This window comes from Gnatocerus cornutus, chromosome 7 (genome assembly GCF_029298725.1).
Source record: "Gnatocerus cornutus isolate USDA-ARS CGAHR chromosome 7, icGnaCorn1.1, whole genome shotgun sequence".
Taxonomy (NCBI): domain Eukaryota; kingdom Metazoa; phylum Arthropoda; class Insecta; order Coleoptera; family Tenebrionidae; genus Gnatocerus; species Gnatocerus cornutus.
Window position 1 is genome coordinate 14,056,711 of NC_142239.1, and position 70,944 is coordinate 14,127,654.

Below are 70,944 nucleotides of genomic sequence, written 5' to 3' on the forward strand. Positions count from 1 at the left end.
GAACACTATAAGAAAGTCACAACTTCATAACTATCTTTCGAAATTTTTTTACCAAAAAACTCTCCTATTTTCCTTCTATGAAAGTAGTTCCGAGTGAATTTCCGTTCACTTTCTCAGTTTATTGACCCAATTTCCGGCGCTCTATCATTCCGGGTGAGTCTGTGGAGTGGTATCGCGGCTGCTCGGGTTCATATCTGGGTCTGAGGTGGCCATGAAGGGGTGGCGTTGGCGGTGTCGTGATCCCAGCGGCGGCGGGGCGCAACGCCTTAACGCGATGTCGACGACAGCTGCTCCGACTAGCGACAGATGTTCTCAGCAGGCCGCCCCAACGAACCGAAATATAAATACGATGCCGCCGCTGCCCCCGAATTTTCATATAGAGGAAAAAAAATAGACAAGTGGTGGATATAAATCATCTGTATCTAATTCTTCGTACTATGAAAATTTGGATGAAAATAGAATTTAATTTTTTACTAGGTACTAGCTTGAGAACATGTCAATAATATGTCGTCCGCTTCTAAACTGAGAAATTAAACTTCTCTCCCACAAGTAGATCAAAAGCGTATTTTGGGTTGCCTATGTTAAGCTAAAAATTTAGTCAAGATAAAAATAAATGCCATATATAAGTCAAAAATAAAGTTTTATTCAAAATTTGCTCAATTAGTCGGACAGAAAATAATAACGCTTGGGCCAGATAAGTGTCTTCTTTTCCTTAGTATATAATTACTATCTTTATCTTTGTGCAATTTTACATAATTACAACACGTGACTTTTGATAATAATTACAAGTATCTTTTTATGGTAGGGACCGTTACGTTGGATAAAAACAGAAAACGAAAAGCAATTATTTCATTCCATAAAGTGGTCAAGTGCGCACCAGTATGCAAGAAAAAGTGTTGAATATTCTGTTGCATTTTTTTATTTTTTTTATGGGTGAAGTTATGAGTGATGGTACGTTAACAGATAATATAATTTTATGAAAATTAAATCAAATTTATTTAATAGGAGTAACAGACCGAGGGCCGATTCTCTATCCAACAGTCAATTAAATTATTGATGTCGATGTGATTAAAAAATACCTGCAATAAAAAAAAGTGATTCCTTAGTTTTTACATTTTAAATATTTTTATGTCACCTAACAGTTTTAAATTTATTTTGTGTATGCGACCTCTACATTTTTGTTTTCTGTAGATATTAAGATTGTCTGAAATAATTTATGGAATTTTTTTATTGTTCATAGATGTCTTTATTTTTGATATTTTGTTATCTTTGAATTTTACAGGTTTTTATGTTTTAGTATTCTAATATTTTCTACTTGTGCTTTTTATTTTTTTTATAATTTTTGATTCTGTATTTTTTTATATTTCAGTATTTTAAATTAACTTTTAGACACTTGTAAAGGTTTTCGATTCTCGGAATTATTTTTAGTTTTTCTTTTATTTAAAAAGCCATAAGTAGATAATCCAGCACTATAGTTGTAACTGACATCATTTTTGTTATTCTTTAATTGGTACCAGTTGGAATGTCAATTTTATTTTTTATTATGTTGACAACTGATTCTAAATTTCAATTAAATAAAAAAATTCACAAACGATTAAACTAGCAATAAGTTGTACAATTTGGAAGAAAACCAAACTTGTTACAAAAATTTTAAGAAAAAAACATCAAAATTTGATAAAAAAAGCACAAACTTATTTGTTTCTTCAACAATAAACTCATTTTTAAAGAAACAATTACAATAAAACAGGCTCGTTACTAAGCGCCAAAGTAAGCATTACAGAAACGAGGTTCCTAGAATAACTAAATCTCATTTTTCCTGCAGAGATTTTTTGTAAAGGCGCCAAATTTAAAATGCGGCTTTGTAATTGGTAGAGTTACACAATGCTGATTTTTTTTAACATCTGCTAGTTTTGCGGAATGTCAATCAAGCATTGTCGTATTTGTCAAATTGTCACCAAGTTGTAGGAACATTAGCAATACAGCAATATTTTATTATAACTTGACATTTGCTTTTGTATCGATCTATTAATCAAAATCGACATGTATACGTTACAGGTATCTAATTTATCCCATTCAAATCCTGCTAATTTCCAAAACTGGCTATTTGTTAATTTAAAATCGGTTAATTAAATTTATTTAATTTAAATTTGAGCTTTGCAAGAATCTAAGTATTTTTTAAACAATTTTTTTTTAAAAATGCAAAAAAAAATCTACAAAATAAATAAAAAATGCAACCGCTTTAATAAGGATAAAAATATTTAATAAAAACTGTCAAAAAATTCTCTAAAATGACTGATTCAAATTTTGGCAGTTATTTGAAATTTTTTTCTAATTGGATAAATAAAGTCTTTTAGCGGCTAAAAAAATCTGTCTACGAATAACGACACGTGTGATATTTAGGTATGTATCCTTGTAATAACAGTAATAACTTCAAAAATGATAAACTAAAAGCATTCACATTTTTCATTTGATAAAGTGGATGATTCAAGTGCGCACAATATGCAAAAACAACTATTAAATGTTTTGTTGGGTATTTTCATCCATTTTGTGGGTAAAATTATAGCTACTACTAAGTTGATAACTAAAAATAATAAAAATAAAAAATACCTAATGGTTCATTTTTTATCTTTTAGAAGCAAACAACAGGACCGGTAACTTTCCCACCAACCCATTTTTAATAAAAACAATATTATGTAATGATGCCGAAAAGTATCTATAAAAAATAATAGTTATTTACATCAAAGTCAGGAAAATGTCTCATTACTGAAGAGGAGCTATGTTGAAATACGAGGCACTTTGTGCCGAGTATTTTAAAGCTCCGAGTCAAGTAAGACATTTTACTGACGAGTTTTGTATTAAATTTTTCCGGAAATCGCAATAAATCGCTAAAAATCGAGATTTTCCAACAAGTTTTTTAATTAATTGCGCAAAAATCTAGTTTGTCAATTTGTTGAAAACGATGGTTACAAACAAAACAATTATAAAATTTTGTGCGTACGTCAGAGCTGTGTGTTTATTTCATTAATTAATTATGAATACAAGCGAAAACACTGGTGAGGATGTTCCTTTTGACCTAAGCAAAGCAGCCGCTGCTGCTACAGAAGAATTGTTACCGTCGAAATCTAAGGAGCGGTATGAAAAGCAGTTCCAAATCTTTGAAGATTGGCGCAGGCTTAAAAATGTTACTTCGCTAACGGAAGACGTATTTCTGGCTTATTTTGCGGAAAAATCAAGTTCTTATAAGGCTTCAAGCCTCTGGAGCACTTACTCTATGTTGAAAGCCGTGAAAGCTTTGTTGAAGGAAAATTTGGATATCAGCAAGTTTTGTAAGGTAACTGCTTACCTAAAACGAAAATCGACTGGTTACCAACCAAAAAAATCGAAATGTTTGTCTCGGGACCAGATAGATAAATTTCTGCTTGAAGCTCCCGACAAGGAATTTTTATTAAGCTTAGTAAGTAAGTTATTACAATAGTAAGTTATTACAATGATTACATATTTAAGTTTTATTAAATTTGGTAATTTCAGGTGGCGCTTATTTTTGGGGTGTCTGGAGCCTGTCGATGCGACGAATTATCAAGGATGTTAGTTGACGACATTGAAGATCAAAATAACGTGCTCATAGTACACATTCCTGATTCTAAAACAAAAAAACCTCGACGCTTTGTAGTTGTTGATGAAAGAAATCTTGCTACATACAGACGTTATTTGGAATTACGTCCGCCTAGTACTCCACACAAGCGCTTATTTTTAAATTACAAGAAAGGGAAATGTACGGTCCAACCAGTGGGCTTGCATTCATTTGGTAAATTTCCTTCTCAAATTGCTACCTACCTTGGTCTACCAACACCTCTGGAATACACAGGACATTGTATGCGGCGCAGTTCCGCGACGTTACTAGTAGACGGAGGAGGAGATATTACCAACTTAAAAAGGCATGGAGGATGGCAAAGCAGTTCAGTAGCAGAAGGATACATAGAAGAGTCCATCGAAAATAAATTAGATATAGCTAATAAAATACAAGCTGGTCCGAAAAAAAGACCCTTCACTAATATCGAGACGTGTCCCTCTACAAGTAGTGATTCATCTGAAATCTGTTGCACCGAAATCTCGACTGAAATTTTTGATAAAAAGGTTAAACTTGATCATAAATCTCTGTCTGGAATTAACATTGCAAATATATCGAATTCTACAATTAATGTTAATATCTGTAAATAGTGTAATTTACGAAATTTTGAATAAATTTTTCTTGTTTAAATAACTAATTATTTTGCGTCATTTTTGTAGTATTTACAGTACTAGTCAGGGAAATCCAATTTTCCTGCGCCTAATGTCGCAAGGAAATGCTGTTTCAATGACGATTTCCGGAATATGCTATTTACTAAAAATTTTTCTTTATGTTTATTAATAGTTTTAATGGTCTCAATTTTTTGCATTCTTCAGCCAATCCATTTTTCTTTTAATCTCCTATAAACAACTAACAAAACATACTTACAAAACTAAAAATAAAATTAATTTTCGCTTCGAGAAAATCAGCTGAGCGCAATATTTAATTTTCCTGCAACAAAGCACTACTGCAAATAACACTCTGAATGCTAACTGAACTATTTTATTTGCACTAATTATCTCAAATGTACTATCCACCAGTACGAGTTATTACTCTTCATAAAAAACTAATAGACACAAGTAATTGGCCACTTTACCAAATTACTAAAAATTATTGCTTCATTACGTGGTGCTAAAAAGAGATAAAAAACACCTTGCCATCCCGAATTTGACTGTAAGGTTTTTTGAAACGGTTAAAAATGTGTAAAAATTTTCATTTTCTTCGTGTTTTCATTATGTTTTAGCTTCAGTATTCTCTTAGCTTTGGCACAGTGTAAGTATAAAATTAGGAAATAAATAAAATGGCGAAATTTAATTGTCATATTTTGCAGCAACAACACCTGAGTATGATTATCCCGATAATGTAGATAATCCCGGACCTGTTATATTTCCCAACTATGTTTATTAAACTGTAAAGCTTCAATAAATCGCAAATTGTATTATTGAATTATTTTAATTAAGAATTGTTGAGATTATTTAAGTTATAATAAAATTTTAGCCAGATTAGATTGGCCGCTCAGAGATATTTAAAAGCAAAATTTTAGATTACTGTATGGATTTTACGTCTCTCCATCAAAAAACATTCCTGTCGAGCCGTAAAATCCCACTTACAGGTACTCGAATGTAAATAACCATTCCAATTTATTTGTAACCGAAATATAAATACGATGCCGCCGCGGCCCCCAAATTTTCGTATAGAGAAAAAAAAATAGACAAGTGGTGGACATAAATCATTTGTAATTCTTCGTACTATGAAAATTTGGATGAAAATAAAATTTAATTTAAGTACTAGTTTGAGAACATGTCAATACTTCGTCTGCTTCCAAACTGTGAAATTAAATTTCTTTCCTACAAGCAGATACAAAATTGTATTTTGGGTTGCCTATATTAAGCTAAATATTTAGTCGAAATGAAAATAAATGTTATATACACCGTGGTCCATGAGTGATAATGAGCCTGACCAAACTCAAACTGCAACCCAACATACATTTTCATAGCATTCGTTGCTAAATTTAAATTTACAACCAGACAGCTGTCAGAGTTTCGACAAATTTTTTCACTCAAGACAGTTTCTAATCGCATGTGGAATGGCATCTCTTCTGACGAAACCTTAAGCAGGTAAAAGCAATGCTAAAACTTAGCAGTCTTCATAAATTAAAAGCATAACAGCGTGAGTAGATTGTTCTAAAAAATTTGTCAACTTTAACGTTCATTTCAATTATCTACGACAGCTATGAAAATGTAAATTGGGTTGCAGTTTGAGTTTGATCAGGCTCATTATCACTCGTGGACCACGGTGTATATATGCGTTAAAAATTAGGTTTTATTTCCTTTACGTTTAAAATTTTTATTCAAAAGTTGCTCAATTTTTCAGATCTCGCAAAATAATAACGCTTGGGCTCGAAAACTGTTTTCTTTCCCTTGGTATATAATTACTATCTTTATCTTTGTGCAATTTTAGATAATTGCAACACGTGACTTTTGATAATTATAAGTTTCTTTTTATGGTACTGTTATATAGATAAAAACGGAAAACAAAAAACAATTATTTTATTCTATAAAGTGCTCAGGTGCGCACCAACATACAAGAAAAAGTGTTGAATATTTTGTTGTTTTTCTTTATTCTTTTTATGGGTAAAGTTATGGGTATTGGTACGTTGACACTTAATATATTTTTATAAAAATTAATTTAAATATATTTTATGGACGCAAAAGACCGAGACCCAGCCAACGCTCAATTAAATTATTGATGTCGATGTAATTGACAATTACCTGAAATAAAAAAAGAAGATTCCTTAGTTTTTACATGTTATGATGTTATGTCACCTAACAGTTTAAAATTTATTTTGTGTAGGTTTTGGTTTTCTGTAGATTTTGACAATATCTAAATTAATTTGAAATTTATGAAATTTTTTTATTGTTCATAGATGTCTTTATTTTTGATATTTTGTTATCTTTGAATTTTAAAGGTTTTTATGTTTTAGTATTGCAATATTTTGTACTTGTGCTTTTTATTTTTTTTTATAATTTTTGATTCTTTATTTTTTTATATTTTATTATTTTAAATTAACTTTTTGACACTTGTAAAGGTTTTCTATAATTATCTCTGAATTATCTTTAGTTTTTCTTTTATTTTTTAAAAAGCCATAAGTAGGTAATCCAGCACTGTACTTGTAACTGACAGAAATTTAGTTATTCTTTAGTTAGTATTGGTTGGAATATCAAATTTATTTTTTAACATGTTGACAACTGATTATAAATTTTAACTAAGTATAAAAAAATTGTTAAACAACTAAATTAACGATAAACTGTAGAATTTAGAAGAAAACCAAACTTGTTTCTAAATTTTTTGGAAAAAAACATCAAAACTTGATAAAAAGAGCACAAACTTATTTGTTTCTTCAAGAGTAAACTTATTTTTAAAGAAACAATTACAAAAAAACAGGCTTGTTACTAAGCGCCAAACTACACATACCAGTAACGAGTTTCCTAAAATAACTAAACCTCATTTTTCCTGCAGATATTTCTTTGTAGAAGCGTCAAATCTGAAATGCGGTTTTGTAATTGGTAGAATTACACAATGCTGATTTTTTAAAACTTCTGCAAATTTTGCGAAATGTCAATCAAGCATTGGCGTATTTGTCAAATTATGAACAAAATTGTAGGAATATTTGCAGTACAGTTTGCAGATATTTTATTATAACTAGACAATTGCTTTTGGATTCTATCTATTATTCAAAATCGACATGTATGCATTACTGGCATGTAATTTATCCCATTCAAATCTTGCTAATTTTTAAAACTGCCTATTTGTTAATTTAAAATCGTTCAATTAAATTCATTTATTTTCAATTTGAGCTTTGTAAGAATCTAAGGCCCTGATTTCATGTTAACTTGCGGCATTGCAAATCAGAGTTGCGCCTTAGCATCTGCGTCAACGCAATTTTCGCCACTAATTTTAAATCGGGCCCTAAGTAGTCTTTAAACAATTTTGTTTAGAAAATACAAAAAACAATAAAATAATTTACAAAATAAATAAAAAATGCAACGGCTTTGATAACAATAAAAATTAACAATAAAAACTGCCAAAACATTTTCTGAAGTGGTTCAAATTTTGTCAGTTTCTTGAAAATTGGATAAAAAAAGTTTTCTAGCGCCTAAAAAAATTCATCTACGAATTCCAACACGAGTGATATTTAGGTATGTATCCTTGAAATAACAGTAATAACAACTTAAAAAATGATAAACTAAAAGCATTCAGATTTTTCATTTGATAAAGTGGATGATTCAAGTGCGCACAATATGCAAAAACAACTGTTAAATATTTTGTTGGGTATTTTTATCCATTTTGTGGTTAAAATTATAGCTACTAGTAAGTTGATAACTAATATTAAAAATATACCTAATGGTTAATTTTTTATCTTTTAGAAGCAAACAACACAGGACCGGTAACTTTTCCACCAACCCATTTTTAATAAAAACAATATTATGTAATGATGTCGAAAAGTATCTATAAAAAATAAATGCTATTTACTATAAATTTTTCTTTATGTTTATTAATAGTTTTAATGGTCTCAATTTTTTGCATTCTTCAGCCAATCCATTTTTTTTAATCTCCTATAAACAACTAACAAAACATACTTACAAAACTAAAAATAAAATTAATTTTCGCTTCGAGAAAATCAGCTGAGCGCTATATCTGATTTTCCTGCAACAAAGCACTACTGCAAATAACACTCTGAATGCTGACTGAACTATTTTATTTGCACTAATTATCTCGAATGTACTATCAACCAGTACGAGTTATTACTCTTCATAAAAAACTAATAGACACAAGTAATTGGCCACTTTACCAAATTACTAAAAATTATTGCTTCATTACGTGGTGCTAAAAAGAGATAAAAGGCACTTTGCCATACCGAATTTGACTGTAAGTTTTTTTGAAACGGTTAAAAATGTGTAAAATTTTTATTTTCTTTGTGTTTTCATTATGTTTTAGCTCCACCATTCTCTTAGCTTTGGCACAGTGTAAGTATAAAATTAGGATAAAATGGCGAAATTTAATTGTCATATTTTGCAGCAACAACACCTGAGTATGATTATCCCGATAATGTAGATAATCCCGGACCTGTAATATTTCCCAACTATGTATATTAAACTGTGAAGCTTTAATAAATCGCAAATTGTATTATTGAATTATTTTAATTAAGAATTTTTGAGATTATTTAAGTTATAATAATTTTTTGGCCAAATTAGATTGGCCGCTCACAGATATTTAAAAGCAAAATTTTATATTACTGTGTCTCTCCGGCAAAAAATATTCCTGTCGAGCCGTAAAATCCCACTTACAGGTCGAATGTAAATAACCATTCCAATTTATTTGTTGTTAAAAAAAAGTAAGTGTGCAATAACTCAAAAACCACAAATAATTTAATATAAAATGACACACAAGCGATTGCGTTATCTTCGCCACTCCACCGAACACATATAAAAATAAAAAGCAGTTTTCCAACTAATTAGGTTACAAACCCCAAACATGCAGTTCGTAACCATTTTTAAGTTGATTGCAGCTCTCTTCTTGTTGCAATTTGGATGGAACAGTAAGTAATTATAACCGAGCTTCATTTGGAAGTCATAATAATTTTCAGTTAATTCATCAGAAGACGAGTCTAACAGCAATGAGAGCTACGTCAGTTCCTTCGAAACAATAGATAAGTAGGACCGTGCAATGTAACTGAAAATAACTAAAAATAAATTTCTAAGTGCGATCTCTTCAGTAGTAATGTGTGTAATTAAGTGGTATAAAAGAGCCGGAAATGTTCGTCAAAAGGATGGCTTCCGGTGGCACCCTCCCCAACCCCATAACAATAACAATATAAATCAATATACATAAGTTAGTTGTGTGCTCGAAGCAATAAAGAGTAAGAAAACGGGCCCTGGAATGAGGTGTTCATTAGAGGGTAATTAAGACGCAGGTTATTACTCCGCAGAGGGCTCTTTTGACGTCAATTAAACAAACTTAGGTAACAGTTTCCGGTTGATTGTTTCTTGTTTGTGTAAAACGCAAGCAAATAACTGTTCGCTTTTTTTATTGTGCATTTCACAGTAACTAATTAACTAGTGAATTGAGTAATGCTAATGATGCATACTTGTCACCGAATGCATGGAGGTATGCAACAAATATGAACTCATCTCCAATATTTAGGGGTGTTTTGGGGGTTTGTGGCCGGTTTTCAGGGGCGAACCGATCATATCGTGCGCGCAAGTGCTGGAATTCAGTCCTATGTGTCACTGGCATCATAATTAACATTCCATTATCAACATTGCAGACTTTGTTATTTTAATGGTATGACGAGAGACAGACCATCTATTTCCGCGAAATTTGTTTGTTTATTTTGTTGACAACTATTTTCCGGGATAATATCGTAATGGTCTCCCCGGAAATATGCGGGATAATTCCAGAGGACAAGACTTTAACTTCCCTGGTTATTGTGCTCGTGCGTTCGCAACATATATTTTGTTCGATTTGCTATAAGGGGTTGAAATGATAAATCTCGGGGGCTCCCGCAGCTCCGCCATTCCAAGTCACGCGGAAATTCCGAGCAGGAATGCAAACCGAATTTGTCAAGTTGCGTCCTTTGGTCTTTCTTCAAACAATTCAGTTCTTTGCATGTCTGCACCCTCTCCATCCCACACAACCCTCGTCTCGAACGATTCAAAGGAACGATGCTGCGAGGAGAACGCCGTTCATTTGCTTTTGTAAATATTTTAATTTAAATTCGTATTTGTCTTGGTCTCTTCTACTGGGCAATGTAATAAATTTCGGCGCCCCATCGATGATGGGAGAAAAATGAATCGGTGGCGGAAAACAAACAAATTAGAGAGGTAGTTAGCGGCGAGCTGTACACCCATTTTATATCTGCTACAGAGAGAAGTTAGCTATGTTAACCTAATAAGCTTCGCAAAAAGTACGACGTCCTAAATCAAACCATGGATGGATTGCAATTTGCTAATGGATACTGTTGCTCTCTCTGTTTTATGTGGTGCTCTCTTACACCTCCGACGGTTAAAGCAATAAAGGTTTTTATAGTCGTGTCACAGAGAATTTGGCTCAAAAATGGATGCGGACGATGGTAAATGTCTCATCATTACAACGATACCTTTCGCTTTTTTTTCACTTTTATCAGTAGTTCTGGATTATTAATTCACCTGAAACTTAGATTAAACTTTATTATGTACTGCCTTTATAAAATATTATTATAGAAAAACTTCTTGTGTAATAAGTTAGGTGTTCCAGAATTTTCAATGCTCCATATCTCCGGAGCTATAACAGATAGAAAAATGCGGTTTTTGCCATCGTTTTTCTGTCTTATCAGATTGGAATTTTTTTAAATATGTTTTTTTTAAAGTCACCAGCGCATTTGTAAAAATAACTTTAGATTATCGAATATGACCACTTGAAAAGTTACAAAATCAGTTTTGTCTACAAATCGATCAAACACTCCAGCTATTTGGATTTATTTTGGAACTTGATCTTTTGAAAAGTCGTTGTTATTTTATTACCATTGGTTTGGCAATAACGTCACCTGATTATTTTTTGTTCGCTCAAGAAAAAGTTAGTTACAAGTTATTAAGCAATTAGGAAATTACGTATTAATCTTTTTATTGGAATCAGTTGTGTTTCGACTTTTCGAGAAGAGAGTCATTTCGGCTGTGTGTGGTGTTCTGAAAAAAATGTTTGTAAGGTAGGTGGTATACCTACTATTCACTTATACGTTTAGGAAGATTTTTCAGTTCAAAGAAATGTCTGACGTGTTTAACTGTTACTTTTTCGCTTTGTTAGTGCTAACAAAAGTAGCAAAACTAGTTTAATATATGTACACTGTGTTTGTGATTAGTTCAGACTTTTGTTAGTTCTGACAAATGATTTATCTACCATTTGAGACGACTGTGATAAATGATGAACAAAATTTGAAGGTTGGTTTTGAAATTTTAAAAATTTTGGATTCAGATATAAATATTTTCCTTAAAATTAATCTTCTAGTATTAGTTTAAAACACAAATTTTAGACATTTTTTTGACGAAGCAATAGTTTCAGATATCTTCTCTTAAAATTTATAATTTTGGTAATTTTAGATCAACAGCTATAAAATTTAAGAAGATTACTTGTTTTTAATCGTATATTAACTTTGCCAAATTAAAAAAATTTAAATCCAAAAATACAAATTTTAGAAATTTTTGTTGTTAGGCGAAGCTGAAATTAATATGAGAAATCCTTCTCTCAAATTCGTAATTTTAGCGCAACATCTATGAAATTTTAGGAAATTACAAGTTTTTGATCGTATATTAACTTTCCAAAATAACAAAATTATTGATCGACAGACATAAATTTTAGAAACTTTTATTTCTAAGGCAAAACAAAAATATGAGAAGTCGTTTCCTAAAAATCGTAATTTTGGTAATTTTAGAGCAACAGCTATGAAATTTTAGGAAATTACTAGTTTTTAATCGTATATTAACTCTCCAAAATTGCAAAATTGTAGATCGACAAACATAAATTTTAGAAACTTTTATTTCTAAGACAAAGCAGAAATATGAGAAGTCCTTTCTTAAAATTCGTATTTTTAGTAATTTTAGAGCAACAGCAACAGTTTTCAATCGTATATTAACTTTACGAAATTGCAAAATTGCATATCAAAAGACGTAAATTTTAGAAATTTTTATTTTTAAGACAAAGCAAATAAATTAGAAAGCCTTCCTTCCCTAAAATTCGTAATTTTGGTAATTTTAGTGCTACAGCGTTTAAATTTTAGGACATTACTAGTTTTCAATCGTATATTAACTATGCAAAATTGCAAAATTATAGATCAACAGACATAAATTTTAGAAATTTTTATTTTTAAGGCAAAGCAAAAAAATAGAAATCGTTCCCTAAAATTCGTGATTTTAGTTACTTCTACTTTAACTCTACTTACTACTTACTACTTTAATTCGTGAGTTTAATTACTGTCCAAAATTACAAAATTTTAAAACAAGACATAGAGTCTTAAAAAGAATTGTTTTCGGAACGTCTTTACATTTATAAGATTTTTTTTTGTCTAACTACTATAACTTTTGCAACTTTGATCGTATTAAAGTATAATTTAGAGGTATTACTGTTTTTGGCTAGTTTTATAACTGTGCCAAATTACTAAATTTTAGAACAAGAGATAAAATTGTTAGACTTTTTTACCTTTGGAACGATCTTATATTTTTCAGATTTCTCTTCTAAATACCTAAACTTTGGCAATTTTGATTGTACTACTGTCGAATTCGAAGGAGATACTATTTTTGACTAGTTTAATAACTGTGCCAAATTACTAACTTTTAGAACAAGAGATAAGATTTTTAGAAATTTTTGTCGAAAATAAGGACAATCTGCTTTAGATTATTTATCCTACAAATAAAAGAGATCTTGGCATCAACAGATTTAATTTTTTTTTTAATATTACAGTTTACAAATGTTATGGATTTTTATAATAAACGTTTCATTTAGAAAATGAGCCACTTTTAGCACCCTTCACGAAAATATACATAAATAACACTACGGTTAATTACCTGCAAGTACTATAAAATGAAATTAATTAATTCTGCAAAACCTTCACGTATAACTAAGGTAGTAAAAGCTCTTCTTCGATAGACAATGACTGCACTATCTCACTTTTGTATAAGAAGAATCCTCCAAAGCTTCGTTCTTTATTTTTCCATTGAAGTTCATTCGCATCCTCGTCTGCCATGTTAATCCCTCTGGCCAAAATTTGACCACGACCCATACGAGCTTATCGTCACTTTCGGAAAGTTTAAAATTCAGACGAATCGAGTGCTTTTTACCGGACAAGGGAAGTGAATTTACAATTTGGCTACGAGGATCTTTTTACATCATCGCCAGCTGTCCATCCCCACTGGATTTGTAAGTTGATTCCGGCTTTGTGAAAAGGGACGACAACTGAATTTTAATACGGGCATGTCTTTCTTCTTCTTTGCATCGCGGCATACCATAAAACGAAAAAAAAGCGAGTGCCGAAAATTCCAATACAAAGTCTGATCGAATAATTAGACTATGATGGCCGCAATAAAATTAGGAATTCTCTTCGGGCTTTGGTCGTCGGTTGCCAAGCGACGCTAGCCCTAACATCGATACGAGAATGTTCGATTCACAGATTAGACCTATTTTACACATTTCAATTGCTAATCGGTCCTTCCGGATTATGTACATATGCACTTTCTCACCGCCGCCGACAAATGTTAACGCAATTATACAAATTGGACGGCGAAGGGACATTTCCTATAATCGATAAAAACTCCTCGTGCTGATCCACTTGATATTAAACTGACCGTATTAAAGTGGCCTTCTTCTAGATAAAGACGATAGAAGCTTCGCCTTTGAGATGAGATAAGACGGAATTCACTGACCCTCAGATCAAATCTTTGGGAAACTTATTGATGGCCATCGAGATTATCCGCAGTTATGGGTTGTCTCCTGGTCATTCCTATGTTTTAACTAGATTGCTGTTGTTACAAGACAACGTTACGATTTATGGAGACGACGGAAACGAAATATGAGTAACGGGCGCCAACAAACTGACTCAAATATGGATTTGGATTTCTTTATGCTAATTCGGGGCTATTATAGTTTTTACTTGTGTTGTAATAACGACGCTCAAATTGCTATTGTCATTCTTTCCGCAGCTGGAATGAATAAATGATGGCTTGAGTACAGCACCTTCCAAAAAATACAGAATCGTCTCTTTGGAGGAAATTAAAAATAAAATCTGTCTAAATTACAGAAGCTCTTCTCACTTTAGAGATGTTTATCTTCTGAATTCTAAGATTTTAATTTGGAATAAAGTAAATTTAGTTTAGAACCTATAGGGTAATTTTTAGATAATTTAAGTTGGGCGGATTTAAAAAAGAGAGTGCTCACCCAGAAAGGACCCTGTAAAATCTCAATGAGATAAGAAAAATTAAAGAGAGTCAACAACGTTATACAAAAAAAATTTTTAGAAAATATTACAACTTACCGATTATACGAAAAATCTGAAAAATTTTAGTGAAAATGTAGATAAAAAGAGAATCTACTACTAGTTATAGAAAATCCAATGGCTTTAAAAAAACCTAATTTAGAAACCGAATAAAGTCCACAATGAATTTAGAAACTATTTTCACAGACATAAATAGATTGTTTTAATAAATTACGTAATTTTGGCAATTATGATTCTAACATAATAAAATTTGACTATATTACTTTTTTAAATCTGTTTATCAACTGTGTTGAATTACAAAACTTCAGGAAAAAAAATAAAATTTTTAGAAATTTGTATCTTTGAAACGATTTTAATTTTTTAGATTTTTATTCAAAATACCATTACTTTTGCAATTTTGTTTGTAAAACAGTAGAATTTGGAGGCGTTGTTACTTTCGAGTTGTTTAATAACTGGGCTAAGTACGAAAACTTTAGAACAAAAATGTAAATTTTTAGTAATTTTTGTTTTCTGGACGAAGAAAAAATTCATACCGTTTTCTATTAAATCTCGTAACTTTGTAAATTTTGATTATAAAACAATGAGATTTGGTGAAAAATTCCTTTGGAGTAGTTTATTAACTGTAAAAAAATACAAAATTTTAGAGCAAGAAATCAAATTTTTAGAAATTTTTGTCTTTGAAATAATTAAAAATTTTCAGATTTTTCTTCTAAATACTACAACTTTTGCAATTTTGATCGAACAACAGTACAATTTAGAGGCGTTACTACTTTTGGCTAGTTTAATAAATATGCGAAATTACCAAATTTTAGAACAAGAAATGGAATTCTTAGAAATTTTTGACTTATCAAAACAAATTTTAAGATTTATTCTACTATAATAAATACCGAAAATTTGACAATTTTGACTCTAAAACTGTAGATATTGAAAGCGCTAATACTTCCGACTAGTTTAATGGCTACGATAGACGAACAAAAATTGCAACCCCTTTCTACTAACCACCATTACTTTGTCAATTAAAATTTTAAAATAATAAGATTTGGTGTCATGGCTACTTTAGACTTATCTATTAACTGTGTTAAATTACTAATTTTTAGCAAAAGAAATAAGATTTTTAGATGGTTTTTTTCGTAACAGTTTAAAAATTTCCAATTTTTTCTACGAAATTTTATAACTTTCGTAATTTTGATTCTAAAAAGATAGAATCTAAAGTTAGATCGAAAGTATCCATTATTTAGTTCGATATTTTCTCATGCACAACTTTAATTCGCCTCTCTCTAAATTAGATGTTTGTTTAATTTCTAATTTTATAATTTAAAGTAATGAAATCTCCAAATTTTGTCAAGCAAATCTGCTCGCATTTAGCATGTTATCCCCGTCGAAAAACCGAGCAAAGCCAAAATTGAAACCTCCCCTGCCCCGCGACTTTACGACTCTCCCAAAAATATTGTTATATTTCTAAGGGTCGCAGATGCAGAAGAATCAACTTCGTAGCCAACCGAGCACATTTTACGAGAGATAAAGCAGAAACATTACAGAAAGAAGGTGACGTTTCCGTCGGAAAATAAATAATATAGACGCAGGCCTCCGCCAACACGCAAAACCGCCACTCTTTTTTTAAATAAACATAAAATTTTCAGCTCGATTCAACCAGAGCGGCGAGTAAAGAGAAAATAAAAATCATTTGTTTAAGGTTGGTTGTAATAAGCCGGTGAAAAAAAAAAAGTGAAGCGGACATGAAACTAGACCCTTATAATGTATTTTCCGAGGGGTCACTGAATGGCCAGCACTCGATCTTACAACCAATCAGCCCCGAACCCCTTATCTTAAATGTTGACTTGGTTAGACGGTGTTTGATTATTTGATTTGTAAAAGTAAAAAGTCACAGTCTGCGAAACTGGTCGGTTCACCAACAAACAACTCCAGAAGTGGGATATTTGTTATTTGGAAATTTGATTTCCCGCGTTATCGACCGCGACTATAAAAGCTAACTTTTCGGATTAGTTGGACGATTTATGGATATTTCTTTAGTTTAGCTAATGGCTGATTGTTTTGACGGTATTAAACTCGATGGAACTTTTCCGTTTTGTGTTGCTCATATTGATTTAAAATACCCTAGAGCTACTAATATTCTTGCCCCCCGATTACAGTTAAGCAATTAGTAAACAGAACGCGGTGTTTGAATAGGTTTAATCAGAATTGAAGAAAAAATACCTCCTTTCGGTCGAACCCTCTTTCAAATCAACACAATGAAGATGGGAAGTCAAGGACTTCAATTAGCATTTTTTCGGGTTTAATAACTCTTGAAATGCGTTTCTTGACATATTTATTCAAGGAAGCTACAGGGTTTGCGCACTTGCACGTCGGGAAATGGGGATTTAGCACTGCGTCTCGCGTTATTAAAAAAATAAATTTCAGTAGACCTGCAGTTGTGAAGAAGAACGTGGATGATTGTATTTATTTTAGAATGTACGAAAAAGGTTTTAAATTATATAAAAATGCGATCATAAATAACAAAGATCTTGGGCTCGAAAGTTATAGATGAGCCACCCTGTATATAGTATAGATTAACTAAAATTAACCAGAAAAATAATCAAACTAAGGGAAAAACATCAAAATTTTTCTACAGTTTTTTTAGTGCTTTCTTCGAGGTTTGAAATTGATGCATTAATTCTGTAAATCAATACATAGAGCTGTGACTTTGAAATTTACGGAGGTTATGATAAAAAACTTTCTTATTAACTTTTTCAAATTTTAGATTCATAACTCAAAAGCGGCAATTTTTGCAAATTTTTATTTTTTGAACAACATTTTTTTTTTAATCTAGGTACGAATTTATAGTAAAACTTCTAATTCTGACAATTTTAGAATTTAGAATTTAGAAATTTTTGGAGGTTATTAGATAAGACTTTCTTATAGACTGCTCCAAATTTTGGGTTCATAGATTAAAAGACAAAAATTTTAGAATTTTGAATTTTTAAAGCCATAAGAAATTTTGAAATCTATGAATTTCTTGTAGATCTTGCAGTCACTTTAAAACAGTCACTTTGAAATTAATGGAGATTGTCAAATAAGACTTTCTTCTCAACTGTCCGAAATTTAAAGCCCATAAATTAAACGAGCCATTTTTACAAATTTATATTTTCAAATAATACAAATAATTTTTGAGTTTAATATTTTCTTGTAGATTTCTTCTAGTTTTGACAATTTTAGAACTATCTTATTGGAATTTTTGGAAGTAATCAGATGAGATTTTCTTATAATTTGCCCCAAATTTTAGGTCCATTAATCTTAAGAAAAAATTTTTACAAATTTTTATTTTGTTTGGTAAGAAATAAAAAAAAATTAAAACCTATGAATTTCTTGTAAATCTTCTAGTTCTGGCAATTTTAAAACAGTAACTTTAAAATTTATGGGCATTGTCAAATGAGACTTTCTTATCAACTGTCTCCAATTTAAGACCTACAAATTGGCCGAGCAAATTTTACAATTTTTTTATTTTTTGAAGTACAAGAAATTCTATTTTTTAAGATCTTCTAGTTGTGGCAATTTTAGAACTGTAACTTTGAAATTTGAAAAGACTTTTTCCAAATTTTTAAATCACACTAGAGAATTTCAATAAAATTTAAAGCAGAATTAAGGAAGAATGAAATTTAACTTAAAATGTTTTTTCTTATCTCTGGTTATAAAAAGAATTAGCAAATCTTTATCTTTTTATCGCTCCGTGTAAGCTGCTTGTTTTTTCTTGTAGTGCCTGTAGTAATCCAGCAGCTTCCCCAGCCAATCAGTAAATTCTTGCAACTGGTTCGCTTCGCAAAATTTCAGTATTACAAAGCTCCGGATTTTTTTCACAATGATCCATTTAATCCCGATTGTAGCACGACTACCGAAAATGCACTAAATCGTTCCGCACTCAATTTACAGTTCATTCAATTCCAACCCTTTCTTTCACTGAGACAAAGAATTTAAAATGCATCCCCCGAAGAATTGAAACACTTTAAATAATTGTTATTCTTTGCGAATAGCCATTAACAGAGATTAAAAAAAGCAGAGAAGGATGGTTGTCTTTTTCAACACACCCACAAAGATTGGGCCCATAACCTTCAATTAGACCGCATAAACCAACCTGTCCAGCGCCGTAATAACAATAAAAGTTAACGACCCTTTGCAGGTATTCGCTTAATTTTAATGGGGCTCTTTTAAGGCGTCTAAGGCCGATGTCATCGTAAAGCACAAACGTATTGTTTCCGTAATGGAAAACTATTCCGAGCACTATTTTGGTTTCTTGAGTGGGGTGAGGTAATTAGTAGGGGGTGAAGTGATAGTCTTAAGTAGGCGCCTTTAATAAGTCATCGTAAAATTTTATTCATCTTTAAACCACCGTTTAAGGGTTGTAACTCAGTCTCTTTGGAAATGGGCAGAGAAAAAAATGGATTTTAATTACGTGGCAATCCGATAGCAGCCGCCTTTTTATCGAGAATTCCGGGGGTGTGCACTCGACAGAGGGATGTTTACGTTAATTACTCAAAGGCTCTTCGCATTTCGTCGACTTTTCATAGAGCTCATTTCGCACTAATTAATTAATAATCAGATTTTTAAGTGGCAAAGGTTTAAGCTGCACAGATCAGAAACGGATAGGGGCGTTGATGGAAAAGTTCATTTTCGTTCCGAAGCAGATTTATCATGTTATCAACAATGGAGAGGTGATTTCTCCAAGTTCATCCATCAACGCAATCTTTTGTTGGCGTTGCTGTAGGTGTTGGTTACGTCACTTCCTCTTGTTATCAATCTGATTGATGGCGAACCTTCAATCTCACCCCCTTAACAACAACGGAATGCATTGTCGCCATTTTTTAACCCCCCGACTTTGTATTAATAAACGATGAATATTTGATAGGGAATGAGCAAGCGACCGAAATACGAAACTTCTCCCTTGTCTTATTTTTTATTTCGTCGCTACCGAGAATCGTCTGATGTGATTACTTTTCATCTGTGTTTGCCTTTAATGCGCCTCAAGCCACCCCGACATATTACACTTTTCGTGCACGATTTTATAAATAAAATACGTGGCACAGTTGGCCGCCAAATTTAGAAGCGAACCCTCTTGAATGCCATATTGCGAAAGCACACACGAAATCACTTGCGCCATAATCGCAAAATCATTGTTGCCGAATTTTTCAAGCCATTTTTTTATCGATCATTACCACTAGAAAATTTATAACAAGAGATTTAGTTTCTCCTCCAAGCAAATATTTCATAAATTCATAACTAAAGAATACGAGGCCCAGTTGGCCACGTAATTTAATCATTCTCCCCCAGGCATCGGTCTTATTGATTTAATAAAGAAATGATCGGCAAAAAAGCGCGTCTAATTATCGGTATAGATGACGGCGCATCCCTCCCCGGAAAAATCGCTCCGGAGTTAATTCTTCACGTTCCGGGATTTCCGACTTGGAGAATTCGGTTTGGTATCGCACCGCACGGACCATTAACGAATTTTAAAAATATGTCCCACCATTATTTTGAGAAGGGGAGTTGTGCAATTTTTCGAGTATTTGCAATTAAAGCGGAGCGTTTTTGCTTGTTAGGGAAAATTTGAACGATAGTTACATTGAAAATAGTTTTCCAGCCTTTCAAAAATTTAAGGATTCGAAGCAGCGGATTGGGCTAAACAGGAAAAACCAATCTTCGCATGTGTCAGATGGTTTCATTATTCAAAATTGCTTATTTTATCGTGAAACGTTAACGAGGTTCCTTTGAATTATGGAGTGGATAATTAAAGGAGAAATAAATTATAATAAGGTGCACGGGCAGGGGGTTTAACGACCAGAACTTTGCTTGTTATTCCACGGATCTTAGGGACTTTTTGTCTTCGGCAAAATTGTTGCTAATTAAATTATATTAAATTAATAACACTTTTTTTAGTTTTTCTTAGCTTAAAAAAATTGTTTCTATATTTTATTTTTCTTGTGCTTGTAAAGTTAAATCTTTAGTGGAGTTAATTAAAAAGTCGAAAGCACCCCAAATTTTATTGTTATAGCGCCAAAATTACCGAATTTACAATTTTTTTATAAAGTGTTGCAAATTCCACATTGAAAATAAAATTTTCTAAAATTTGTTTTTTTTTGTGCTATAATTTTGTTCTTTGCCGTACTTAATAAGAAAGGCAAAAATAGCATCCTCTCCAAATTTCACTGAGATTGTCGCAAAATTATCGGAATCACATATTTTTATGTAAAGTGTAAATGTAAAATTTTTTGATCACTTTGAAAATAAAAATTTCTAAAATTTACATCTCTTGTGTTATAACTTTGTCCTTACTTAATAAAAAAATTAAAAATAGCATCTCCTCCAAATTTCATTGCAATTGTGCCAAAATTACCGTAATTACATATTTTTATGTAGTGTAGGAATTTTTTTTATCACCTTAAAAAGTAAAATTTGTTAAATTTGCTTCTTTTGTGCTATAATTTTGTCCTTTAGCGTACTTAATAACAAGGTCAAAAATAGCATCCTCTTCAAATTTCATTGAGATTGTCTCAAAATTACTGGTATTACATATTTTATGAGTGAGGGAAATTTATTCATCACCTTAAAAATAAAAATTTCTAAAAATTGCCTTTTTTGTACTATAATTTTGTCCTTTAGCGTATTTAATAAGAAAGTCAAAAATTGCATCCTCTCCAAAATTCATTAAGATTGTGCCAAAATTACCAGAATTACATAGTTTTGTCTAGTGTTGGAAATTTTTTCATAACCCTGAGAATAAAATTTCTAAAATTTGCCTCTCTTGAGCTATAATTTTGTCCATTGGCGTAGTTAATAAGAACGTCAAAAATAGCAACCTCTCTATATTTCATTGAAAGGGAGCCGAAATTACCAAAATTACAAATTTTATTGTAAAAGCAAAAATGCAATAGCAAATGATAAAAAAGAAAGCAGAAGGATTTGGAAAATCAAAAAAAAGCAAACATGATCAATCTAAAATGCATCCTTAAAACTGACCTTTGTAGAACTAAATATAAAAAAATATAATTATATAAAAGATCTCTATAAGCAAAAAATAAAGAAAGCATAAAAAATTAATGTAAAAAATATCGGTAGGTAATCTAGAAAATCAACAAAAATCTAAAAGTTTTAAAGATTAATCCAAATGAAAAATAGATTCTAAGTACTATATGTTCTTACATTTTCTTTTAATTTTCTAGTATATTTTTTGTATGCTAAATAAATGTTACATTGCGATTTGAAATTACATGATGTTAAAAGTGTCAACTTTGCGAATATTTTACAATATAAAGCAGTTCTATGATAACAACACCCTGTAATCAAACATGACAAAATTAAAGAAAGCATTTTCGCGTCGGATTCCCGTCGCTGGCGCCGTCGTAAACAAATTTATTTTAATTAATGATTGAATGCCCCCGTTTATAATGAGCCTGGTAGGTGGCCGTATTTCCTCCGTTTCTCTGCCATATAATTGTAACTTGGGGTCTTCATTGTGATGTCACCTAGGTGATCCGTCGAGGTGAAAGGTTGCCATAGAGGTGCTCTCTCAGTCGTAAAGTTGATGTCGCCAGATGCTTCTAAATATCATTAGAACCACTGATCCGAAAAAGTCCAACTTGAAGTGAAATAAAGTCGCTCTTCATTCCATTCCGAATTAATTTTTCTTTTTCACGCAGAGACAGACAAATCCTTAAGGACGTGGGCCCATGTGCGAGTGTGACTCTAATTTGCTTAGTTCTGTAGCAATCATTTGTTCAAATTACGCAGTTGCGCCTATTTCGGACAGTGGAACTCAACAAGAACGAAATAGGAAAGTGATGGAAAGATCGATGTAATTTGTTTGGACGCTTGGATGGGTGGAGGGTCATGGAAAAGACCCCAAACTCAGAATTAATGATGGCTTTTATTGAAACTTCAATTTCTTGATTAGCAGCGCCCTTGCAAGAAGAATACACACGTTTTGTACAACAATTTTATTCGGTATTTACAAACCAAACGGTTTACATCAAGTAAAAATTGTTAAAAACTAATTAGACTCTTTGAATGTACATATAGAGATGTTGTATATACAGGATCTTCAGGGACAGACACTTAATCGTGGAACTAGTTATGATATCCATTCAGCTAAAATATTTACACAGAATTTTACCATGAAACCGTCCAAAAATTCATTTCGGCGAAAGGAATCTACCGATACAGATCTAGAATAAAGTTTAAAACTTCTAAAACCTCTATTCTAATACGGCCTCCACACGTCCGAAAGTCTATTACACTTCAAATGCTCCTTATCACTCGAACTGACCTCTTCCTTCTGCCTGACCAGCGTAATGGCCGCTTTCCTACATTTATGCAGCGACAAATTCATCCCTTCGTTCTTTTCACTTTTCTTTTCCTCCTTTTTATCTCCTTCCGACTTGGTGTCGTCGTCCACCATCTCCGACTTACTGGAACTATCCGGATTTTGATTAAGTTCATGTGGCGAGCCGCTCCTCGGTAACAACGAATGATGTCTTAAATTCATCCAAGCCCAATCATGCGGATAGAACTGCGAGTAAAACCATTGTCCTGGTGGCGGCAACAACGGAGTGTTTAAAAATAAACTAGCAGCCAACGCGTTATTGAACAATTGATTGTTTTGGATCGGGGGCGGCGGCGCTCCTGGAAATGCCGGAGGTGGTTGCGGGGACGGAGTCGGCGATGCCGTAACGGATATGTCATCTTCAGGTGGCGATAAGGGCGCTCCGGCTGTTGTAAGCAGACCTATTTGACTAGGGGAGGTCTTCGGGGAAGTGGTACTATGGGCGGTGGTGCAGTTGATGGAAATCGGACCCAACGAAGTCGACGAGGGCTCTGAAAACAAATCGTGGTGTTAGCATAATTAAATCGGTAACGATGAGAAATTATTTATCGAAAGCCGCAGAATTCTAACTGCAAAATCGTATTTTACAAGTTATAACGAATTTATGCCAACCAAACACTGTACAGTGTTATTAATTCTGAATAGCTCTATTTTCATCATGAATACGAAATTATTGACATTCTGGTTATAATTAACAATTAATTGTCGCAAACTGTATTGGAAACAACAAGTTTGGATGTCTGTTTTTGGGTTCTTACCGTTTGCTATTCGCGGTGATGTGTTTATTGGACGGTCGAGCGCTGCAAACATGTGATGAGGGAAATGGGGGTGGTGATGGGGGACAAAGGGGCCGGGGGGGTACGGGTGCCGACCCCCCAACATCGCCCAGTCAGGCGGGGGTCCCGGAAGTCCAGCCAAATGGTGGGCTATTCCTGAAAAAAAAATTCTAATTAAATTCAAGTCGTCTGCATTTCTTAGTAAAGCGGGTATTATCCTCCCGAGTCGGGAAGTCAAAGCCTCTTGCGTCCCGTATTCAATAATAACCCTCGTAATCCCATATTTCCTGCAAACAATAACTTGTGAACTAGAATCCTGGGAGAAGGCAGCGACCAGGATCTCGGTATAGATCTTGATACTAAAGGTTAGCAGCAGTCCTGTGGCGCACCAATGAGGTCTGAGGCAGCCCCGCCCGACCAATGAGGCGTCTTGGAATCAACCCTTTCCCTCATTAGCAATCTTCTGTGACTAACAAGGCCACAACTCGGCTGGTCCGCTGCAATATCGTGTGATACGTTCGAGGTTACAATTTCAGGCAGCTTTGCGTTTAGTTCGGGTGTCTTTTACGTCTCCAGTTACAATAACGTCTTGTTTGTGTTTTGTTATTGACCCGGAAAAATCCGGGTTTAATTAAAAATCGACTCCCACCCCTTTTGAGTAACGACTAATTCAGAAAAGAAGAAGCTTAGCACTGAAGTAAATACGGCAATTTAAAGGCGAGGGGCGACGAATTAAAACAGCCCTTAAAGATAAGCTCGGGGCGTAAAAAACATCCCTTTACAAGTGAAAAACTTCGTTAGGATCCCTTCAAGGAAAAACTTCGTTAGCTCCGGACTCGGTGTTAACAATACCGGGGATTTTTACCAAGTCTTAGATAGATTCCCGGTTCACTTGATTGCCACCGTAATGAGGGGCGGAATGACATTTATCTTGCAAGGGTTTAGCTTAGGTGTTGGCCCTGCGATTATTCAAACCCTTTAAAATGGAGCAAGACTAATGCCGGAGCGCTGCAGGCTAAGCGCGACCGCTTCGTAAATCTTCGCCTTACTCCGGACAACACCCCTTAAACCAGACGTGCAACAACTCACCCCACGCTCAACTATACATAAACAATGCGGAATGGAATTTTTCGTGATCAGAACGCTCTTAATTAGAATTTTTACCGCACTAAATTTAATTAAAACCAAACAATGCTAATATGAACTTGCATTTTGTCGTCACAAGACGCGAGTTTTGCTCTTCCGCCGCTCCATCTGCGGGCTTGGGGTTTTTGGAGGTAAAATCCCACTCACAGAGAGAATACATTAGCAGAATAGGAAGGATAAGTCTGCGATGATGGCCCACTTCGCAAAGAGCTACCCTCCTTAAGACGTGGATAAATTCGGGGTATTAACAGTCGAGGACACTTTATTACGGCATAAAAGCGTCCCTGATGAATAGCGATGGCTTTCTAAATTCGCCCAAAATTTAAGTATGTGTGTCTGAGAACAGAAAAAATTGCATACGAAATTTCCTGTGGAATTTGGAACGTGGCGAGAATAGTTCAGAGGTGTGTGATAAGGGTGAGAGCTGAGCCGCGAAAGGGAGGTGGGAAAGTGTGTAATTGAGTTATAGTCTTGCCTTCTGTTGCTGGTGATATCTTGGGGAGTTGATATCTCAGGCGCGCTGTGGGGTTGCCGGCTACTGACACTTGCAAATATTTAGGGAAGGGGGCGACTTTTCGCCTTTAAACATCAGAAAATGTGTATAAACTTATTTTTATTGTTTGATTCTGGTGGATGCGCCGGGTCGTGACTTTGCAGCTTCTTTCCCCTGACGTACCAGCAGGACACGCGTGTGCCAGACACACAACTAATGACTTTCTCTCAATTGAAAATAGCCGTTAGGGTCGACTACCTCTTCGTATTTTTCGCCATTTAATTAATAATTCCTATCTTTGTTAATATCGGAAAATTTCCCGGAAAATTTGACTCGGACGCCACCTAGCGGGATGTACATAAAGTACGTGTGAATGGGAACCCTGCATGTTAATTCGTGACTACTGTACAGGAAGGGTTGAGCGATAGGGAGAAATCAATAACAAAGGTTTAATTCGGTGGCGTTTTGTTCAAGTAATTAGATCGAAAATTGAATGTTTTGTCAAGATGTAGAATCGAAAATAAATACTGAAATATTTGCTTGAAATGTCTAATAAAAGACGTTTAGTTCGTAAATAATAACAAAGAACAATAGGGAAGTTAAACGAATTTAATTTATAAGTTTAAATATTTAAGTGGCACGATTTTCAAATTGACGATGACAGAACTGTTAGAAAAGTAAGACATATTTTTAGGTTATTATTGACACTACCTTATATGGAAGAGATGAATATTATACTAAATATAAATAAGAAAATCTTTAGTAAAATGATATCTTTAGATGTAATACACGAAATACAATGAATAAAAATATTTTTATAAAACCAAAAAATTGCTGCTTGAGTAGAGCATGTACGCGTATAGTTTCGGAAAATATGCTATTTATTGCATTATTTACATTATAAAATAAACGCTTGTTTAATAAATATTTTTTGTAATTTTGCATTTTTATACGGTATTGAAAAAAAAATTGAAACTAAAAATTCTTTCTTTGATAGTTTAAATTTTTTATTATTAATTATTGTCTAGAAATAAACTGTTTATTTGCAAATATTAATTCTAAAATCGTGGAACTGGTTCGATTTATTGAATTTTTTTCTGATTTCATATATTCTTATTCGGATTTTTTTAACATTTTGAATTTCTTCGGATATTCTTCACATGTTCGTGACATTTGATTAAGCCTTTTTAGGTATTTTGTAATTTATTTTGAAATTCTCTTAATTTCTTTTTTTTGTTTTGATTATAGTACATACTATTTGGTCCCTTAACTCTCTTTTAATCTTTTTCAATTTCCTTAATATAAAACTCTTCATTAGAAGTTATTAATTTTTTTGCAATTGCTACTAATAAAATGCTCTTTTTATATGATAAATCTTATGTTTAAAATAATACTTTAATCAAAAAAATACAAACAGCTATTTTAATTACAAGCAGCCAATATTTTAACTTTTTTTATTCTTTAATTTGAGGATTTTCATGATTTCGTCAATCTTCTTCTACAGATTTATAAAAAATTCTGCACATTTTAATTTTGTAGATTCTTTAACATCTTTGTATCTATGAAATATTCCAAATTCTCAAATTTGATACCTGCTGAGATTGTTTGGTAAGATTTGTCAGATTTTTTTGGTTCTGAAAATTGTTCCTTCAGGTTTATTTAAATATTTTAAATTACATAATAAATATGAACTTTAGATTCTTTAACTTCTTTCTTCTTTTTCTCCACGTCCCTCATTCTTGCAATTTTTTTTTAAATTATTTTATTGCTCTTTAACTTCTTCAAATATATTATATTCTTGCAATTAATTAAAAAAAAATGTAATGTTTCTTAGATGTAAATTTAAACTTTGATTCTTTGGATTCTGTAGATCCTTAAGATTTTTAAAAATTCTGTGAGAAGATGTGAATATTATATCGATGACAACAATTTCCAGAACCGGATTAAAAAAATCAGCTTAAATTCCAGATTCCAGAGTCGTAATCTCCAATTATTCTTGTAATTTGTTTACACACGCAAACCCCAGTTCCGTTCGTTTCTCCCCCTAAATCTTAAATCCGTTCTTAATTGGCAATGAATCGCGACTTATCTATACGTATATGGCCATTTAAATCTTTACGATCACGTTTACCTATTAAACCCCAATCGAGACCGTTACGTGAAGTAAAGCAATACAACAACCTCATTAGCTAGAAGCGGGAAGCATTTTCCTCTAATCTCACTATGGAGGATAATAACTAACTACCCTTATGCACCAGTAGTTCGACTACAGAACCCACGTCATTAATTACATCAGCTAATTAACAATTAAACTTACGACCCGACGAATAACTCTAATTATGTCGCGCGCATCTCTTAATTAGCACGCAATAACGGCAGATATTGAAAAAAAAAGCAATAAAGCTCCGGTTTGGATGATTTTTTTCTCAAAAAAACAACTGCCGTGTGCGTAAAACCTACTGGAATTGCTATGGCAACCGCACCACTAGACAAAATATTCAATCGGGGAAACTGATTTGCAATCCGCTTAGGCAAGATTAAATAGAATAATAGCCCCCAATATCAACGCTGAATTGAAAATATTCTGCAGGAAGCAGAATAACTTTCGGTTTGGATACAGGAATGTGCGGAAAAATTTACATTAGTGACGTCCGATTTATGAGAATTGGATCAAATGGGCACCGATCTGAAAAACCTGTTTCGACATTGTATATCAAGTCTGTTTTTTATTATTCAGTGTGAAATTGTCAGAAGTGAAGTACTTTACAGTTGCGGCGGAATTGACTAAAGATCAGTGCATCTGCCGCTCGGCCATAAAGCGCAAAATTCGTCGTAATAAAACGGGGGCATTAATTCATTTATTACCACTACGTACTTTAAAAACCTCCATTGGCCAACTTACCACTTAGCTTGAAAGGTAAACCTCCCGTGAGAGGATCCGGCGCGAAATGCCTCGGTCCAAAAGGAAAATGATGGAACCCTTGCTGCCTCGTCTTAGACCGGGGCTCCCGAGGTCCATCAACAGTAACTTTGATGGCTTTATTGTACGTTGCGACTTGTGGCGGCGACGTCGATACGATGATCGTCAGTGTGAAGCTTTTCCCTGAAACAAGCGGCATGTAAAAAAAGCACGTCGTGTGATACCCTAAACAGCCGTCATAAACACAAACGACGCGCAAAATGGACGAATTATGCAAAAGCTGCCATAAGACGGGCGCCGCGATGGCGCCTTTTCGACCTGCAGATATGGCCTAATTCCCTTCCGCAACAGTTTGAACAAATTTGATTCTGATCGCAGGAGGATGCGATTGACGCTTTTGACAAATGCGAGGCTCGATACTAAATTCGAATTTAAAATGGGTTTATGGATGAGAGTTAGGAGACGGGGAAAGAATCTCAGCCGCAAGTTTTGGCGAATTGGGCACAAGCACAAATTGGAACATTTATTTATACATATTAATAAATCACAACTAATTATGCTATTATTGAATCAAATAAAAATTGGTTGAAATTGGAAATGGGATCGTGCATTCTCTAGATTGCTTTAAGATTAACTTAAATTTTTAGATTCTGAGATTTTCTAGATAATATCCCGCTTTTGTTTGAATTTTCTAGATTCTCTCTTTAGTATTTATCATTATCATTCTCTCTAGATTCGCTTTAGTTTTTGTTCATATTCTGTCTAAACTGCTTTGGGTTTTTTAGATACTCTCTAGATCCTCCTTGAACTTAAATTTACGTTTAATTTTCTTTGGAATTCCCTCAAATACTTTTTCGTTTTTTTTTGATTTGTTATTTTGTATTTGTTACTTTTTTTTTTAATTTTCTACATTTGTTGTCGATTCTATTCAGATTTTTTTCATTTTCTCTTAATTTCCCGTTGATTGTGCATTAATTTTAAGTTATTTTTGTATTCTCTAGATTGCTTTAAGATTAACTGAAATTCTTTCTTGATTCTTCAGATTCTTTAGATTATATAGAGAAAATGTATTAAGATTCCTTCTCTAGAATTCCCTCAGATTTTTTAGATAAATAATAATTTATCAATCTTGTTTAACGGTTTTTTAGTTATTATTCTCTCTGAATCCTTTTTACTTTTGTCCATATTCATTCTAAATTGTCTTCGATTGTCTAAATTCCCTCTATTTTCTCATTGCACTTGAATTTATTTTTGATTCTTATTGAATTTTCCTCAAATTTTCTTTCGGTTCTCGTTGAATTGTGTTTTTTTTTCTAGATTGCTTAATCTTTAGATTTTCTGTAGTTTTTCACTTGACTTTTGCCTGTAATCTCTTTAAAATGTCTTTTATTTATTAGACTTTTTGTAATTTTCTACATTTTTAGCTAATTCTTTTTATATTTTCTTTTTTTCTTTTCCTTTCATCTGAATGATGCATAAATTTGTTTTTCCTAAATTGTCTAAATTTTTTAAAGATTAACTTAATTTTTTTCTAGGTACTCCAGATTTTATCGATTCTTTATCCAAAATTTTCTAATTTTTTTGTCCACAGACATTCTTTCTAAAATGCCTTACTAATTTCAGATTCTTCATAATTCTTTATAATTTTTCTAAATTTTTATTAAATTTTCTATATTTGCTGCAGATCTTTTAATTTTTCCCATTTCACTCGAATTTCTTTGAATTATACATAAACTCTTTTGAATTCTTCTTGAATTCTCTAGATAACTTTAAAAATTACTTTAATTTTTTTTAGTTTCTAGAAAATCTGTAGATTCTGTAGATTTTATAGAGAAGATAAGAAGAGAGATTTTTTTGATAATCTCTCGCGTTTGTTTGAATTTTCTTGATACTTTTTAGATTCTGCCGTATTCTCTCTGATTCCTATTCCTCTTTAGTTTTGTTAATTTTTTTTTAAATCGCCTTAGATTATCTAGATTTTCTCTAAAATCTCTTGGAACTTAAATTTAGGTTTGATTCTTTTTGAATTTTCCTCAAATTCTCTCTAGACTTGCCCATAGTTTGCCCATAATTTCATGTTTATCCTGGGTTATCCCAAGCTTTCTCATTATTATATCTTTCCAGTTTCTCTTTAAACTGAGTTGTATTTACTAGATTTTTCCTTGTTTCTCTAGAATTTCTTTAGGATTATGCATAAATTATTTTTGGGTCTTCTTCAATTGTCTAGATTTGCTTAAATTTTCTTTGAATTTGCTTTTTGAAGTTTCAAAACTTAAAAATATATAGATAAAAATTTGGAAAGTTTAGATAAAAGCCTGAAATGCCTAAAAAACAAAAATTAAAAAACCAAGAAATCTGAGTATCAAATGCATATTTTAAGAAATCTAGAAATTCTAAAAGAGCTACTGAAAGAAAAAAGGAAGTCTAAATTAAAACTAAAATGAGAAGCTTGGAAGAAAATAAATTTTAAGAAAATTAATCTAAAAAAATCTGTTATTGATATTTGCAGCTTTACAATTTATATTCTGATATGGAATCAATAAATTTTAATAAATCGCGTTGAATTATTCTGCACACCTCCGCGTGTGCATTCAAAACAGAAGTAATTTTTTACCTAGCAGCGATTAAGTAAATTAAAACTGGGAGTGATTCCGGTTCATTTTATCAATAGTGCATTTAATTAATACACATTTTCATTACATTTGATTTGTTTTTATGGTAGATACATGCAGTTATCAAACTTGTCGAAAATGGGTGCATTTTAAAAATTCGGCTTTATGCAGCTGAACATAAATCCCGTGAAATAACGATAACAATTCCCAATAGCGTTCGCGGCTAATTTCCCCTACCTCCGAAACGAGAGGTGCCAACCTAATCTCATGTTACTCCCCAAAGCCATCGCTTGCGGCCACAATCGAGGAACGAAGAGATAAGTTTATGCCGTCTATGCAGCTTTTACATAAAGTTTTTAATGTTTTCGTGATATCATGTTGCGGCTACGTTTCCCCTGTGAAAAAAAAGCGTAAAAATACGAAATTACAAATGGAAATATTAATGGGATCTTCTTAGGGGAAGTTTTCTCCAACAAATATCGCGTTGCAACAACACAAAAAGCTCGCTCGGATTTATTGAAAACGAAGAATTAAAATATTGTGTTTGCATAATTCGACAAACAAATAGAACTATAAATAATAAAAATGCGTCACCGAAACTCCGCGGTAATAAATAAAAATAAATCCGGACAAACAGAATTCCAAATAAATTCGAAAATATTTTCGCCGTCATATACATCAATCATGTATATAACCTATAATATGGAATAAATAGGGAACGTTCTTTAATCCAACATGGCTGGAATAGTTTCATCGGGTACGAGTTGGTAATACTGGGAAATATGAATACTCTGTCGATAAATCAGGGATTACAGGGCCGCCAACATAATTCATAGATTAGAGATGTTCCAATCTCCAAAGCAAATAACTTAAATAGTCATGTTTACTTTGCAATGTTGGTATTTAATTAAGGTTGTACTGCCCGACATGTTCATCGTTTCCGTACACTAATAAGCCAGGCGGGGAATCGGGAAAAGCACAAATTAAAAAATTCGCAAGAAGTATCCAAGGAAATGGAACCTCAAATCTACTATAATGAGAAAAGGCCTTTTTAGAGCAAAGTATTTCAGCATTTTAAACAAGCTTGTTTGTATGCAAAGTACCTTCAGATTGAATAAAATAAGATTATCCAAAATGCACTAATATAGTGATCTTTTTCACTCATTTGAAATACATAAAGTACTCTATTACTCTCCAGAGACCATACAGAAAATTATGCTGCATTTCCATGACAACAACGCAGGCATAGCTTTCTAAATGGTAAAAATTTGTCACTGCTGTCACTTGTGTCAATTTTTTTAATGCTTTAGTTGCAACCAACAGAGGCTTTGGATAAAATCTAGTATTATATTCGATCTACGATCTACGATCTCAAGATTAACTAATTTTTGCCGTAAATAATTTGCGCCCTTACACTCTTAATAATAAATATCTATTATTGGCCCGGCGCATCCACCATTTTTAAACATTTGTTTTTATTTTACTTTGAAGGTTGGCAGATTTTTCTGAAAAGGTAAAGAAAAAATAAAAAAAAATTGTGGGGTTGTTAAGTAGGCGGAGAGCGTCTTCCCGCGTGACCGCAATCCTCTAATTTAATTACGCCGCCTCCGCCTCCTTCCCCTGTGAAACTCACCCCTTCCACTCCTCCCGACGAACCTCAAATCGTTGAACTTGGCGACTTGATTCTTCATCACCGCCGTGCAATTTCTCAATTCCGCACAGTAGTTCTCATCATTCCCCGCCTTCACCGTGACCACCGTCCCGTCCCCAACATCCCCCAACGCGACGACCTTAAAAGCCACCGGCAGTGTCTTATTTGACCGCCAGTGGGGCGGCAACACTGTGCACACCACGTGCGGACTGCCCGTCCGTACCAATTCCCCCGGATGCTCCGCCAAGAGACCGTCGATGGTTCGTTCAGCCAACATTTCAGCGGTCAGATTGCCATAGCCCCGGTCGTAGTGACCGGTGGTGGAGGAGACTTCACCAGCGAGGTGCATCGTCTTCGTCAACTGGCTCGGTTCGTCACGTACATCTTCAGGGAGATGAGGACGGCTGTGGTGGTGTTGCGATGAGGTCGCGCGCAAATATGATGAAAAATCACGGCCGGCTGTGATGCTGTGGCGGTGGACCACAGCTGGAAAAGTGCGCGTGGGGTTTTCCCGCGACGCTTTTCTCCCCGCCTGCCACGACCAGTCAGCGATATGTTTTTCTAATTACGTTCCATCTCTCGCTTTGTCCCATTTACAACAAAAGGGGAATACCTGGGGGGAGATGGCACAAAAACCTGCAAAAAAATATATAATTATTGATTTATTAAAAATAATAGACAAAGCTTCTTTTTTAATCCAATAATTGAAAAAGTGCAAATTTTCAAAAAACAATGATAATATAAGCATCATGTCATATTGGCGTATTTTAAATTTCAACAATAAAGAAACGACGCCAGGTGTCTCCACGCTCATGTCTGTTAAAGTGAATCACCCTGTATATGTGTTTTTCGCATAACGATGGAGAGACCACACAATAAAAATAAAAGGGAAAATTTTGCTTTTCAGCTTTCATCCTATTTGTGTATTGTTTTATTCCGAATAGTGCATTTCATTAATTTTCTGTTATGTTTCGTCAGACTATTTTAAATCACTACTTCAAACTGTCTGCAGTTTAAAGTTGTAATTACAATAAATAAATACTGACAATTTTGAAAATATTACTTGTGTAAGTGTTGTAATAATAAACAGAATTATCTAATTTTTACTATATATTCGCATTGTTTTAATTTTTTATGTTTTTTATCTTCGAGAAGAAACATAATATGTATTTCGTTTTATATCACCTGAAACACAAATCATTTTTAACATAAATATATAAATTTAAAATCATAGTCGTTGAAATCAGCTTATTTCATTTTCTGATTATAATTAAAATATGGATCAAAAAACGCTTTGTTACTTATAAAAACTAAGTTAGTTTCAGAACAAAGTAAATGTTAAGCGACGGTCGAATCTTTTCTTCTTTTTAGATTCTGAGACGAATTCTGAGTCAAAAACTTTCAATGCAAGATATTTGAAGAAAAAATATTATCGAGACGTATAATTTCTTATACAGCGTGCTTTAAAATCACCGTAGAAAAATGACAGCGAGTGGTAAAGTGTGCAAATGTTATCGGAAATTTAATTGTTCAGTTGTAATTATTTTTACGTTTATGAAATTATTATTAATTTTAATTATTTAAAAAATACAACATTTTTTATTCGTACTTGTTATTTTCGTAGATTTGCTGCTACTTCTATTAAATTAGAAAACATTACTCCATTTGACTTGGTAATAAACTGCCCTAAATTCCAAAAATTTTAAAACAATAGATACGCATGTTAGAAGATTCCATTTTAGAACAAACCAAAAATTTTCAATAATTTTATTCGAAGCTGTAATTTTTGTAGTTTTGATGCTAGCGCAATGAAATTTGAGAAGAGGTTACAATTTGTAATAGGTTAATACGGATCTAAATGCCAAACATTTATAGCAACAAACACAAATTTTAGAAATTTTTGATTTTAGAACAAACGAAAAATTTTCAATAATTTCAATTCAAAGTTGTAACTTTGATTGTCTGGATGCTGCAAGAATGAAATGTAAGAAGATTACAGTTTTTGACACAATAATTAACTGGTCTAAATGTTAAAAGTTTATAACAACAAACCAATTTTCGGAAATTTTTATTTTAAAACGAACAAAAACTTTTCAATAATTTTTATTCAAAGTTGTAATTTTGGTAATTAAATGCTAAAGCAATGAAATTTGAGGAGGTAACAATTTTTAATACCTACATTAATTAACTGCCCCAAATTTCAAAAATTTTAAACAACAAACACAAATTTTAGAAATTTTTGATTTAAGAACGAACGAAAAATTTTCAATATAAATTAAAAAATTTAATTTCAATTAATTTGATTTCAAGAGCAATAAAATTTAGAGAGATTGCAGTTTTTGACACATTTATTATCTGGCCCAAATGCCAAAAATTTAAAGCAACAAACACAAATTTTGTAGTTCGGATACTAGGACAATAAAATTTGAGGAGATTACAATTTTTTACGCGTTAATTATTTGGCTCTGATGTCAAAAATTTAGATCAGCAAACACGATTTTTACAAATTTAGAATTTTTAAAAAACAGAAACAATAAAATAAAAAAAAATTATCAAAAAAAATTAACGTGTTATCAATGTGTAATTCGACATAATATTGTGCCTCCAATTTTATTCACAAAATTTTTATATTTATATTTTTGAGACAATTTTGGAACACTTTATAAACCAAAATATTTGATAGAACTGATCAGTTTTACACCGACAATCACGTGGTGCGAACTGCTTTTTCAATCCGTCAAATTTTACAATTTGTTTATAGTGATTTTTTTTGAAAAATTACCTTTTTTGTACAAAAAATGTCCAATAAAACTATTGTATTGTTTTACATGAGTGTATTATTGCTTATTTACCGTTTTAAAACACCCCTACGCTACGCATCGGCCGTAAAGCACAAAGTAATTCTCTCCCGAAGAAAAAACATCGGAGGGTGCGAAAAGATGAATCAGAAATCAGCTGATTTGCGACCCCTCTTCGTAAACTGGACCAAAACGTGATTCGACTGTCAAATCTAGCCACCCCTAACTTTCCAACAAGGGGTTCCAAGAACATAAAAAACTAACTACATCCTTCTATCACTGTAATATTCATCAAACATATTAGAAAAACCTCGCACGCCCCTTTGGATGATTTCAAAGTACCCGTCGACAGAATAGGACCGTTATCACCGCCTTGCGTGTCCTTTACAAATTACTTACGTTGCGTATGTGTCGGAAATAGCTACAATGTGTGTTTCACAATCACTCGATGCGTCGCGGCGCGCGGTCTCGACGGCGTTCTTTTCGCGTCGCGAGTTATTCTGACATTAAGAAAGAGTATAAAAGTAAAGTCGCGGGGTCGTTGTGTGGGTGGTCGGGGGAAGTAGGCGGGGCGTGTTGAGGTAGACCGCCACCGCTGTCGCCGCCGCCAACCAGGAAAGACGCCGGATTTTTACCCTCAAACCAGCGTCGTTTCTTAGAGGTTTACCAAGGGGTAGAACTCAAGCGCGCGCAACTTCTAAACGTCTTTTCGGTTTTTTGTCGGCTCTGTCTCTTTCCATGACGTGCGGTTTCCATACAGCGAGCTTCGTCTAGCGTCTTGAAAGAATCACGTAGCTGCTTTTTTGATGCTGCCACCTTTCTCTGGCGCACGGTAATGGCTTGAGACGGTCTTCGTCGGTTTTAGCGGCGTCCTTTTTCGACGGCGGGCGTCTTTTTTTAGGAGGTGTAATGCGAAGGGACGCTATACATGAGAATTAGCTCGAAGTATTCTGACGACGCGTTTTTTACAGAAGGTGGAAATATTAATTAGGGAACTGGGGCGAAGGGGTTGATTGGGCAACCGCGGGCGAAAGGGTTGCTTGAATTATTAGGGCACGAATGAGAGCAGATTTTCAATTTTTGCCCGTGGGAAAAGCTCATACGAAATTAACTGAAACGTAATAATTTATTTGAAACGATTTTTCGTACTTTCATCGGCGATTTTTGGTAATTCAACGTCAAAAGGCGCGTGATTTTAATTAAGTCATAATTTATGTGTTACCTACAATACTTTATCTACAACCAAAAAAAAAGGTTTTCAAAATGAGTTATATACTTAATGAAAAATAATAATTATTATACCACTAATAGTGTAATAGAACTTATTATTTAGTGTAGTAAATAAAAAGTTTATCTTTTAGCGTGTTGTTTTTCATTTTTTCTTCTTTTTTCTTTCTTGTAGAGATATCAATCATTCAAAATTGACATGTATCCATTACAGGTATCTAACTTATCTATTTTAAATTCCGCTAATTTTTATAATTGGTTTTGTGTAAGTTGGTAAATTTTCTGCCATCTGTCATCAAAATGACAATGAATCTCATAGGTTTCTCAAAAAAATTTAAAGAATCATTGAGAATTTTATGTAACTTGGAAAACTCTATACACTCTAGAGGATCTTAAATATCTCAAAAGGACCCTCAAGTATGTTAACCTCTTGAGAATCCTAAAAACTCCTGAAGAGCTTTAGAGAATTTTAAAGAATCTCAAGAAACGCCAAATAATCTTATAATTAAGCTGCTAATTAGTAAATTTATAGAAAGTTTGATTTTCTTTCAAACTAAAGATTTTCTTAAGGGACTTATAAAATTCCGTAACTTGAGCAGTTTTGATTCTGAAACAATACAATTTGGAGGAGTTACGGCATTAGACCTGTTTCTCAAGTGTGTTAAGTTTCAAAGTTTTAGAGCAAGAATAAATTTTTTTAGAAATTTTGGCTTTGGCTTTTGGCATTCGAACTAAAAATTTTCAGAGGGGTTCTATAAAATTCTGTAACTTGGGTAGTTTTACTATCACAATAATGAAATTTGGAGGAGTTAATGCTTTAGATCCGTTTTTTCAGTGTGCTAAATTTCAAAGCTTTAGAGCACCAAAAACCATTTTTAGAAATTTTGATTCTCGTTAAAACCAAACATTTCCCAAAGTTTAATAGAATGTCATAAATTGGACAGTTTTACTTCCAAAACAATAAAATTTAAAGAAGTTATTGCTTTAGATCCCTTTCTTAACTGTGCTAAATTTTAAAATTTTAGAGCCCGAAAGAGAATTTTATGAAACTTTGATTTTTATTCAAACTAAAAATTTATTCAAGGGTCCTATAACCCATTCGGTAACTTAAACAATATTAATTCCAAAGCAATAAAATTTGGAATAGTTACTGCTTTAAACTTGTTTTTAAAATGTACTAAATCTAATAATTTTAGAACACGAAATAGAATTGCTAGAAATTTTTATATTTATTCAAATTAAAAAAATTTACATGAGTTTTATAAAATTCTGTAACTTGAGTAGTTTTAATACCACAACAACAAAATTTGGAGGAGTTATTGCTTTAGACCCGTTTCTTAACTGTGCTGAATTTCAAAATTTTAGAGTACAAAAGAGAATCTGTAAATTGTCTATAAAAAATGACACTTAAAGTTGGAACCAAATTATTTTGAACGTCAAAGTCATTTGATTATTATGAAGTGTAAAGCACCCTTTATGAATTTTATTATTACTGTCACTTTTGGCAAGATTGATTGAAAATTGCACGTCAAATTCACAGTAATGCATAGATTACACTCAAATTTTAAAAATGTCAATAAAATGATGTCAAAATATTTGCTCGCGGCTGTAGAAAACTTTGGATGTAAAATAAATAATTCAAAGCTTCCAAAAATTAAAAATTTGTAAACTGATTGGTTGGTAGCTTCGATATATGAAATTCTACACGCCAGATCTGTCATTGGAATGACAAGGCTGCCAACTGAAGTCGGACAGATGATGGTTTTTTCACGTCTTCGTTAGTTTAGTTCTGCATGAAACGTTATTAAAAGTGTGCAGAATTATAAATTTGCAGAGTTAAAAGTTTAAAATGTCATCTCTAAATACCTGAAACTTAGTTGTGAAAAAATCGACCCTAAAGTTGGCTAATAGCAGCAACATGTTGCTGTCCGTAATATTTTCTTCTGTGTTCATTTCAGTGCTCATAACACTTGGCACAGCTCTCAATTTATGTTTTACCTCAATTAAAAACTTTTCTTATTGTCGGTATGTGATTGTAATTTAGTTAGAATTTTGTTGCAAATCCTCACATCCATAACACCTGTTACTGGTAGATGCGCCGGTTTCACACTCCAACCTGGTGCATGCATATTTACTCCGTTGCTCCCTCATCGACATTAGCAACCCCTTGATCCCGCTAAATGCCCCATTTCGCGCCCCCTCATCCCCACATTCCATCCTCTCTGTCGTTCCAATAACGCGCAATTTGTCACATAATATCACCTCGTTCTCCTTCTTCTTCCGGCGTGTAAAGCCCCCGTCTTAAGCCGATAAGACATACGCGAAGTCCTTCCCTCTCTGTCCTACCCTTAATCCTTCTCCATTCTAATCCCCGCTTAAAAGCTCTTTTGTTTCGTTTTAACCCTTTTGTTCTCAGAGGATAACCTTTCGAGTTGAAGCACGTTGCCTCGGAAAACTGCCACCATCCCTCGTGTATTTGCGTGCCAGTTGGCGGCGGCGGCTTCTGTTGGCGGCGAGAACGAAAGCGACGACGGCGGCGACGTTACGTCCGTCGGAATCAACGATGTGTCGCGATGCTTTGAACTTATACTGCGAACACTTAAAATGTCAAATGACAATACTTGATGGAGCGACTATTGAAATCGCGAATGCTTCCAAGATTTGTTTGATGGGTTTTGATGTGCGATTTTAAGATCTCGACGAGAAACGGCGAGGTCTTTTTTTTCCGGAAAAGCTCCTGTTGCAACCATTTGTTCCAAAGTTTCGAGAAACTAGCTCAACTCTGAAAACGACAGGTTCGAACTTTCGAGGAAAACACACGTAGTTTAAGCTTAATCCCAGTTTTAATAAAAAAATACAATAATGTTAAAATTATTTTATTAAATAATTGAAATAATAGATTAATGTACAAAAATAAGGTACAGAGAGTACAGTGGTCGTAAACAAAATTATTAGCATGTCATGAGTCGTAGTTCACAAACTTAGGAAGCACAGCATTTTAGAGAGTTAATTTAGTTTGCTTTCGTGTGCTTAACACAACAAGGAACTATAGCATACTTTCAGGTTTTTTAATTAATTTTTCCAAGCATTTTTAAAAAAAGGCGTACTTGGAATTTTTGCGATTGCTGGAAGATTAGATTTCCATGAAATTTCGTCTGCATTAATGAAAATTAATATTACTTTAATACACAGTGCGAAAACAGGGAAATAAAATAAGCTACGTATTTCGGAGCAGATAATATTTTGGGAAAATGCCAAAACGAATTTAATTTTATTTTTTATGTACAATCGTTTAAAAAGTTGTCGTTTTTGAACAAATTTTGGTAAACTGTGCACAAATTGTTTGTCTAAAATTTTGAAACGGGTCTAAAGCAGCAACTTCTTTAAATTTCATTGTTTTTCAATTAAAATTAAAATTTCTAAACATTTTTTGCGCTATAAAATTCTAAAATTTAGCACTGTAAAGAAACAAATCTAAAACATTAACTTCTCCAAATTTCATTCTTGTGATATCAAAACTACCCAAGTTACAAATTTTTTTAAAACTTGTGAGAAATTTTTTAAATTAAATGAAATTACTAATTTCTAACAATTCTATTGCGCGGTCTAAAATTTTGAAATTTATTGCACTTACAAAACGGATTTAAAGCAATAACTCCACTAAATTTCATTGTTTTTGAATTTAAATTGTTTAAGCTACGGAATTTTATAAAACGCTTAAATAAATTTTTAATTGAATAAAAATCAAAGTTTCAAAAATTTTCTTTTGTGCTTTAAAATTTTGAAATTTAGCATAGTCAAGATTTATATTTAGACATCTGAACATTTTTGGTTTAGACAACAATCAAAATTTCTAAAAATTGTATTTGGTGCTCTAAAGTTTTAGTACACTTAAGAATCGAATTCAAGGCATTAACTCCTCCAAATTTCATTAAAGTGGTGTTAAAACTACCCAAATAACAGAAATTTTTAGAACCCTGTGGAAATTTTCTTATTCTTGCTCTAAAATTTTGAAATTTAGCACACTTAAGAAACAAGTCTAATGTCATAACTTCTCCAAATTTCATCGTTTTGGAATTAAAACTGCCCAAGTTACGGATTTTTTTAAGACCCGTGAAAACATTTAAAGTTTGAATAAAAATTAAAACTTCTAAAAATTGTATTTTGTGCTCTAAAGTTCTGCAATTTAGCACACGGATCTAAGGCAATAACTCCTTTAAATGTCATTGATGTGGTATTAGTTAAAATGATCAACAATTCTATTCTGTGCTCTAAATTTTTGAAATTTAAGCTTCTTTACAAATGGGTCTAAGTCAGTAACTCTTCCAAATTTCAGTCTTTTGTAATTAAAACTGTTTAATTTTCAGAATTTTATAAGACTCTTGAGAAAATCTTTAGTTTGAATAAAAATCAAAATTTCTATAAATTCACTAATTAGCAGCTAAATTATAAGATTTCCTAGAGTTTCTTGAGATTCTCTAAAAATTTTTAGGAACTCTTCAGAAGTCTCTAGAAATCATAAGAAGTTAACATACTTGAGAGTTCATTAGGACATTTACGATACTCTAGAGTTCAAAGAGTTTCCTAATTTGCCTACATAAAATTCTCAATGATTCTTATAAATTTTTTTAGGAAATCTATGAGATTTATGTCATTTAATGAGAAATGACACTTGAGTGACGTTTTCCAACTGTTTTATACGTCATTTTTCTTGCAAATAATTTATAAAATTAAAAAGTTTAAGAGCAGGATTGGAAAGAGATAAGTTACAAGTTTATTGTTAATGTGACAATTCTTGTTTGTTATTTCGTAAAAATTCCAGAAGTTTAAACATCATTGTAGTGTAACAGAACGGCATATTAAATATCTCTTTGCAAGAAAAATTAAGTTTAGTTATTTTGATTGTTTACCTACAGTCGCGGTCGAATTATTTTGGACGTGAAAATCATTTGACTATCTTGAGTGAAAAACACCCTTAATTTATTTCATTATAACTGTCACTTTTAATAAAATTGCTTGACCTTCACATATCAAATTGACAGTAATAGATAAACTACACTCAAATTTTTAAAATGTCAATGAAATAATGTCCAAAATAATTTGGTCGCGACTGTATTACTTATTAATTTAAATTCTTAATTCTCAGATGTGATTAGATAAAATAGATATTTAATTTTATTCTTTGCATTGTTTCGATATTCTTTAAACCTTAAAAATATTTTTTTAATTTGCTTAAAACTTTACTTTTAGATTCCCAGATTTCTTTATTTTCTTGGTTTTTTGTTTTATTTAAACTTTAGTTTTCTTACATTTTAACTAAGACTTCCGATTTTTATTATTTTTTCTATTAGGTATTCGATATTTCTCAATGATCAATTTGACTTTATAATTGAAATTCTTCAGATTTTGCATGCAGAATATTATTAAACCACTTATATCGTGAATATTTGCAATCTTTTATTCTTTAAAATTTCTTATTCTTTTAAACAAATCACCAATTTCTCAGAATCTCTGCATTTCAAGTCATTTTAGCTTCATTTTTTTATCTTATTAATTATTTTAACTTGAAGCCATCAGCAAATTAATATTTGTAATTTAATGTCAGAGACCTTTTCGTGCACACAAAACCTGTTTAATTCTCTCAGTTCTCCGAGTAAATACCCCTCCAAACAATTCATCTAAAATAACATCCACGTTCCCACATTGCAGCACACCACCGATTTAGCCATAAAGCCCTCAAATCCATAAAAACGAAAATACCGCGTCTGCTTCCTAACACATATTCCACCGTGCCCACATAAAATACATCGTGCAGATTCTTTTTAATGCCCGTGTTATCGTCTGTTTCTCTTCAATCTTCGCTCTAAGATGAAGATGGAACGAGTGAGTATTTCCAGATTGTGCCGTTCAGCCACATATGGAATCCGCTGTATGACATTTAAGTTTTGACGCGCCTTCTGGGAGCTGTTTACTCGGCCAATCTTACACCGGATCCGCGACGCGACGAAAGAGAAATTTAAGGGTAAATAAATTGGAAAGTTGACGTTGTTCTTTATGGAAGAGAGGGTGTTATTGATGCGAGATTGAATATTGGATGGCGGAGGAGGGGTGGCTTTGTTTAGTCCTGTTGTACTAAAAAGAAAATCAGTTTTCTTAATTCTTTCTCGTTATTTTATGAGGGCGACTTTTTCCCTTATTCCAGCAAGTTTTTGGGATTCGCTGCATGTCCCATGCAAAGAGGTGGTCCCAGGAGATGATCTCTGGAATACGAGACCACCTGGAAATGTCGAGCGTGGACGAAATTATTTATGAAATGTGAATTTGGTGTTTTGGGAACGGTGATGTGGCTGTTTATTTAATACCAGCAAAAGAGGTCACTCCAGTTCTTGAAGGACCACATCAAAAGGAAAAATCTCGAGCTCGCAGACATTAACATCTACATTAAGTGTACACACCAAACGCTTACATCTCGAGGCGTGGAAATAAAATCGTTAAAATTTAACTCGAGTGTCGAAGACTACGTCTTGATTCAGCCTCCCGTGAAACATCATTAAATCCGAAGCTAATGACGACAGTTTCCACTGCTATCAACGAAGCACGTCTGCCTCTCACTACTAGCAGAAGCAGCACGTGACTAATTGAGGCACGTCGCAGCTAACTCCACCACCATCCCCGTTCTTAACGAGTACAATTTTTAAGATTCTTTAAAATGCTTTTGGCTTCTTGAGCAAATCTTTCCTTCCCCAAGGCAGATTAAGCGAATTAAGCGACACTCGAAAAATTGTAATTCAAGGATAACATCAAAGAAATCGGTTGATTTAAACGAGCGCGCCGGTAATGCGTAAATTGAGCGGGAAATTCAAACTTAATTAAGAAAAAATCGCTGTGACATGCAAATTCACCGCCTGCAAAGAGAATTAATTATTAACAGTTGAAACACTTGGAGTGGAGGTTGCCCTCATGGGAGGTGCATATATGATAACTGGAGGCGACGAAACGAACTGTTGTTGCTACCCTTAACTATACTGAACTTTCGTTTACTTTCTATGCAAATCCTGCGCTTTACAGTTAGCCAAGTGTGTTGAATTCCTTTTTCATATCTTCAGGGAGTTGACATGATTTGTATTTGCACGAGCGATCGCAGTTCGGTGTGCAATCAGACCAGCAAATGTTGACTGATGTACTTGTCAGACTTCGATAGATTGTGTCATGTTTTGTTACGTGATTGTTGTTTTCTTTTAGAATAGCGTGTGGCACGCTTTAGGGGCTGCTAAATATTTGCTTCAGCGACTACGAAAGATGTTATTATTTTATGACGATAGTTTTTGCGTGCGCTACTCATTCCCCATTAAAAGCATCCCTTTTCAAACGAGCTTTTTAACGGGCTTGAAAACTTTCTCATTTTGATGCATTGTTTATGAAGATTTTTTCTTCAAGTTTTTGGTCGGATAATCTAGACAGTGACGAGGGTAATGTGTGGATGCAAGAATTAAAGATTTCTTATGTGTGCGCAAAGCAGTCGGAATTAACTTCAGATTTTTATTTTATTTTCATTTGAGTTTTACCCGGCGCATCCACCATTTTAATTAATTTTTATAATAGAATGCCGGCATCAGTTTTTTCGGTAATTCATAAAATTATTTGAACTAAAACCCAATTCAAATTCGGTTTTAGATTTCTTTCAGTTCTTAGATTCTTTTTAGATTTTTCAGATTCTCTGGATCATAGATTTTTGAGATCTGTCAGTTCCTGTGAAAGTTTTTAGATCTTCTTGTAAAGCTCACTTTTCCGTTGAACACAACGGTAACCATACTTTTGCGCTAGCAGTGCGGAAAAGCTGCCACAGTGCGGCAAAAAAGTCAGTAGGACAACACAACGATCACCACAACAAATATTGTAAACCCGTATAAATTAAAATTAAAATTATTTTATTGGTGGCTCGCAGTCGTCCTGTCTCTCCAGCAAATGCCGCCTTAGGTTTCGCGCAAACATATTGTTCTCGATCTGTAAAATCCCACTTGCAGTTGCTCGAATGTAAATAACTATTTCCTAATTTGCTGTGGTAATAAAGCTATTTCCGCAATCGTTTTGAATGCGTTAATAAACGGTTTCCGCATCGAAAGCGTTAATAGGTTTGTGATCATATTCAGAAAATTGTAAATTTAGCATAAAAAACTTATAACAAACCAGTAAAAATGAATTTTGAATATTCAAATTATGTACAGTAAAACCTCGCTAATCCGAATTAATTAATACCAAAGTGTAGTCGGATTAGTGATTTGTTCGGATTACAGAGAATCTGTTCTAAAAAGCTCATAGATCTTCGTTTTGGTTTAATAACATCCTTTTGAAAGTTTGTACATACAGCGACAGAAAATTTTTTGTTTGATTTTTTTTAATTTTTATTGTAAATATAAAAAAAAATCAGAATTTGACCCTGTTTGGTTTAATGTTTAATTTCAAATTAGCGAGACTCGGATTAAAGAAGTGCTACTGTAACTAGCTGATTTGAAATGTTAAAGAGTTCTTTTTTTGGATTTCATTAATTTCTCTTTTCTGTATTGCTAATAATTTAAATTTTTATATGTATATTAAAATTTTTCAGATTTTCTTTCACATTTGAGTTTTTGAGTTAAAAAAATAAAATTAAATCCTTACAGATCTTGGAATCTTTGGAACTTTCTTTGAACTCTGTGTAAAAAATTCGGGCACTATTCTCATTCTTTCTGAATATTTAGAATAAAATTAAAAGGATTTTCAAAATATTTTTTGAACTACTTCTTTTATTACTTTTTTCTTTAAGTTTTTTTTACGTTTTAGATTTTTCGAGTTTTTTATTAATCTCTCGTATTCTCCAAATTTTTAAAATATTTTAGTAGCATCCCATGTTTTTGATTATTTGAATTCCTTTCAATTTCGTATGTTTTTTCATTTTTTTTTATTTTCTCTGTTCTTTAAACAACTAATTTTTTGGAATTGTTAAGTACATACATATTTGGTTAATTGCTCACTTACAAAAATCAACACTTCAGCTTCTAAAAATGCAGGAAAATTTAAGAATCAAAGTGTTTAAAAACTTCAAAGAGTTCAAAGTTTTACGAATCAATAGACAATCTAAAAATCTAAAAAAAAAATAAAAGACAACAATTGGTAGGTATAAAATTCTAAAGTCAAAAAAGTCAGAAATCCAAAAAAATCTTAGAAAATTTAACAATAAGATTGGATCTAAAAAGTGTAAGAAATTTGGAATTTTTAGAAAAATCGTCAAGTATCCAATAAAAAAATACAATTTCCAAAAACGTAGATATGCCAAAATTTAAGAGCCGAATGACTGAAAAAACAAGAAAGTTTAAAAAAGCGAAAATTAGAGAATATAAAATTCAGGGTCAAAAAAAAGTTTTGAAGAATCGAAAAATGTAAAATACTGCAAATTTTAAAAGAACAGAAATTATCAAATATTTAATAAAAGAAAAAAATACAAATTTCCAATACGTAATAAGAATGTCAAAAAACTAAAAAATCTAAGAAAATAATTTTGAAACTGATAATTTGAAATACCCAAAAAATTTAAAAGCTACTCATGCAAGAAAATTCAAAAAATCAAGAAATTAAAAATACTAGAATGTGGACACTTGAAAATCTTAAATTTACAGAAAACAAAAAAAATACGATTCCAAAAACTCATAAATCCAAAAAAATTGAAAAACTCTAGAATCTAAAGAAATTCAACAAGAAACGGTTTAATGAATCTAAAAATTGTATGAAAACTGGAAATTCCAGCAGTCCAAAGACCAGAAATCATCAAATAAATAATAAAAGAAAAAATATGCGATTCCAAAGCCAAAACTTAAAAACCGAAAACCAAAAAATCTAAAAAAAAATTAACAATTAGAAATTATAATCACAAATTAGAAAATTTTAGAAAGAAACTAATTTAGATCCTTTAAATACTTTAAATCCTTTAGATCCCTTACTTTGGACCATTAGATTTTTTAAATCCTTCAAGGATGATGTTTTGGATTCTTCAGGATTGAGCTTCAAATTATTTGTATGAATATAAAATTTTATGCTCCTAAAAGTAAACATTCAATCAAACATTTTCCCGTCATAAACTAGAGACGTCATTACGGCGATTCTCGCCTATTAAACTGGTGAATCGAAGGGAGCGGCCAATAATTACGATCTACGACGTCAAGATTCGGTTACATAAAATAACTTTTCACGCTCGAGGGAGTTTCATCGCCCTAGCCCAACTTTTCAAAACTTAATTTAGCGTTCGAGTCAGCTGCACAGAACACAGACACCTTCAAGTGTCACCGCCAATTACCACCAATTAACAAAGTTAGTTTAGACGGTGCACGTCACGAATACCGGGATGACGACACAAAGCTGCAAAACAAACAGTGCCGCCATTTCACCACGTCTTTTGTTTAACTTGATCCTGTTAATTAGGACGTCTGGTGGACGAAGGTGAAACCAGAAGAATACCAATCAATTATTAAAAAAAAAGCTTCAAAAGAGAACGAAAAAAGAGAAAAGGAATAAAAGATGAGCTTGTTTTATCCAGGAAATGATCGTAATAAACGCAGGACGAGTGCAGTTAATAATGCAAGGTAGTGCAAGAATTGCCTAGTAAGGTTTAAAGGATCGCTCCCCTAGCAATAAGCTAAATTTGCCCTTAATTCAATCGGGACAAGGTGGCCGTGCAGACAATAGACAATCGAGATGTCGCATCTGGGTTGGCCGTGCTCGTGTCCAGGGACTCCCTGGGGGTTTACTCGATTTGTTCTCTTGTTAACGTGGAATTTTCTTGGGGAAAGAATTGTGCGGACGTAAGGGTTGACCTTTACGGACGAGACGAAAATAATCGCGCGGAAAGCGAACGCCCACCTTCAGAGAAAAAAAACTGTTGACTACTCTCTTTAAAACGCGAACTCTTGTGCTTTATTTTATTAGAACTTTATGTAAAGATCGAATTTTAAGCTCTTAGATATCTTTTTTCTATTACAAAATACTATTATTTCCATTCTGGTGGTGCACATCTGAAACTGAAACTCTGTTGAAAGAAGAAAGATTTTCAGGGACTTTACAGCATCTAAGTATCTACGTTGCTTCTACCTCCTGCACGGAGAGGGCGCGCTATCAAATTTCTTAAATTTAATTATTTAAATAAAAAAACAATAAATCAGTTTTTTTCAATAAGAAGAGAAGTTAATTATACTGTAAGCAATTTGTGTTGATTTGAAAACTTTTATATTTCTTTCTCAAAAAAACACGAAAGAGCTCTGCCGTATGTCTTAGCTTAACATCGCAAACTAAAAACTAAAAAATTTTAGTCTCCACAAATGTAGTGGAATTGGAAATGTTGTTATCGTTCGTCAACACATTTATCTCTATTAATAAAAACAATAAACCTTTTTATTTGTTATTTTGGACTTTAAATAAACAAATCTAAACTCTAATTACGCATTTTCAACTTTGTTGTTGCTTTATTTATTATTTAAGATTTTGTCTAAAGACAGGACAGAACCACGTGGGAATTTGAATTGTCGACATTTTCAATTTGAATTTTCTTGAAAAATTTCACAGATAGCAACGAACTGACACCAGAAATGTGTGCAAAAATGCCAAATAATGGCGTGAACAAAATTTCGTGTTGATCTGAAAACTTTTGTGTTTTTTGCCAAAAAAAGAGCAAAGGGGTTAATTCATGGATTTTGGCGGATTTTGACAAAAATTAAAATCTTTTAAAAATCAACTTTTTCTATCAATTTGAACCTCAGGAATAAGAATCTGGTAAACATTTTTCGATATGACGCTCCGTTAATTTTTAATTAATTTTTAAAGATCTTTAATTTGACTTGAGTTTTTTTGACAAAAATATAAGCAAAAAATACTTTCTTTATTAATTTGGAGTTCAGGAAACAGAATCTGAACTCTGATTTAGGATTTACGACTTGGTAACAGATTTATTCAATATTTTAAATTGCTTCTAAAGATAGGACAAATCTTTGACGTATGCACTGTTTAAATTCCACTAGACTTGGAAAATCAAAAATGTCTAATTTTAAATGTATGTAAACAAAAACACTAAATTACGTTATTTGTTAATATTAATATAAGAAATAATAATATAAACTCTGATTAAAGATTTAAAGCTTGGTTATTTTTTTATTTTAACTTAAAATTTTATTTAAAGGTCGACAACCAACAATACACAAAATTTTAACCCAGGCGTATGTCCTAACTTAAGCGCACATCTCGCATTTACAAATCCAGTGGAATTGGAAATGTCATACTTGTCAACTGTCAACACACAGCTTGTGAAGCGTTTGAAAAAATGTTTTGCATAGACTCCTCAAAGCTCTTTTACGATTAAAAGTACAATCTTTGACAACAGTGAGTAGTCACAACTTTGCACTCCAAAACCTCAACCTCCTTTGTTTCTTTCAGAAACCGAAGAAACCCAAAACCTAACCACAAAATGTCGGTGGTCATAGAAACAACTCTCGGCGACGTTACTGTCGATTTATATATGAAACGCCGCCCCCGAGCCTGTCTCAACTTTCTAAAACTCTGTAAAATCAAATACTACAACTACAGCCTCTTCCACACTGTAACTCGAGGATTTATCGCCCAAACCGGCGACCCCACTGGCAGTCGCAACGGTGGAGAGTCAATTTTCGGTGTTTTAGAAGGCCCTCTTAAGCGTTATTTTGAACCAGAGAACAACCCCAAAATCAAACACACCGTTATGGGTCTAATTTCTTTTGTAGGAAATGAAGACAACATGGTGGGATCTCAATTCTTCTTTACCCTCGGCAATGAACTTAATTACCTAGACGAAAAGCACTGCGTCTTTGGCGAGGTGGTCGAAGGCGCTGATGTCCTCGACGAAATAAACGAGGCGATTTGTGACAACGACGATCGGCCATATCAGGATATTAGAATAACACACACTGTGGTTCTAGATGATCCGTTTCCAGACCCTGAATATTTAAGGGTACCGCCCAGATCGCCGTCTCCAAGCGCCGAGCGTTTACAAGGCGGCAGAATAGCTCCAGATGAAGAAATAGACGATACTGCCGGAAAAACCGTCGAGGAGATAAGCGAGATGCTTGCGGCAAGAGAAGCAAAGGCCAGAGCCACTATTTTGGAAATGGTCGGTGATATTCCTGACGCCGAAATGGCACCACCTGAAAACGTTCTTTTTGTCTGTAAATTAAATCCTGTCACCAGCGATGACGATTTGGAAATCATCTTCAGCAGATTTGGAAAAATAAAGTCTTGCGAAGTTATCAGGGACCGGAAAACGGGAGATTCTCTTCAGTACGCGTTTATAGAGTTTGAGGATCAGAAGTCGTGCGAAGATGCGTATTTCAAGATGGATAATGTGCTGATTGATGATAGAAGAATCCACGTGGATTTCAGTCAGTCGGTTTCTAAGATTCGGTGGCTGGGGAAGGGACGAGGTGTTAAAAATTACGGAGAGAAAGACCAAGACTTGGGGAAGGGACATTACCACAAGAACGGACAAAAAAACAGGAATGAGAGGAGAAATAGGGATCAAAAGTTTCCCGAGAGACGCAGGGATGATGGAGGCAGAAACAAACGCAGCGAAAAAGATTATCCAGAACGTAGAGATTACGATAGAAGAGACAGATATAAACATCATTCTGAAAGACAGTACGACAGGAGAAGAGATAGATCAAGATCACCGCCCCATAAAAGTGTAGATAAAAGGAAGACACGGGATAAAGAGGAGCGGAAGAAGAAACGGGACGCCTCACCTTCCAGTGAATCGGAAAGAGAAACGAAAAGAACAAAATCGCACAAAAAGAGTAAAAAGAAGAGCAGTTCAGAGAGCGAACACGAGAAGCGAAAGAAGAAGAAATCCAAAAAGAAGAAAAGACACAGCAGCGATTCATCATCGTAATTTTAATCCGTCAATTATGTAAATAAAGTTGACTTTATTTTTTATGTTTTAATGAGACTCGTGTAATTAAAACGTCAGTCACAGAGTTCCAGCAGCAATGAATAATTCATCGCAATCATCAGAAAATTTGATAAGAAAAGATGCGAGTAAATTAAAATATAATCAAATAAGTTTGTAATAAAAGCGTGCCAAAATTGCATTTTTTTTTATCCAGGCCAAGCCCGCCTCGTCGTCTTCGCATATCTTTTCTCCGCCATTAGCGATTACTTAATCATTCATTTCCAGGCAAATCTCTCAATTGTAGGCGCCACGACTCTGTTATTTAGGCCGTTTGAGCTATAATTTTTCGTGTGCTTGCCGTCGATTCATTACTGAAATGGAAAAGCGTGCGTGGTTTTTTCCCATTTCCACCCCCGTGGGAATGCGTAGTAGACGTACCGCCCACGTTAGCATCATTCAAACCGTCGACTTCAGCGGCCGGGTTTTCAGTAGTTTTCAGCGTTTCCACGAGTATTGACGCTATGGAACTGAGGTGGAGTAGATGGGCCACATTCGCCTCATGTCTTGCTCTGACTTTCGCCATTCCTTCGTCTTTGATTGAGGAGATTAAGGCCAGCGAGCTGAGGGACAACAAAGGTAAGACCTGAGTATGCTCATCCTTTCATTACTGTCATTACTTCGGGATTTTCTGCAGTTCCAGCAACAGGTCTGGCGTCAATCGATTCCAGAATCTGTTGCATATTTTAGCCATTTCATTACACGACTTACTAATGAATTGTTAGAGTGGATAATGAACGAGGTCTCAGCAGTCGTAAATTTTGTGGGGAATCTCTAGATTTATTAGCACGACCTTCAACCTCTCTGTTTTTAAAGCCACACTTCAAAGGATAAGCTAAAGTAGATTCGATCTGAAAGCTTTTCACTGTTCAGAGGATCCATTGAATTATCTGCTTTGGTAATATGCAGTGGAGTAGTGTCAACTACAGAGTGATCCAATTAAGGATTTCAGAGGAGCTTGTTAAAAGTACTTCTAAAATGTTCGATTTGAAATCTATGCCTGTCTAGCTTAATGCAATAAGCACCGAGCGGTTTGACAATTAAAGCTCTCGAGGGAATTATAATACAAGTTGACAGTAAGGCGTGTGTATACTGAGCGTCTTTAAACATTGTATTTCAAGCCCCATAAAGCTTACTTTTTGCAAGCGCAATCGATAAAATATGTGCGATAACCCGACATTCACCCATCAATTACTACTATTCCCAACGCATTAGGGGAGATAACCGCTCATCTGTTTACATACCTCTCTTAAAATTCAATCAAAATTGCACTCTCATTATCCAAACTTGCAATATCCGACCGCGATCCATCGATTACTGGTAAATACGCTTGAAACTGATAACTTTTCTAATTTAAAATGCCCTTGTTGCAATCGCCCCTAATTACGAAGTTTAATTTCAGTTAAACGAGCACACCCTCAGTTAAGTGGCGAAGAACGCGAAAAAGACGTGCCCTTTTTTAATAAACCCACAGCAATCAAAAGAGGTAAGTTACATGATTTGTGGGGGTTGCGAATGAAAACAACTAAGCAATAATGTGGGAGTTCTAATTTAATTAACGGTGGTAGTTTAAACGGGAGCATGTGTTTCGGTTACATAAATAATTACAGTTCTCAAGGAAAATTAATTTATGGTGGATGCGCCGGGATAATACTTCCATACTTTATCTTTTTACAGCTCAAGTTTTTAAGCTTATTAGTATTTGTTTCAGAATAAAGTCTGAAAATTGGGTTTGGAACTTCTCGGTTTTGGTAGATATGAAAATTGGAAGAAAGTAACCGCGATACTTTTACCTCGAATTATATAAAATCAATAAATGTGATGAAATTTTTATTGAAGTAATGATAACAGCTCTGATAACGATTAATTAAAGTTTAATGAGTGTCGTCGCATGACAAAACCGTTGATCCAATCAATTTTATGGGAAATGTTGTTGGACGCAATCTAATTGAAATCAGTTAACAATGAGTTCGCATTATGAACTGTCAGTTTCCATTTAATTATTAAAATCGTTGAATAAACACACATATACGGGGGATAAATACAAAAATGCAGAAAAAAAAACGTTTTAATTGTGTCTTAAGAATGAACTCGTAAAAAATAGGATTAATAGAATAAATTTTTGACCTTTTTATGTCTAAACTGATAATACTACTTAACAAATATTGAATAAAAGCAGTACAATTTCTTCTTGATTTTGAATCTAAAGCCTGTTTTCCTCCATTAGATGAGAACTCAGAGATATTTGTAAAATAAGTTTTTTTCGAGGACACCGCGTTCGCTTTGGTTCTTTTTAGTTTTGCTTAACAACTTGATAAATTATAAAATTTTATAATACATTGTTAAAAATGTAATTAAATAAGCTTTCCAACGAAGTCAAGAAGTCGCCGGGTAAGTTAGTTTTTGCCAAGATATTTGAGAAAAAGTGTTGAAAGTTTTAAAAAACATTTTGATACATTTTTGGATGGAAAGCTTAAATTGGTTCTTTGACTTTTTTAATGAAATATGTCATTATAATGATTGAGATCTGTTCTTTCTAACGTAGTGTCAAACATGCTAATATCTCGTTTCATTTAGAAGTTACATGACAAAGAATATGGAGGGTCTTAAAAAAATCCAATTTTGTTAACTTTCGAAGTTAAAAATGACGCAGCATCTGTTAAAAAGTTCTTGGTCCAGTTTTTTATATTTTAAATAAATTTGAAAACATTTTCGTATCAATCTAAATAATGTTTTTGTCCTAGATAAAAAGTTTTGTAAAATTGATGACATTTTTTTCGGTTACTGCCACCAGATTGTCTGGAAAAAATTTCAAGTGAAGATAAAAAAAAATAATTTTTATTAGTGACGTCTATCTACCCATTTTTGTCTAACTTTCCAACAGATTTGTGAGCATTTAATAATTCCTTTTAAAAATTTCCATTTTCCAATTTTTTTGGTCCATATGCCATCTAAGAAGTTTTTATCAACAAGAAGTTGTCTAAAATGTATTATTTTGGACTGCGTTAGCATTAAAGTATTTTAACACTAAATGTGTGTCTAGAAATTACGATTTTGTAAACAATAGCATTGATTTTTTATTGAAATTGTCAAAAATTCACAAAAAGTTTTAATCTTTTGAAAAACTTCTCAACGTTTTTTGTCTTGTAATTTGTAAAGGATAAGAGATAGTAATGCATTTGTCAGCGCTTTAAAAAAGCAAGAAAACAGGCTTTTCAATGATGCATTTCAATGAAAAATCGATGTAATAATTTTTGAATAATATGCAAAATTGTCTATGGAAATTACAAAAAATCCTTTTTTTTTGGAAACATCAGATCAGTTTTTCAAACATATCTTGAGGAGTACTAACACAAGCGATGAGTTTTATAGGTCGTTGGAAAATGTATTAAATTGGCTTTCTAATACACCATAGAGCAGTTCCATAACTTTAAGAAAAATTAATAAAAGTAAATTTTTGTACATTAAAATCAGTAAAATCATTTTTTTAAAATATCTCTGAATCCAAACCTGATCGTTGAAAACAAACTTCGCATTCGGAATCAGGAAGCCATTTCACATAAGAAATGACTTTTCACTTCTGCAGCACATTTTTTTTTTACAAAATGTGTAATCTCAGAAGTCGAAAGATTAAATTCTCCACTAATATTATATCTTTATTATTAAATTTCTCTGAAGGTATCTAATTGTAAAAGAAAGGTCAAATCCACTTTTCCACAATAAATTAATTACTTTGTAAACTTCCAAGTCATTTCTAGGGAATTAGAACCGGCGCATCCACCATTTCGACCTTTAGCCGGTGAACTTAACATTTATTTTTCAATAACTGACCCTGACATTAAAATTGATTTATGATCTATTTTTCGCTCCACAATAAGAAAAACAATTTCTTTTTCAATAAAAATGCTTGTCGGACAAAGAAATGGCAAAGGTCGCAAAAATCCGTAAAGACTTCTCTTGTTGAAAACGACGTGTTAGTTGTTATTGTTACATGGATTTCCATAACGGAACAACAAACAAAATACAATGATAGAATTGAGATAACAAGCGACGTACAAACCGTTCACACCTTTTTCTCAAGTTAACAACTTCCATTTACAATCCGCTTTCAAATGCCATCTCCACGACAACTCACAATTATTTTTTTTCTTGCGTAAGAGAGCCGCTGAAACTTCCATTTTTATTATAAGAACTCCCTAAAGCTCCAAAACTTATACCTCTCATTTACTTTGAATAAATTTTGAATTTGAAGCCGATTCTCCGACTTTCCGAGTTTATCCAAGTGAAGTTATTAACGCCACTTTTCCTTTTATTGTGGTCCATTTATTGGCAGTTTTATAGCTCGGCGATGGGAGCAATATAAAAATTAATGACGGTTTTCTGGATGTAGTTTTCATTCGTGATTGATAAAAGAGTCAAACTTTGGAGACACAATTAGTCGCGATGGAGTTGTCAACTCCCACGAGCATTCCAGTCTGGTCTGGTTTCGGTATTAACAAAAAGTTTGAGGGTTGTGGCTTAGAGGTTTTTTTCCCAGGGACCAACCTAAAAAATCCGACTCCCGATCAGCAGACTCTCAGCGAATGGGAACAAGAGCAGAGTCTCTACCAGAACCCCGACAGTCTTGCTAACATTCAGTCCAGTCTGTACAACACTGATACCCCTTTCGACGACAAATCCATCGCTGAGTACGAAAAGGGCTTCCATTATGGTACCAATAAGGAAAAATTGGACGAAGCCCTTGAGAACGCCGTCCTGAAATCGGAGCTTTACGGGGATCCGTCTCCTCTCAATCAGTACCGATACTACAATGATGATAGACGGAGGAGAAGGCGTCGGGACGCCAGAAAGGCCAGGTATGAATACGATTTAGGTAGCAACAGGTACGAGAGAGATGGTTTGAAGATCGATAGGGTTTGCGTCACTGTCGCTATGTCTCTTTCGAAACAAGTGTTATCGATCCGGTGTGGTAATGGACGCGCACTTTGCTCGATTGGGTGCTTTTTTTTAATTATGGAAGTGTTTAGAGACAAATTGGGCCGAGCGAAAAGGAAAATGAGCTGTTTTGTTGTCACGTTGCCTAAAGGTTTTGGCTATTTTAACAGTGGCTTTGAGCGCTAATTGGGAATGATTGCGTTTACCAGCTCGCGAAATTAATGAGGACTTGGTTCTTTGGTTTCGAGAAAACAAATGCCATAATTAAGTTTAGCTATCTAATTACTCCGTTTTAATAACTTTTCAATCGATTCTGCCCTACTTCTCCAATCAATAGTGTCTTGAAGGATGCATTTCCACCATCTTGTAACCCCCATTAAAATCACTTGTTGCTATTTGTTTCTCCCCAGGATTCCGCCCCCTACTGCCCCGTTGATGGCAACAAAACCAATCTAATTCAATTGATTTCTTTACTTCCCTCGAGAATCTCGATCGGAAATAACCCCCTGTCTCTTTCCAGACTGGACACGAGGATTAAACGGGAAGTAGATCTTACCCCTGAGGAAATCCTAACCATCCTAACTCTTTATGAGAATGAGCGGCAGAATGGCTATAGACCATGGAATATCGAGCCGGAAAATGAACAAAACGACGAAATCGACGAAGAGGAAAATTGGCTAGACGCTCCTGTGTACCCGCATGCTACTGGTCATAACGATATCGGTCCAAGTTATCTGTACGACGAGAAACCGTTTGAGAAAAGAGGCCGATGGGGAGGATTTTCTGATAGAAAGAAGAGGTTCATGGTGGCGAAGAAGAGGAACGATCCCACCAGAGAGTTGAGGTATTTGAATGGTCCTAACAAGAATGATTACTACACTTTGTCGCAGCTCTTGAGTAATCAACGTGAACCTAATGTTCCCTTGTACCATCGGCTAGTTTTGTAAGTTTTAGACTAAGCCCAAGCTCATATCTCCTTTTTGAATCGTTTAAATTCTATCTGTGTTACTAGTTTATTGATGTTTATATGTTTTAAACAAATGTAACTTTCAAAGTCAGTCAGTAAAATATTTACACTATATTTATTGAATGTTGTATTCCGTAATATTAAATAAATTGTGCATACTGAGGTGTTATTTATGCTTGCATTTCTTCTTCCGCCTTTTTTTTATTCACGCGAGCTTTAGCCTTTTTACTCCAGTCGAAAATCATCGCCAACATTGGTAACATATTTGGAGTTTTATTCCACTTGCGGAGATAATCAATCATTTTATCATTACCATGTTCCATTGCTACTTTCAAAGGAGTTCTTTCGCAAAAGTCTGTCATATATCGCGCCCCTTGTGCCACCAAAAACACTGCTAATTCTGTATATCCGGTGATGGCGACGAAATGAAGACAATTTCGGCCCGATTTCAGGTCTGTTAAAGTGATGTCCACACCGCGATGTAGCAGAAGATCGACGAACTCCATTTGTTGCACGGTGTGGCAGCTTAAGATTGTCTCTGAAAAAGAAAAAAAAAGTTAAATTAAGAGATTTTAGGGAGAATCGCACCGAAGAAGACGTGCAAAGTCCTGCTGTTCTCGAACGCCGGATCAATATCTTTCTGCAACAACGCTCTAGCAATGTGTAAGTTCTCAACATTCAATATACTGAGAGACAAAGGAGTGTTTTCAAAGGAATCCACCACATTAATGGTGGCTCCTTTCCCGAGTAGCTTCTTCACAATTTCCATATTTTGTTGTTGCACTGCCCAATGCAAAGCTGTTTTTCCATACCTATCCGGAATATCAAGCAATGCACCGTTCTGAAGAAGCATGTGCACGAATTTTGTACAATTAAACATCGTAGCAATATGTAAGGACGTGTAGCCATCAAACGTTTTCACATTTATATCAACTTTCTCATGACTTGTTATTAAACGAAATCCAAGAATGTAGTCATTTCTCTCCGCAAGTAAATGAAGAGGAGTCACACCTAACTCTTCGTTAATCAGGTTTGCATTGACACCTTTATCCAAGCAGCGCGTAATTTCCGGGATATTTCTCGTATAAACTGCGGAGAAAAATTTTTCTTGGAGAACCCTTTTGCCGGCTGTTGTTAGCATGGAGGTCGCTGCCTCCTTGAAAATACCTAGAAAAAGTATTGATAGGAAAGCAGTGCGATGGGGAAACGTACCCTTTTTTTTCCAAGACATTTTTAGTGAAGTTTCGAAAAATGGCACTTGGCGGTATGATTTAAATCACTTAGGGAGTTTGACGTTGCCGAATACTAACCAAGATTTTGAGAAATAAGAAATATAACTTATTATCGGTTATTTATAACTAAAAATGGGGAAATGGTGGAGTTTGAATACCACACAACCGTGAAAATGCCCCATTTCGTCTTTAAAACATTATGGGAGGATGTTCAAACGATCACCTCGCGCCATGGTTCGAACTTTCTAGGGACTTTCAGTGATGTTTGACGTTTGAATTGACGGACACCTAACCAAAATCCGAGTACTTATTTATTGCAAATATTGTTAATTCGAAACTCCAGTGTTGTCTTTCCTCAAATATGTGATTACTGGGAATTTCGATGGCGACTCCGGAAAATGACGGTAGTTTGAATCAATACCCCGTTGAAGAAATCGATTACAATGAAATTGAAAGGCTTGAGGTAACATTACATAAAAAGCAGCTTCTTCTTTCCCTCAGTTGTTTACAATGGGCTTTGGATTAGTATAATTTACGTTTCGTGTTGCAGGCGGTGGGCGAAGGTAGTTTTGGAGTCGTTTACAAAGGAATATGGCGCAACACTTTCGTAGCAGTGAAAAACATAGTTTCTGAAAACGACAAGGAGGCTTTCATGGTAGAAGTCCGGCAGCTCTCTCGGGTGAAACATGAGAATATAGTGAATTTGTACGGAGCGTGTACCAAGGCCCCAAATATCTGTCTTGTTATGGAATATGCTGAAGGGGGCTCTCTTTTCAATATTCTACACCACACTCAAAATGTCTGTTATACATTGGCAAACGCAATGGCTTGGCTCTATCAGTGTGCCAAAGTAACTCTCACTTATGGAATCCTTTCAAAATTAGAGCAATTTTTTCTAGGGTGTTGAATATTTGCATGGCATGAAGCCCAAACCTTTAATTCACAGGGACTTAAAACCCCCAAACTTACTCTTAATTAATGGGGGAACACTGCTGAAGATCTGTGACTTTGGAACTGCAGTTGATAAGACTGCTATAATGACAAACAACAAGGGCTCTGCAGCTTGGATGGCCCCAGAGGTACACTTTCAAACGTAACAACTCGTGGTAACGACAATTTTCAGGTTTTTGAGACATCCAATTATACAGAAAAGTGTGACGTCTTCAGTTGGGGCATTATACTTTGGGAAGTCCTCTCTAGACTAAAACCGTTTTTTCACATTAAAGAGTCAGGTTTCCCCTCTGCTTTTATGATCTTGTGGGCTAAACACAACGGGGCTCGGCCCCCTTTAATCAGGAATTGCCCTCCACAAATTGAAAAACTGATGACCCAATGCTGGGATCAAGACGCCTCCAGGAGGCCTGGCATGGACGAGGTAACATAACCTTACTTTATTTCTTCACAAGATTTTCAACAAGAATTCGGTCGTCGAAATTATCGTACAAGTGTTGATTCTTTTCTCTCTGCGTATTGTTTATTGTAAAAGTCAGGTTATGTTGTGAAGCCCCCTTTGAAATTTTAGATCGTGAGGAAAATGGAGGTGATTTGCTCATTACTCCCGGGTGCTGACGAACCTCTGCAGATTATCGAAGGCGAGGACGTCATTTACGAAGAAGTGGATGAATTTGAGCCGTTTCCCGAAAATTTGGAGCAGTTTCCAGCGACTACAAATGGTGACAATGGGGTGAAATCGTTGCCCCAACCGAGTGCCAACATGGAGATGCTCACAGTTGAAGTCGATCCGGTGGGTGCATTTTAACATCGTCAAAAGTTAGGTTAAGCGGCATGACGTAATTGTCTTTTTATAGTTGTGTTGAAACAGGATGCATTTGGCGGAGTGTTGATTGTTTTTGATTGATTATTGTCGTTTGGTTGCAGAACGCTTGGGATTTGTCCGACATGCAGCTGAGGACGATGCCAGGTTTCGACATGATGGTCCCAAAGAACGGTAGGAACCCCCTGTTTTCGACGTCATTAAAAATTTACGCCACTGCCTGGTCATTGTTTGTGCTTGTATTTAAATTTAGTTTAAGTACGGAGAGCATTGGCTTCTTCTCGCATGAGTCAGTGCGAAGCCCGTTTCTTGGATTTTGAAAAAACAAGTCAGGTGTCGGGCTATAATTTTTATTTTGTCGCAGTGTTAGTCACGCAGTATCCACGATAAAAATAAGATCAAAGCCGAGTCGACTTGTCTGTGTTTCGCTGTGTTATTTTTATCACTTTCTGACCTTAAAGTCGTTCAGGTCCGGCGCTTTAGGCTTGATTTGGCCGAAATTCCGTTTCCTCCCCCTAAATACGTGCTAGTAAAACGGCGAAACGAAGGGGCATCTGTTTTTAGAAACGGTGACTCAAGCCGACGGATTTAGACGAGTTTGTTTAGTTGGAAGTTTCTTGATCGCCTGGCCAGGGCCGGCCCCGGCTAAATCCGGCCCCGCGGCCTCAATCTACGAGGGAGATTTATCATCGCGTGAATTTCAAATCTCTCGGATTAGTACTTCTATTGTCTTTTTTGGATGCTTCCCACAGGATCGCGTTCGCTCTCCCTTAATATCGTCATGTTTTTCGTTGTTTTCAAGAGTTGCAAATTTTTGGGTCGAGGTGTAGTGAACTCCAATACATCAAAATCACCTTCAGGTAAACGTGAAACAAGTTGGCAAAGATCCACCTGTGCAGTGATAAATATAAAATAAAGTAAAGAAAAGAAACAAACTGGACGTTTTACACGAAAATATTAATGGTTGCTCCATCAACAGCGTCAAAATATAAGCAAATATTTTTGCAATCAACGAAAATATTTCCTTTAAAATTGTCCCCCAGTAAAACGTTTATTATTTTTGTTGGTGAGAAAACGTCTTTCCATTCATAAATCGGTCGGAAAATCCCAGAATCCGCCGCTGTGCGATCGCTCTGCCCCTGGCTGCCGCTCTTCTCCGTATCGCTATTTCAGTCGCACCCATACGATTCGGTCGTCTCGATGCCAGTTTCTTTCCAGCGGCTGGTAGTCTCGCGTATAGCTTGCAGTTTTTCGAGTGGCCCCCGAACATAAACAATCGACACGTTCCTATCGATCTGAACTCCATCAAGCATGTTTTCAATCGTCTGACTTGCTTCCAAACAAACTTCGAAAGAATTCCAAAAATCAAAAAAAATGTGCGACTGTCCAACGGCCAACGTATTCACCACGCATGAAACCCATCGCAGCTGGATCATATTCAAAGAGTGCAAGACTGAAAATGGTAAATAAAGAGTTTTTAATTTGATATTTACATAATAACCAACCCGGACAAGATCAAAAATAAATTCGGCCACAATCTTCTTAGTCACGTTTTTATTTTTGAAAGGACGGACGTGTAATTAATCGAGTGATGTAATGTCATGGAAATCGCACTCCGGAAGTGCATTCGGCTCGATTGAGCAGACACCTGGACTATGGAATTGAACGATAGTAATTAGACGTTTCCCCTATTTATCTGTTTCTGTAGTTATATGTAACATACACCGTTTTTCCCATCGTCAAATTCCTTTGTGACTAAGTGTTGTTGTTTTGTTTATTCGTAAAGTCACTAAACACGAGCGAAATTGCAATCCGTGCGTGATGCGTTCATAAAATTCGAGATTTGCATGCCACTGACGTTTATTACGATGGTTTGGCTCTCTTAATTTTGTTACGCTTTAGCCCAGTCATTAGTGGTGATGAAATATGAAAGAGTTCATAAACACGGAACTTTTTACAAGCTGCCGGAACGAAGGTCTTCTAATTTTTCATTCACATTTTTCGTGTGGTGTGCCGGGTGACTTTTCTTAACATGAATGAAAAAAAGAATAAATGTTTTGAAAGTAATCGCAGAATTTGAAAATGGCACAGAACGAGAAAAAAAATTGATTTTAAAGAGGCGGGGACGTTGATCTTTTTCGGGAAAATATTGCACAATTGCAGAACATTATAATTATAATTGGAACATTGTAAAATAACTGCGCCGCGTTAACACTATTAGGAGACTTTTTTATTCAATTTGAATCTTTCGGTTATATTATATTGATTTTCCTCCTTTTTGGATAGTTCTTAAACCTCATTTTACCTGCATCCTTTGCAAATTGGATCCTTCAACTTTTCTTTGGTCGTTTGTTTATAGTAGACCTAGAGGAAACACTTTTAGTTCCAAATTATCCAAATTAAAACTCCTTATTTGTTGAATTTTATTTATTTGTACCAAAATAGGAGTTTTGTTTTCACGTTTCATGAACGTCATAAGTAGTCATCGTTGTTAATGACAGAAAAAAATCAAATAGTTTATATGATAACCAGAAATAAAATATGCATATTTTGTATTGTTTTTTGACGTGTTAATTATAATTTATCTGTCGATTGATAAATGAATTTAATTAATTATTATGACGTACATAATTGGAATTTCTTCTCATTTATTCGCTTGAAATATTAAAAAAGGCTTTGGAATTGGAATTGTGTTGGTAGCCCTGATTCTTATCACTTTAACATTTTGTATCAATAAATAATTGTCCCATTAAGCTAGCTGTGAACTAATTTTAATCTTATTTATTAATAGCTACCTTGATCAGACCCCTTTTGTTAATGACATTTTTGAAATGTCAGAATAAACAAATATTGGCAACATGAAAAAAATGCAACGCCTTCTGGCCATGTAGCAGTTCCTTTTACTGCCTAAACTCCGTCAATAGTCAATCTATTGATTAATATATTAATTTAATTATTATGACGTACATAATCGGAATTTCTTCTCATTTATTTACTTGCAATATTAAAAAAAGCTTTGGAATTAGAATTGTGTTGGTACCTCTGATTCTTATCAATTTAGCTTTCTGTATCAATAAATAATTGTCCCATTAAGCTGGCCGTGAGCTAATTTTAACCTTATTTTTATAATAGCCATCTTGATGAGACCCGTTGTCTCAATAATGACAAGTTTAAAATGTCAGAGAAGACAAATACTGCCAACATGCAAAAAATGCGACGCCTCCTGGCCATGTAGCATTTTCTTTTACTTCCTAAACTGCGCCAATCTGTCGATTCATAAATGAATTTAATTATTATGACGTACATAATTTTAATTTTCATTTCTTTACTTGAAATATTTAAAAAAGGCTTTATAATTGGAATTGTGTTGGTACTTCCGATTCTTATCAATAAATAATTGTCCCATCGAGCTGGCTGTGAGCTAATTTTAAACTTATTTTTGTAATAGTCACCTTGATGAGACACTTTGTCACTCATTTAATAATGACAATTTTGAAATATCAGAATGGACAAATACTGCCAACATGAAAAAAAAGAACCGCCTCCTGGCTATGTGGCACTTCCTTTTACTGCCTAAACTGCGTCAAAGGAAGTTGCTTCATATCTGTAAGAGGGTGTTCAACTGTTGGACTTTCGCCAAACAATAAGGAAGAGTTTTAGTAGAAAATCCGTCAATGTAAACTAATGGCACTGTGAACTTCTCGTTGGTGGGATAGTTTAATGGCGTGTCAACGCATCACTCCACTGAACGGCTTACTCCAAGCAATTACCGAGAAAAAAAACAGTTGACTATCAAAGTTCTCGCTTTTGCCTTTCACTCAAAACGTTTGATGTTATCAAAGTCACGTGGGAGATGAAACAGCAGAATTATTTTAAGTCGTCGTTTTGTTTTCTTTAATTTCCACTCCGATCAATCACACAAAGCCCCCCGAGTTGAACCCGAAGTTTATCCTGGTCTCCGTCAAAACACAATTGGATTTTTAATAGCATCCCACGCTCCAAAACCGCGTGTTTGTCTTTTCCCAGTTTCTGGCATCAGTTCAAGCCGCACAACACAAGTTAATTTTCCATAATTTTTCAGGTTCCAAGAACACGACAGTGGAGGCAGGGACACAGCGCACCACGAGCACACCAGATGGTACAGACCCAGACTTAGACGAAGTGTACCTTCTTCTTGAGCCTCATCTACGACCGGCGACGCCGGACAATGAAAACCCCCAGTCGGTGGCGTTGTTCGACGAGCATAAACAACTCGCTCAGGAGTATTTTAAAGTAAGTTAAGGAAGAAATTGGGGGAGGTTTTACGAAGGGTTTGTGTAGATTCAGACGGAGATGGCGTACTTGTCGCAAAAGAAGAACAAGCTGCTGGCTGAGCAGTCTCAAGAGCAGCAGATGCAGAGGGAGGTCCTCAAAGAGTTACAAGCGGAGAAAGAGTCGTTAGTGTTGGTTAGAGAACTGTTAAGTAGACAACGGGAGAATAACAACGCGTCTAGAAGTACCTTGGATAACTGGGTGCTGGTGCCCCGAGACGGTGACAACAACTCAAACTAAGTTTATTTGATACAAACGCGCGTTCATTTCTTTCGTCTTCATGTACCCATTTATTGATTATTTGATATTGTATATTTTAAGATAAGCTCAATTTTTTATATGTACATAATTTGAATGAATAAAGTGTAAAGTTTGCGCGGGGTTTTTATGAAGTGTAACAGTACTAGACCCCCATTGTTTTATCAGTTCCAAGACAAAAGCCACCAGGTGCACGCCAAGCCAGGTGTATGTTGATAACATTATGTAACTACTTCACCCCCATAGTGGAAAATCGCTCGTGCGGAATGAAAGGAAATATAATAATGGACAAACTGGTATTTAAATTTACGGCGCAGTTTGGAGGGCTTTCGAACAATAAGTGATGTGCCGGGACGCGGCCTTGGCCCTCAGCGAAAACGGCCGAAATTCGGAATTTGCATTGCAAAACAGATTTGACCATCCAGGGAAGCCCCGGATCTTACAAAACAATAAAAAAATGACAGTTAAGGTTAAGTTTCGTGTTGTCAAATCTGACACCTCTCAAGTGATAGTTGTTCTAAATCTTAAAAAACACGTTGAAAACAGGTAAATTAGAACTAAATTAACAGATTTTCGGCCATTTGTTCAATTTCTTAGTGAATTTTGCCTACCCCTCAGTTAAAATAACGGAATCTGTAACCTTCTTGGGAAACCCCGAGAAGCCTTTTATTAATCCATCATCGAGCAACCCCCTTCGCCGCCACCGCCGCCACCCGCCCCTTCGAAAATAAGGAAATTAAAAAATCGGCAGTCTAATTTATTACCGCGTTAATAATTAATTGTCGGAAAAGACGCCTCGGGTGTTTCCGCCGCGTCCGACAATATGCGATCGTGGCGTGTCCGATTCAAAGTTGGCGTTTTTGTTTGAGGCGCTCGTCGCGGTGCACCACTTCTGCGGTAATGTTGTAAATTGTGTAGTGTTGCCTTTCAATCTTCAGTTTCCAGTTACAAAGAAACGAAGATTTAACAATGATTGTTCGACCAGGTGAGATTTCCGTTAAGTTGGTAGCAATTTCGACAAGTGGCGCGTCAGTTTTGAATGAATCCGTGTAAACAAAATCGAGTGGTTCTTACCACCCTCACTAGCCCTTGTTCTTCACGTGTACGTTGAATATTTAATGTTTCTGCTAACAACGTGAGTAAACACTAGAGAGAATAGCCTCGCGTTAAGAAGGGGTGAAAAATCTACAACGTCCATCGCGTGAGTCGATGTGTAGTGGCATTTTACATTTCACCCTCGATTTCATCAAAATGTTCTTGGAACTGTCCAAACAAGCTCAACGATGAATTGCTAAAGACCCCAGCTCGATAAAATCAATTGGCAATTTGGCGCCCAAATTGGAGCATCCCTCGCCTTAGGGTGTCCTCGAACACGTTTTTTTCGTGTACTGAAATCGTTTGAGGTTTATGAAGCAAATTGGACTCCGGGGACTGAAAATTTACTGCACGAAACAATGTGTGATTGTTAATTAGGGGTGAAATTCTTCGGGAATGCGCACATAGCTTCGGTGAAAACTCATTGCCGTTGGATTCAATGGAACTAATAGAGAAAAAGCCATTAAATATTTACTGGGAAATAACACTTTGAAGCAGAGACCCATTTTTCAGTACGTGGAGTTGATCGATACCACATTATCGGTCAAGAAATAGACGCAATCAGACTAGATAGCTTTAATCTGTCTCATTCTTTACTTCACAACTCAGAATATACTATAATTTTTCTTAGATTTCATGTCATAGCTGCGGGACTCAACAATGCTTTTAAAAAACTCATTATAATTGCAAATTTATTAATTAATGCAAGGGTCCATTCTCACTAGCTTTTTATGTTCTTATTTTCCACTTAATTCAGTTTTTAGTGTATTTATTACCGGTTTTTCTCAAATGTTGTCGTAATTTACATGAAAAATGACTTTCATGTGCGACGAGGTGTGGCAAGAAAATGAGGGGGCTTTTCTTGCCTCCCAAATTATCGCATCACCCAATAATTCGTAGTTATCATTTCAGTATATTGAGATTGACAAAATTCAACGGTAATTTAAATTGGAGATTACTGCTTTTGAACTACTTATCAACTGCACCGAATTTCAAAATTATAGAGCTAAAAACGCAGATTTTGGATTTTTTTATTTTTAAGCCGATCGAAAAATCTCCAACATTCTTAATTCTGTCAATTTTTATTGTACAAAAATGAAATTTGTGGACGTTACTACTGTTGAACTAATTATTAATTGTACCAAATTTCAAAATTATTGAGCAAAAAACACAAATTTTAAAAATTTTCATTTTTAAGAGGCGCCAAATTCGTCAACATTTTGATTAAAATTCCTAATTCTTTCAATTTTTCTTGTATTTTTATGAAAATTGCGGAAAGTACTACTTTTGAACTACTTATTAACTGCACCGAATTTCAAAATTATAGCGCTAAAAACACAGATTTTGGAATTTTTTATTTTCAAGATGAGCGAAAAATCTCCGATTTAAAGTCTTTAGGATGATTTTGATCGCCAGTGATTGCTTTTAATTTTAGCTCGGAAAGTTTTAAAGCCTTGTTTCCACAGTTCGATCTAGAGTGAACCGAATTTGATTTAAGATCGGTTTTAAAATGTTGTTGCACTCTATTTTGCAGTCAGAGTACTTGCAAATGCTATTGCTTTTCCAGAGGATTGTAAACCCAGGGTGCAAGAGGGTTTGCAAATTGCAAATACCGATGCGATAATTTTGGTGGCTAGTGTACGATGTTTCCAGAAACAGCTCATTTTTTATTAAAACACCCAGAAAAAATCACCCGCACATCCATCACGTTTGGCGGTCAACACCTCTAGATATCGAACTGGAATATAACACGACAAATTGTTAAAATGAGCCAGCAAATAATAAACTGTCAAATTAATTTGATCACGAACACCTCTAATTACGTACCTAGTCACTAACAGCTTAAATAAAGTGGTCGTCATTAAATTTTTGTTGTTGATATATTGGTACTGCTGTGACGTAAATTTAACATCAAATTATACAATACTTGAAAGGTTGTTTTTGGGTAAATACTAATAATTTAGGAATTGGAATAACATGCTCAAATCGATACTCTGATAACCCTAATAACAGTTTTCACAAAATTATACAGCTGGTTGCAGGAATGACTGCATCACATGTTGTACGGGCTGTAAAATCAAAGAGAAATATAGGGTGGATACATTTTTTCCACAATTTTCGAAATATGAATAATAAATTTCTTCATCGTTCGTAAATCCTGCAGCAAATTTTATTCCGTTTGTTTTACAGTAAATTTATAGTAATTTCTTTTTCAAAATTGCCAGTTTGGTTTTATCTGACAGCAAGTCCACAAATCACCATAATCGGTCAGCATTAGTAGTTTGCTATCCCACAGTGAATTACCGCGATAACACCGGTAGAGATGGTGGTTTTTTCTAACCCCCCTGCAAGGGGTAGTTTTTCGAATCTACTTTATCATTGTCGCTTTAAATGCCATTACACATTAGCCTAATCGTTGGAAAACGAGCATGCCCTCCCCCAGCGGGCGAAGCACTTTTCCGCCAATCTATTAATCGAGCCGGAACCCCAAACGACCCCTTCCATTAAGATTTTTTCATCCACCGCATTAACTGGCACTTAAGTAAAATTCAATCAAATTTATTGGCTTATCGATGTAATCCAGACGACCGATGGGAACGCGGACAGGTGCGAACTGGCATTGAGGGGTTGAAGCAGGGTAACGACATTAGTGAATCGTAAACCTCCCCCATCCACCCCTGTCACAATTTCGTAATTTTGCCGTGCAATTATTAGATACGTGTTTTTTTCGTTTGATCGTCGATGAACAATTGAGATAGTGAGCGGTGTCCATTAAAAGGGGATGTTGGAGCCCCGACTCCCCTTCTACGGTGGAAAATTATTGATCGCAGACAGTTCTGGTGGTCATTTGATGACGTCACGGCGGTCGAATCGACCGATTTTCACATTTTCTCGCAACGACACCCTTTCGCAGAAACGATCGTGCGATGGTGGCGGTTTCGGTTCGTGTTAACGTTTCTTCATGCTTTTTGTCTTCTTCAGGATGGTGAAGAAGAAAGGGAAGAAGAAGGCCGCGATGTGATTGCTTCGTTCTTATTCCGTCCCGATTTGCTCATTCTACGCTCAAAAATGAAACTGGAAATCTGCAAGAAGATGGAGGATTTCCCAGAGAAAATGGACGTTGCAGATAATAACAAAGATATATTTTTTCAAGTGTGCTCAAGCGAAGAAAAAGAGAAAAAAAGTGAAAAAATGTTTGATATTTTACAAAATGTGCCTATTATTGCTCAAAATTCGGATTTCTTACCCGACGTCCAGAGTTGTATCGAAATCGACTCCAGCAATGTGATCAGCATTCCAGAGAACCAAATCGTCAAGATCCAGTACCACAGCGAGAATGGAATTGTTAATACCGAATACATAGTCAACGAAGAAATTCTTCAAGTACACTTAAATAATCAAAACCTGGAAACCAATTACCTCGACTTAAACGAAGAACAAATTATTTATAGTGCCGAGAGTCCGACATTCGATGACCCTTTGAAGACGATCGAAATTACCTCCAAAGAATCAATGAAAGAAGAAATCCAAGCGACGTCGATTCTCAGTCCGAAAAGTGAGGGAGAGGATTTGTCAGAAACCGATTTGACTAGTTTGAATTGGTTGCACAACATTACCAACATCATGGCCGTACCAAATCTACCCACCCCGCCAGTGTCGCCAAAACCGAAGAAGAAGTCATCGAGCTCCAACCAAGAGGATCTTACCATTAACATCAATTATTACAAGAAGAATGGAGAGAAGAAACCTCCGTTTTCATACGCGACTTTGATTTGTATGGCCATGGGCAAGAATGGGAACAAGATGACGTTGTCAGCCATTTACCATTGGATTAGGGAAAATTTTTTGTATTATAGGAAAGCGCATCCCAGCTGGCAGGTGAGTGAAAAATTACCATTCGGAGTTTCCCATTAATAAGAGTCAATGACTCATCGTTACACAAATACCTCAAAATCTTTTATGACGTTCTATTTTATGTTTATGATCAAAATTGATTTTTTAATGGGCCATTAAGGTTACTTCGCACCTAATGTGAAAATGGCGAATGGCTCATATTGCCCAGAATTTAATGACCGCATGTGTACGATCCAACTTTACTAAAAAGTTGCTGGATTTAGTTACTTTTAATTGCAAATTCACTGTACTCGACTGTAATTAAGGAGTTATTTTTCAAAACTCAATAAATCCATTTAATAAATTTTGACAAGCGTTTAGAAAAAACGATTTGTTCAATTTTCTTCAAATTTACTTCAAATATTTTGGCATAAGAAGGTAATACAATGTTTAAGCAAGAGGTTTTTCACTGAATAAAATATAGACATTGTACGATTTACCTAAAATAATCTCAAATTCACATCAAACCTACTGTCAGTCAAAATTAGATTTATTAAGTTTTGAAAAATAACTTCTCAATTGTCATTTCTAAAAAAACGGACTGGTTACTTTATTGCGTAATTTGGTAGCACTGAGAAAAATTGAAAAATCTCAAGCGAACTGGAACGGAATTGTTTATTCAATGCTACCAAAGACTCATGTCAATCGCTTTATTTTTTGCTTAAATAATCATTACGATACATGCATTACTTCTGCAGTTCTCACAGATCAATAAACTGATAATTAATTTATACGAAATAGTTTTGAAATCGATTGATTATATTAAAGCAGTAAATTTGCAACCAGGCAAAGTATAACAGACGTGTGCTTTCTAGTGCAATTTTCAATTCAAAAATTGAATAAACACCGCGTCTAAGTGGATTTTAGAATTTGAAATAATGTTGGTAACTCTGCAGGTTAGATCAAAGGTCTTTAACAATTTGAGGTTAAATGTTGATTTATAAATTATTACGTCATAAATCAAAATCGCGTGATTCAAGATATGACATACTTTTTTCAAATGTCCTTTTCCAATACCCAACGTCAAGGCAATGTCGTGTGTCTTTTCTTAATTCTTAATTTGTTGACGTAGGCGTGTTTTCTCGTGCTTTAGAGTTCCATGGAAAGATGTCCTTGAACACTTAAAACGTCAAACACGATTACCAACACATTTCATTTTATTAAAATTTTTAAATGTTTATAAACGGCATATCTTTTCCTTGTTGTTTAATTCATTAAATTTATTATTATTTTAATTATTTTCAATTGATTTAAAACCGCACAATGTAAAGATATAAAAATAAAAACAATTTTCCCGGCGCATCCACCATTTTTATTGTACCCAAAATATGAATTATGCAGATAGATGTTGGTATTACGAGGCAAATTTTTCAATACTCTTTTTATAATCACCATGCGTATGTACAGTGACGTGACGTTTTATGGACAGCTTCTATTCACACTGCGAGCAGAATTTATAATTTCCATGCATGTAAAAGTCAATTTTAAAATTTATGTATTTAAATTAAAACGTCACCTGATGTATGTACCGTTTGTAATTACATAATTTATTTTGATTGATGTAAATCATTTTCTTTTGCCTCTCCTGGCTTATTTCCCAACCACAAGGATCGAGTAAAAACGGCGTCAAAGTACACTTTGAAATTTGAAATCTGTTGGCAGCTTTATCCGCTACCTCAAACCGCTTCAATGACACTTTTAAAGTTTCAAACAGGTCTACCAACTCATTTTTTCTATACGAATTACTGATAATTTTTTTACGTGATACTGCATAATTAAAAATGGCGACCAAAAACTTTTATTAATCAATACACCCGTAAAAAACACAGAAATTAACCCAACTTTGTTTTTTAAAGAATTCGATCCG

The 70,944-nt window shown here is 34.3% G+C and overlaps 6 protein-coding genes and 2 long non-coding RNA genes across 9 annotated transcripts in view; 6 read left to right on the forward strand and 2 right to left on the reverse strand.

Annotated features, from left to right (window-relative positions):
- Positions 1 to 825: 825 nt before the first annotated feature.
- Positions 826 to 1,105, forward strand: LOC148171317 (uncharacterized). The gene is made up of 2 exons (XR_015770511.1): positions 826 to 951; positions 1,006 to 1,105. It is a non-coding gene; the product is annotated as an uncharacterized LOC148171317 (long non-coding RNA).
- An 8,022-nt stretch (positions 1,106 to 9,127) lies between these two features.
- LOC148171318 (uncharacterized) lies at positions 9,128 to 9,374 on the forward strand. The gene is made up of 2 exons (XR_015770528.1): positions 9,128 to 9,206; positions 9,255 to 9,374. It is a non-coding gene; the product is annotated as an uncharacterized LOC148171318 (long non-coding RNA).
- A 13,305-nt stretch (positions 9,375 to 22,679) lies between these two features.
- On the reverse strand, positions 22,680 to 35,893 carry LOC148171319 (uncharacterized). The gene is made up of 5 exons (XM_088041225.1): positions 35,791 to 35,893; positions 32,576 to 33,229; positions 28,313 to 28,513; positions 23,754 to 23,927; positions 22,680 to 23,486 (listed from the first exon to the last, which is right to left on the reverse strand). Exons 2-5 carry the CDS (start codon positions 32,940 to 32,942, stop codon positions 22,873 to 22,875), a joined length of 1,356 nt encoding a protein of 451 aa, XP_087897351.1. The 5' UTR covers positions 32,943 to 33,229; positions 35,791 to 35,893; the 3' UTR covers positions 22,680 to 22,872.
- A 13,006-nt stretch (positions 35,894 to 48,899) lies between these two features.
- On the forward strand, positions 48,900 to 50,749 carry LOC148171320 (peptidyl-prolyl cis-trans isomerase sig-7). The gene is made up of 2 exons (XM_088040901.1): positions 48,900 to 49,017; positions 49,072 to 50,749. Exon 2 carries the CDS (start codon positions 49,103 to 49,105, stop codon positions 50,552 to 50,554), a length of 1,452 nt encoding a protein of 483 aa, XP_087897027.1. The 5' UTR covers positions 48,900 to 49,017; positions 49,072 to 49,102; the 3' UTR covers positions 50,555 to 50,749.
- Positions 50,750 to 50,989: 240 nt separating this feature from the next.
- On the forward strand, positions 50,990 to 56,675 carry LOC148171321 (uncharacterized). 2 transcript variants are annotated; one of them, XM_088041808.1, is made up of 5 exons: positions 50,991 to 51,190; positions 52,014 to 52,097; positions 55,149 to 55,467; positions 56,067 to 56,390; positions 56,437 to 56,675. In XM_088041808.1, exons 1-5 carry the CDS (start codon positions 51,076 to 51,078, stop codon positions 56,441 to 56,443), a joined length of 849 nt encoding a protein of 282 aa, XP_087897934.1. In that variant the 5' UTR covers positions 50,991 to 51,075; the 3' UTR covers positions 56,444 to 56,675. The 2 variants fall into 2 exon arrangements, with proteins under 2 accessions (XP_087897933.1, XP_087897934.1); XM_088041807.1 differs by having other exon boundaries at positions 50,990 to 51,190; positions 56,067 to 56,675.
- Positions 56,676 to 56,683: 8 nt separating this feature from the next.
- LOC148171322 (SH3 and multiple ankyrin repeat domains protein 2-like) lies at positions 56,684 to 57,744 on the reverse strand. The gene is made up of 3 exons (XM_088042309.1): positions 57,726 to 57,744; positions 57,102 to 57,680; positions 56,684 to 57,051 (listed from the first exon to the last, which is right to left on the reverse strand). Exons 1-3 carry the CDS (start codon positions 57,742 to 57,744, stop codon positions 56,684 to 56,686), a joined length of 966 nt encoding a protein of 321 aa, XP_087898435.1.
- Positions 57,745 to 57,998: 254 nt separating this feature from the next.
- On the forward strand, positions 57,999 to 64,205 carry LOC148171323 (mitogen-activated protein kinase kinase kinase 7-like). Its single transcript, XM_088041325.1, has 8 exons — positions 57,999 to 58,208; positions 58,296 to 58,595; positions 58,645 to 58,824; positions 58,869 to 59,120; positions 59,268 to 59,489; positions 59,624 to 59,693; positions 63,601 to 63,791; positions 63,840 to 64,205. Exons 1-8 carry the CDS (start codon positions 58,128 to 58,130, stop codon positions 64,068 to 64,070), a joined length of 1,527 nt encoding a protein of 508 aa, XP_087897451.1. The 5' UTR covers positions 57,999 to 58,127; the 3' UTR covers positions 64,071 to 64,205.
- A 3,963-nt stretch (positions 64,206 to 68,168) lies between these two features.
- Positions 68,169 to 70,944, forward strand: part of LOC148171324 (uncharacterized) — a 3,838-nt gene continuing 1,062 nt past the window's right edge. Inside the window, exons 1-2 of the mRNA XM_088040846.1 lie at positions 68,169 to 69,062; positions 70,934 to 70,944. The exon at positions 70,934 to 70,944 is cut by the window's right edge and continues 1,062 nt beyond it. Of these exons, the coding sequence (XP_087896972.1) occupies positions 68,253 to 69,062; positions 70,934 to 70,944 (821 nt within the window). The 5' untranslated portion in view covers positions 68,169 to 68,252. The remainder of the gene's footprint in view (positions 69,063 to 70,933) is intronic.

Excerpts from the sequence above, each read along its gene's own strand:
- LOC148171319 (XM_088041225.1), bottom strand. The coding sequence starts at position 32,942 with ATGCACCTCGCTGGTGAAGTCTCCTCCACCACCGGTCACTACGACCGG. Across the intron at positions 28,514-32,575 it reads CGTCGGGAGGAGTGGAAGGG|GGAAAAGCTTCACACTGACG; the intron begins GTGAGTTTCACA and ends CGCTTGTTTCAG. Across the intron at positions 23,487-23,753 it reads ATCACCGCGAATAGCAAACG|AGCCCTCGTCGACTTCGTTG; the intron begins GTAAGAACCCAA and ends ATTTGTTTTCAG.
- LOC148171320 (XM_088040901.1), top strand. The coding sequence starts at position 49,103 with ATGTCGGTGGTCATAGAAACAACTCTCGGCGACGTTACTGTCGATTTA.
- LOC148171321 (XM_088041807.1), top strand. The coding sequence starts at position 51,076 with ATGGAACTGAGGTGGAGTAGATGGGCCACATTCGCCTCATGTCTTGCT. Across the intron at positions 51,191-52,013 it reads CGAGCTGAGGGACAACAAAG|TTAAACGAGCACACCCTCAG; the intron begins GTAAGACCTGAG and ends GTTTAATTTCAG. Across the intron at positions 52,098-55,148 it reads ACCCACAGCAATCAAAAGAG|GGACCAACCTAAAAAATCCG; the intron begins GTAAGTTACATG and ends TTTTTTTCCCAG.
- LOC148171322 (XM_088042309.1), bottom strand. Across the intron at positions 57,052-57,101 it reads GACTTTGCACGTCTTCTTCG|AGACAATCTTAAGCTGCCAC; the intron begins GTGCGATTCTCC and ends TTTCTTTTTCAG.
- LOC148171323 (XM_088041325.1), top strand. The coding sequence starts at position 58,128 with ATGGCGACTCCGGAAAATGACGGTAGTTTGAATCAATACCCCGTTGAA. Across the intron at positions 58,209-58,295 it reads ATGAAATTGAAAGGCTTGAG|GCGGTGGGCGAAGGTAGTTT; the intron begins GTAACATTACAT and ends TTCGTGTTGCAG. Across the intron at positions 58,825-58,868 it reads CAGCTTGGATGGCCCCAGAG|GTTTTTGAGACATCCAATTA; the intron begins GTACACTTTCAA and ends GACAATTTTCAG.